Source organism: Apium graveolens, chromosome 2 (assembly GCF_009905375.1).
Source record: "Apium graveolens cultivar Ventura chromosome 2, ASM990537v1, whole genome shotgun sequence".
Classification (NCBI taxonomy): domain Eukaryota; kingdom Viridiplantae; phylum Streptophyta; class Magnoliopsida; order Apiales; family Apiaceae; genus Apium; species Apium graveolens.
Window position 1 is genome coordinate 108,621,506 of NC_133648.1, and position 72,089 is coordinate 108,693,594.

At 35.6% G+C, this 72,089-nt stretch overlaps 2 protein-coding genes across 2 annotated transcripts; both read right to left on the minus strand.

Moving 5' to 3' along the window:
- Nucleotides 1-5,429: 5,429 nt before the first annotated feature.
- On the minus strand, nt 5,430-8,141 carry LOC141692101 (uncharacterized). The gene is made up of 3 exons (XM_074496841.1): nt 7,473-8,141; nt 7,266-7,394; nt 5,430-5,618 (listed from the first exon to the last, which is right to left on the minus strand). Exons 1-3 carry the CDS (start codon nt 8,139-8,141, stop codon nt 5,430-5,432), a joined length of 987 nt encoding a protein of 328 aa, XP_074352942.1.
- A 107-nt stretch (nt 8,142-8,248) lies between these two features.
- Nucleotides 8,249-49,550, minus strand: LOC141692109 (uncharacterized). Its single transcript, XM_074496847.1, has 15 exons — nt 49,547-49,550; nt 14,009-14,098; nt 13,668-13,820; nt 12,847-12,867; nt 12,600-12,734; nt 12,481-12,510; nt 12,325-12,387; nt 12,179-12,232; nt 11,539-11,783; nt 10,763-11,054; nt 10,499-10,601; nt 10,197-10,236; nt 9,264-9,945; nt 8,748-8,874; nt 8,249-8,663 (listed from the first exon to the last, which is right to left on the minus strand). Exons 1-15 carry the CDS (start codon nt 49,548-49,550, stop codon nt 8,249-8,251), a joined length of 2,454 nt encoding a protein of 817 aa, XP_074352948.1.
- Nucleotides 49,551-72,089: the final 22,539 nt, after the last annotated feature.

Here is a 72,089-nt window from a genome sequence, read left to right on the forward strand (position 1 = left end):
ACCCCAATTTTTGGAGATTTTTGAAACCCGGATGAATAGTAACTTTTGCTGACAATGCTTATTAAAAAAATTATCAGACCACGATATATAGGAGTACTGTTATGGAAATTCTAAGATCGTATTAGTATTCCATAAAGAAAATAAGTGTATGTAAAAGCTGTCGGATTTTGAAAATGAGCACTTTTATTTTTCCCCGAGATTTCCACCAGACATTAAGGGATTTAAGGAATTAATATTAAGATGAAGGATTTTAAATTCAAGGATTATAAAGGAGAATTAATTTAGGTATTAAAAATACCAAGAAGATTTTATCAATAAAACCATTAAGGTATTTAACCAAACGATCAACGAGATTGAGTGATAAGCGGACAAAGAAATGAATAACGACTCTTGTAAATACCTTTGCAAGTGGCAAGGCAAGTGGATGGTTGATCAAACAAGAAACCAACTGATAGTTAGGAAGGAATGGCTAGTTAATTATATAGTTAACTAGGGATGATCTCATCTCACCACAAATCACCAACACATGGCAAATTGTCAGATCATCTTCCACTAACTCCTTTGTTTATTATTAACCTAGCAAAATATCAAGACAACCCATCATTATCCACCACATTATTCCACCAACACAAGAAAGCAAAAGCATTTCCTCCCCCATTTCCATTGCTCTCGGCCAAAACAGAACCAGCACACTAAAACTGTTGTATCTCCTTCATTTCTCACTCAAATATTGTGTTCTATAGCTCATTGGAAAGGTATTGAGATGGCCTACAACTCTTGTTCACAAGTCTCATCCAAATAATCATGGTAAGACCCTCATTTTTACAGTTCTTTAAATCGGACTTTTAGAAACTTCAAAGCCTAACTTTGTGTTCTTGATTTCTTTGGAAAGATCAAGCTTGTAGGAGGCTCCCTAAGGCTTCCTAGCAACTTAACACCTCTCAAGGAAGGTATAAACTTCAAACCCTAGCCTTTACTTTATTTGTTAGTAAGTTTAATGGTTGGTTTTGTGAAATGAGAAGCATGGATTGTGATTATTAGTAGTTTGGTTTGATTTGGAAGTGTTTTGATAATTGAAGCTTGATTATAGTTCATAGTTCTTGATTGTGGTTGTTTGAGTTGAAAACCTTGGAGATTATGGACTGATGTGGTATGTTTTTGGTGAAGTTTTGTTGTATTGATGGTTATGAGTTGGTTGGTGGTTAATTGGAGTAATTTAAACATTGGTAATCGCGTAATCATAGCCGTCGTAATGTTCGATTTACTTTAGACTGCTTTTGTTCATAACATTTGGACCCGAGAACTCTCTGCTAGATTATGACCATTGCCATGTTTAGATAGTTCATGTTACGAGCTTCGTTTTGATATATAGTTCGTTTGATTCCGATGTACGGTTTAGGAGAAACGACCGTTTTAAGTAACGGCGTTTCGCGAACGAAACTTTTCCCCTCGCCTTAGTTTGAAACATAGGTTAAAGACCTAAAAGGGTTAATTAGTATATGAAACAGTTATGGTAAGAGTGTTAGGCAGTTGGTAAGACACTCGCGAAGGAATCGCCTTAAAACTTGTAATGGTTAAATTATAAAATATGGTGGAGCCGAGGGTACTCGAGTGACTTAAGAGAATCAGTAAGCCCAAAGCGAGCGTTAGAGTCTAAGGTAGTTAGAGTATAGATTTACAAGTGACTTTGGTTTAATTCCAACTTACTTGGTATTTATAGGTTACCAGACTCGTCCCGAGCCTTTTATCACCCCCAGTCGCTCAGGCAAGTTTTCTACCCGTTATACTGTTGTTGTGATGTATATATGTATATGCATTATCTTGTGATAGATGCATGTTGGTTAATTAGCAAATTTTGCGATATATTGAAGCATGCTGATATGGTATATATATACATGCCTGTTTCGTATTCTTGTCATATATATTTGTTGGTTCAGTTGATAATACCTATGCTAGAGAATAGCGGTAATTTGCATATACCCTTAGTATAGGCACCCAAAGGTGAAAACATTTTCTAAAACCGGGAGTCGAGGATCCCGAGTAGATTATATATATATATATTTATATATATATATGGTTATAGTTTTCAAAACTATTAATCGAATAAGGTTTATTCGATAACTTTATTTTATTAATGAATATTATCTTGAATATTCATTCGAGGACTTATGACTCCTTTATATTATTTATTGAATATTACTTGGATATTCATTTGAGGATCTATGACTCCTTTATTTTATTTAATGAATATTATTTATAATATTCATTCGAGGTATTATGACTCAGCTTATTATTATTTAATGAATATTATTTCGAATATTCATTCGAGGGCTTATGACTCAGCTTATTTATTTATTGAATATTATTTCGAATATTCATTCGAGGGCTTATGACTCAGCTTATTTTATTTATTGAATATTATTTGAATATTCATTTGAGGATCTATGACTCCGATTATTTGCTGAGATATATTCTTTATTTTATTAAAGAATAAGGTGTCGATAATCAAACTCACTTTTGATTATTCAAATAAAGATAGTACTTTCGTATAGGTATATTTTTGGATATTTAATATTCATTTCAAGTATAAGTTTCAAAACTTCTACTTCAATTATTTTTATAAAGATTATTCTTTATGGAAATATTATTTAAATAATAATATTCAGATATTTTCTAATATATTAGGACTGATTTATTTTGTTAAATCAGCATCACTCCAAACATTCTTAAAAATATTTTGCGAGTCTTCAAAATGATTTTTAAAAGTTAGAGCGGATCCCAAAACTCATATTTATATTTAATATCCTCCTTTCGAAGGGGATTTAAATACTCGCTCAAAACCTGAGGGATCCAGCTCTGTGGTGTGTTTTATATTCGCAACAAGGTTGCTGTTTTGTTAAATGAATCGATTACTTACCCAACACTCGGGAAGTAAAATTCTTGGAACAAGTTAATCCATTAACAGGCATTGCCTGGGAAATATCAGTGAGTTCTCCTTTCCAACTAGATACGACTTCTTGGTGGAGCCGTATCAACAAGTTTCTACCTGGGGAAAGGGGGAACGAGCTTTACGTTTCAGAGTCATGGATTTCATCTGAACTAGGAGTGGCGTAAGTGGTCGAGTGGCGCCGGCCCAGCCTTATTATATTGGCCCAAATGGCCTGGAAGTTCCGCTAAGGCGGTCCATTCCTTAGGAGTTCAGTGTTCGGTTGACAAGTAAATCCGACAGGTTCTCCTCTACATGTAGAAAATGGTGGGGTTGCACTACTACGACTGATCATCGTAAGTGGTCTTCCTGGCGCGGCAAACTCCCGTAATGAGTTCATCATCCAATTGGATATTTCTGCAACACTACCCAGAGCACTTCGATAGAAAGGCTACGGTTGGGCGATTGTTGAGTGTTGGCAGGGTCAAGTTTTCAAAAAGATGTTTGCATCAAATGAAGTATCTCGTAACTTCATTTTATTTTGATGATATTTTAAAGATTTAATCTATTCAAATATGGTCTTGTAGTCTCATCTACGTGATAAACTTTTGAAACTAATTATAACTTGAACGGTGGTAGTTCAAGTAGTATTTGGAAAAGATATAAGTATATTGGAGTATCTTGTAACTTCATCTTTTAAACTTATATCTAGTAAATGATTATCTTATGCATGACAAAGATTTTCAGAAAAACGTTGAGACAAGGTTAGATATATGAGATCACCTTGCAACGATATTTTTATACAGTTATACACTGGAACTCTGTGTATATTATGCATGGAAGAGGACTTCCAAGATTTTGAAAAGTATATATGTATATATACTGAATATTTTGCGACTTCATCGTATTAAGATATCAAACTTGGTTCATTTCTTTTGACCAAGACTTTCATGAGTACTATGAGAAGGCTCATATATTGTAAATTATTATACATATTATTTTGGTGGGCTTGCTGCTCACCCTTGCTTTCTTCTTTCATCACACAACATCAGATAGACAAGATGAACAGGACCAAGCTCCCAATTCACGAGCGGATAGGAAACGTTCTGCAGCTTCCTATAGGCATTGAAGTCGCTGTAGCTAAGGTGGGAACTACCAATAGACTAGGCTTCAACTTTTGATGTACCAGATTTATGTATACTTATGAATTGTAATAATGGCAAAGAAAATGTAAATTTATTCAGAAAACCTTTTAAGGTGTATTGGCAGATAATTGTGGAATAAAATGACTTGTGATTATTTTTTGGATGTTCATCTCTACGACTATAACGTGTGGTGTGTGTGTTTATTGTGGGGTCACAGTACAAAGTAGTTGATTAATTATTAAGATTGGGTGTTATTAAGGGAAATGGAACTCGTGACAACCCGGATCCCCGACCCCGGATTTGGGGGTGTTACATATATTATGCTAATTTACAAGTTGGGAGAGATTGTTAGATATATTTGTGATGTCATGTCTAATAATGATTTGTGTTTAGTTTTTCAGATCTTGACTAACAGGACAAATCAGGACCTAACTGGATATCAGTACTTATACTGAAGTCAGAACTTAAGATATCAGAACTTACGTTATCAAAACTTAAGTTATCAGAAGATATTCATCAGAAGATAATATCAGGACTTAAGAAGACTTTCAGATAAGGAAGGCGGTTGATTGAAGAGAAAGAAGATCAAGACTAAAACAAGAAGAGATATGCATGGAGAAGAATTCGATGAAGAATAGAAGACTTGGAGGAAAAGATAACTAATTGATATATTTTAGGATACAGAATTATATTCGATATCAATTAGAGATTATCTTGTAACTGTGTGGTATATAAATACAGACATAGGGTTTACACTATAAGTGTTATCATTATCGAGAATATTATTCATTGTAACCCTAGCAGCTCATAGTGATATTGTTCATCACTGAGAGAGAACAGTTCCATTACAATATTGTTTTATTAATAAGATTATTCTTTGTTACATACTTGTGTTCTTAATTCGATTTGATTGTATTATACACTGTATTCAACCCCCTTCTACAGTGTGTGTGACCTAACATAACCCATATACCCTGTAAGACAGTAAAGAAGGGGACTAATTGACACACAAAAAAATGAAAGGCACTAAGATAATATTCATATAAACCCAAGTACCAATTAATGGGATAATAAATCATAGCGTCATCAGGGTGATTTGTTTTTAAGATGTTGAATACCTCAACACTCTATATATTTGAAAAATAGTATAATCAAACAGCTGGAAATTTACAGCGTAATCCATTCAAGAAGAAAACTCTGCTTCTACATTATTATTCAAGCCCCAAAAGGGTCATTTGCTTTTAACATAACCAATGCAGGTGCTCAAACCAGTAAAAATTTGGGTTATTCTTTATTTTTTACTTGAGAAATATATACAGTATTTAACACACCTGTGATCCAAAAAGGTAAGAAAGCCTTCACTCTAAATTCTTTTTTAATTTAATGAATCCAATAACATTTAACCCATCTAATTCAACTACATCAGCTCTATGGCATGCATATGGGGCAAACTGAAAGAGCCTTACTTTGGAAACTGTTGCACCTAAATCCGATGAGTATACCAGTTCTTTCAATAGTAAATCCAGAAGCGTCCTCATGAAACCACTCTGCAAAATGTGAAGATCACGTCAAATATAATTAAAGAACACAATCATAATTATGTTTAGGTAACCAGCATGGAAAATGAGTAGCTGGTTACCAGATCGAGGTATATTATTATTTATTTTTTTCTTACCAACTTACTCCCCAAGAATTAGATACCTCTTTCCGGATGTCTACCACTTCTTTCAGCTTCTGAGCACTCAAAAAGCAGATTTACGGTGGTGTTTGGTCCACATCATAATAAAAAAAGTTGGTTGATTATTTTGAATTATATAGCACTTTATCAGGACCATACAATTCTGCAAAAACTTTCACATGATTCTCAGAAAGATGCATAATATAATAAAAAGAGCAATTCAATTCCGTGCCCCAATGTCCCGAACTGCCATTACATTTCTCCGAGTCTAAGAACATAATCCTTTCATACACATTCTAGCATATGAAATGCAAACAAAAACTTAGAATGGACAAAAAAATAATCTGCTTTTATTTAATCCCATTTGTTACTTGTAAACTTACTTCTCTTAGGCTGGACTCCTGGTATAAACTTGAGAGAAGTGTTATCCTGATATGCTAATAAACAGAAAATCCAGAAGCGACCTCATGAAACCACTCTGCAGAATGTGAAGATCACATAAAATATATATTAAAGAACAATGATAACTATGTTAAGGTAATTAACATAGCAAATGAGTAACTGGTAACCAGATCGCGGTATTTTAACATTTATTTTTTGCTTACCAACTTTCTCTCCAAGAATTAAATAGCTTTTACAAGAAGTCTACCACTTTTTTTAGCTTCTGAGCTCTCAAAAAATAGATGCACAGTGGCGTTTAGTCAACATCATAATAAAGAAGCTGTTTGGTTAATCTGAACATACCGACTTCTTTATACCAAAACACAGCTCATTAAAAGGCACTGGGCACTTAATAAACTTAAAATGCAGTTTGAGTAAAAATATTCACATCAACAAAGTTGAAATAATGATCCAATCAAGTCCTAACCAGTCTGTTAAAAATGCAACTACAAAGAAGTTTTTATATACATGATTACTCAACTATATAAGCCCTAATCAACCTGTTAAATAATGTTGCTTTGATATATACAATTATATAGCACCATATCAGGAACATGAAATTCCGCAAAAATTTTCATATGATTCTCATAAAGATGCACAATATAATAAAAACATCAACTCAACTTTGTGCCCCAAAGTCCCAAACTGATATTACAGTTCTCCGAGTCTAAGAACATAATCCTTCTATACACATTCTAGCCTACAAAAAGCATACAAAAACTTAGAATGGATAAATAAATAATCAGCTTTTCTTTAATCACATTTGTTACTTAACTTTTAAAATCTAACAATAACTTAAATATGATATGACTATTTTTGAATAATATGGGCTGAGTTTGAATTATACAGTAATAAGGTCATAATTCATAGGCATAATAACTTAAATATATTGATGATTTTAAATAATATTATAATAAACTTGATTTTTCCATTAATATAATATAGAAGCAGATTTGCACTAAAAATCACACTAATGACTTCTCAGGAAAGAACACACATGAAGACCATACTTTAAGTTTCAATCTCAATATGATTAATACTACATGTTGTTCGTGTGTGGCAAATTGTAGAAAACCTCTTCAAAGACAACGTTAGCAGTGACATTAGTTGAACCTCCAACATCACTATCAATCATAATATGCAATCCAGAAGGCGATGTCACTCTGGAAACCGCAACATAGAGCCGACCATGGGTGAATACGGACTACAGAAGATACAAACCAACTTTATTCAATGACTGACCTTGACTTTTATTTATGGTCATTGCCAAACATAGCTGTACCGAGAACTGAACTCTTTTGAATTCAAAAGGCCACTTAGTGTCGGTTGGTTCCATTTCAATCCGCGGAATGATGTGAGTAGTGCCAACCTGAGAGCCGGTTAAAATGTTACATACTATACTATTTGGTAAACATTTCTTTACAATCATTCTAGTTTCATTACAAAGACCCATAAGCTGATTGAGATTCCTCATAAGCATTATCACACAGCCTTTCTTAATCTTCAAATCATGTCTTGGGAGACACGATATATTGATGGAATTCAGATATTCAACAGGAAATACAGATACAAAGTCATTATCATGGCCATCGTTGTCACTCAAAGAATCGTGACTATAGTACGTGTACGTCGTACCTGGAATGAGATCAAGTATGTAAGAGTTTATGTCATTAACGATGGCATTCGTTGGAGTGAGAATAGATCTTTCCCTCAAATATTCAGGATTTTTTAGGTTCTGAACAATATCCGGATAAATGATGTCAACAACATCCTTTATTGGCTTTTGTACTGATCTAATTAAAAAGCTCTCTGGTATGATGACATCCAGATCAGTAATTGTATCATCCTGTTGTATATTGGGTAAAGTACCATTTCCCACACTGAGAACCCACTTGCTAAAATCTGCAATATCTTTATTTTCTAAATCTGTTTTACCAGATGTGAGGCGCATGTTTTTTTCAAGTAAAAAACATGGCAATGATCCCAAAGCTTTGAACTATTCAATGAAGCACTAACAACTTGGGCTCTGCTAGCCTTAGGAATTACTAGAAGAATTTGTTAGAAATCTTCATCGAACACAATAGTGATGCCACCAAAAGGAATTCCTGCTCTAGACGGATCAACAGAAGACATGATATCTCTTAGACTGCGATCAACACTTTCAAATGAATGACGATGTTGCATTGGAGCTTCATCCCATATGATTAAGCTTGTCTGCTTCATTAGTTCTCCGAGTTCTGAACCATGTTTGATACCAGCCACTGAATGTTGATCGAGCTTCAAAGGTATGTGGAATCTTGATTGAGCCGTCCTTTCTCCAGGAAGCAATGTAGCTGCAATCCCAGAAGACGCTACAGGCAGAACAATCTTACCAACACTATGTAGTTTACAGCATAAAGTATTCCACAAAAATGTTTTACCACAGCCTCCGGAGCCATATACAAAAAAGATTCCACCTTTTTTATTATCGACACTGTCAAGAACAGAGTTGTATACATGAAGCTGCTCTTTGTTAAGATTTTTGTGCAAATTATCATGTTGTTCATGCATCTATAACCTGTCATAATCATGTTTCTCAGTAATAAGCTTGTTTTCTACAATATGCAAAAAACTATCATCAGGAAAAGGCAGAGTGTTGAAGTCTCTTAAGCGTTTTCCAACATCGTTAAATAGCTTCTTTATCTCTGCAAAAAAAATTATTGCAATATTCATACTATCGGGATTTATAAAGTTAACCACTATTTCATATTTGTTTGTAACATACCACTTGTTTTAGGGTACATCAACATAAATAATAAAATCATACTTTGACGTGAAAAAATGTTACATATGTGTACCAAATATAGTTGGTTATAAAGGAAAGATTGCAGTAATAATATATAATTAATTATAACAAATATTGAAATTATATTTAAAACTATCACTAATTAAATATTTTTCCGAACAACATGAATTCTAATGAATTCATTAATGCAGATGTGTAGAAAATCACCAATATTATGAACTTAGAGTAACTAACCAGCTAATGTGATGTTCTTAATATCAGCTTCAGCTAGTTAAAGGTTGGTATTACCGGTTTTGGGACGCCTGTAGTATAAAACATCTTCTGACATGAAATTCCAATGTTGTTCCCATAATTTAACAGGATCAGCCACTTGATTATTAGATAATATAAAAACAAACAATTGTCTAAGTTGATGTGGCATAGCATGAACAACATTTTCAAACATGGTAACATGCCATTGTCTATCATCCTTTAGAAGATCGAGAGCATCACAAGCCTCTTTAAAAGTAGAATAAATATATCCATTTACAGTTCTTAAATCTTTGTATGAAGTGGCACCTCTGTTATGCATAAGTATCATCCTCAGGAAAAATGTTTCTCCAGAAGATGCATGAACATCAGTTAAGCGACCAAAAACAATACCACGCTCACGAATCTTCCATCTATTTTGGTCCGCTTTCCATGTGAAAGGCTGAGGAAATTGATGATATGTGTATTGTCTTGCCTCTGAAAATGTTTTATTTGCTTCAAACCATCCTTCAAGCTTTGTATATCTTCTTTTAGCCTTATCAACAACATCTTTGAGATTGTCATTTTGCTTAAATGACACGTTCTTCTCCCCTTCCAAGTGCACTGGTAAACATTCAACAGTCGGATAACGATGATGAATGTCAAAACCTAAAAGACGCCAAGAAGCTTCCGAAGCACATATATAATGACCATCCAGGAAATGCTTAATCTCATCAATAACCTTAGGTTTGGAAGTTGAAGAACTGGCCTACTAACTTGTTGTTTTTTCCTCAATATCATGGTAGCTGTGTCATGACCTTTTAAACAGTATTTAAACAAATACTTTAAAGATCTAGAACTGTTACAAACCTCCAGATTCATATGATATTGAAAGCGGATTAATAAGTCCTTGTTGTAAGGTACAACATACTGGTTATCTAGTTGAACTCCTTTCTTGACAACACATCAATTTGTTCTCCATCTACGGTATACCGGAAAGCCACAATCATCAAAATAAGTGTTTCCATTATACCTGTATGAGATTAATATGCAAAGAAAAAAAATAAAATCAGGTATAAATCCATTAGCCATGTGCATATTAATCTCATAGTTTATAAAATATAAGAAAGCAATAAAATATTACTTTTTTGGAAAGTGACGTCCACATTTTCCTTTTACCATACAGGGCGAGTACGTGAAGTCTTTTCCACATGGACCATGAATCATATGCTTTTGAACCACATGATAACCAATGGGATCATTTTTCTGGTCTGGGATCTCAGCATGATATTAACTTATCAATATCCTCAATATTCTTCGGCCTATCCCTAGGATTCAACCATATCAACATGTGGCAATGAGGAAGTCCACGTTTCTGAAATTCAATTACATGCATGACTATAAAGAAAAAAATTATCAATATCAATATTAGTACAGAGAAATAATAGTTATATGATGTGTTGAATATTAAAAAACACCAAGTGAATAAGGATACTAAACTAAATAAACACTGTTATATTGTAAATTGATCAAGAATATCTTTCCTCCTATGCATTTACCAAAATAATTTTTATTCTTAATTAGATCCAACAATTGGTCAAGCTTAAGCTTGAAAACTCTTGCTATGACATCAGGTTTGTCTGCAACATCTACTCCAGGAAAATATTCCATCATTCGCTTAATCTCAGGCCATTGTGTGTTGTAAGTCATTGTGAAAAATAAAGATGGATGTCCAATGGTCCGACATATAGCCAGTGAATCTTTAAAATATTGATTCATATACCTCTGAGATCCAATATGTGTTGCCGGAAGAATGACATTCTTTCCTTTGTTGCCAGTATTTGTATCACCCTTCATGACAGAGTCACAAATAGACTTATAAAGATCAGAACGAATGATATTCTGATGAGCTCTAATCTAGTCCAATCTATATTGCTCAACTGCAGCAAAAGTATCTACAACAAATTGTTGCCATAATCGACCACCAAGATGAAGAGTCATGTCTGATTAACATAAATATACCAATTAGATGGTATATGTACAGGGCGTTAAAATATTTAAAAAAATAGTTAGTATATGAGAGGTTTACCTTCATCTGGCCGTACCATCAACTTATAAGCCTAAAATTCCCTCATTGTAACAGTAGTTTTGTGCAATACTTCATCAGGATGTTGGTCCAAATTTATCAGTATTGCTGCTTTATGATTCTTGTTATGCAAGGGGATATTAAGGCAGAAACCATCATCACCATATGGGAACAACAAAGGATACTGAAGCCGCATATAGTGCTTACATGTCTCAAAGACTCTTTTTAAATATTTTTCCTTTACACTACTATGTCTCGGAATGAGCATGTATCATCACTATCACCAACCACCAAAGCAGCAACCTTATTAGATGGTCCAACCTGATTAGGTCTCCCGGAAGATGATTTGGATGATACCAATAATAAACTGAACTCATCAGTTTCGGGGAGGTTCAAACGATCGCGTGCATAGTCAAATCCTTCAGCAAGTTTATTATTTTCATCCAACATTTTAAGCAGGCCTTCCACAATTTCTGGATCAAGAACATCAGAGCCTGGAACAACATTAAAGCGATTCTGGATTTAATTATCAGTGTCGTAGACATATAGCTGACTAAACTTTGGTGTCTCGCCATCCTTAGGTTTGAGACTTCCAATTAAATGGTAGTTTTGACCGTTTAGCTTAAAACAGTAGGGCCCCCTCCATTGTTGATTTTACGATCTATTCTGCCTCCTATAGAGGTGAACTGGAAGATGGAATTATGCGTCCTTATGTGCAGTCTAAAGTGATTGGTTCTCGGTCCTCCAGAAAGCAACGACGCAAGAAAGGAAGGAGGTTTTCTTTCTGGGGGGATCTTGACTTGTCCATCCTTACAACATAAAGAAAAAGTTGGAGTGTTGTTCTTGGATGATTTATTGTTCCTTTCCTCATTCCATATTATTGCTTTACATTTCTCACATTTCTTCGATGGTGGACCAAGATCCATGTAGTCGTTCCACAAATCTGTTGAATATAATGTAAAAATGACTTTGTCATCCATAGTATGTAAACATAATTTAAAAAGCGAGACAAATTATTATTAGGAGTTTTTAGACCTTTTAATTCTTCTTGACAATCAGTCTCATCATCCGATAGATATTCACCTCGATGAACGTGTACTAAAAAAATTGGAAATATGATATTAGTGATTTTCAGAAAGTAATAATATTAAAAAGAATAGTTTGACTATTTTAATAAATTATACTTCTTACATTGGGCATCGATATTGTCATCATCATCATCTGCAAAGAAATTAAAAATCACTAATAATCCCCAGCATCACAGGCCTAATACTTCTGGAAAAAGTAAATATGTATATCAAGAAAATTACCAGATACAAACTGCTCATATCCTGGCATATGTTCTATGCGTGTTTCATCTTCATCATTAAATGCATCTAACAAATTTTTACCACCTGACGTGGAAGCTTTTTCAGAAGTACTAAATCCATGTGTATTTCCTTCATCTGTTAATATAATAAAATTGGTTTCCAAATGGTTAAATTAGTATTAGTTCTTAAAGAAAAGTCTGAATAGGTGTTTAACTGAATTTTATATTAATAAGTATGTAGACATTACCTGTTACCAATGGAAACCAATCTGAAAAAATAAATATATCATGAAACGGTGAAACCCATTTGCATTTAGTGAGATTGTTACAAAAATATTTGTTAAAACCTAAGTTATAATCATTACCTGGTAGCTTCACGCCAATTTGCTCTGGCTCAGGAATAGTAAATTGAATAGTTCTTCATTGTTTATTCCTTTCAACACTGACAACACTTTCCAATATTCGAGGATCAATGAGAGTCGTATTACTATCATACTTAGGTATTGATCGTGGACATCTATCTACGTAAAATAGAAAATGAACATCAACCGATAATTATAGATATTGTGTTATTAACTTTAGATTAGTTTAGTAGGCTGCAAAGTTGGTAAGATGCTTTGGTGGTGAGTTTTTGCGAACAGATGCGCAGCTAGGTCTAGGAACCGGTATAGGTGTTCACAAAACTGCAGATTATTTTTGTGAAATAAACATGCCCCATTTTTTATTAATTAAAGAGTAGGATTAGGATATCAAAAAACTTAGAGTTTGATTTGAGGCAAAAAAAATTGGGAAATTTTTTTAAAAAAGAAACATGATATGATGATGTATGATGAAATTATAATTTTACTTTAGCTGTAGTTTTCAACGTCCTAAAAGATAATTCACTAAATATTTAGCTCGCAACCATAGCAAGTGCACAGAGAGCCCTAACCAAGACCTTTAGATACAACATGGATATCTGGTAGTGTGAAAGACACTTTTTTCTATAGTTTCCAGCCCGAAGGTGATATTATAAAGCATGACATGATTCCACTGCGTGTCTAAAAAGATTTAATGATGTCAACTATACCTCGGGTGAAATTATGAAAATGAGACTGTTGTACTCCACCACTGGTATTTACACGTGGTGTTATCTTCGATACAGGCAACTCAAAGTTTTTACGTTTCTTCTCTAACGTTGTCTTAGTCTGTAAACTGCGAGAAATTTGACGTTGGGGTGCAGCTGCATATAGATAATGCATATGTGATAAAAGGATATCTAATACAAAAAATGTGATTGTCTATTAAAGTATGCAGCTGAAGGTTGTTGTAGTTGCGTAGTTCCAGATGTTTGAGATAAATCAAGACTTTTAATATAATGCGGTGTAGGAGTGGTTGGAGTATTATGCTCAATGGAACTATGTGTAAAACCTGGTACAAAATCGAGCGAGTCTACTCTGTGAAGTATCCGCTGAGATGGAGTAATATTAGGCCCATAAAGTTGAGCTAGTTCAGTAATTCCTGTGTAAAAAAGCATAAAATAGCATTAAGAACAACACAATTGGTATTTTTTATTTTTTGGGGCATAAGATATGAAATTAGAAACCTGATGGTCTATGTATTGGTGTTGATCCAAATTGATTGGATAAGTCTACACTGTGAAGTCTCCTGTAATAACCCACATTTTTGGAATTTTTTTAAAACCCTTATGAATAGTGATTTTGCTGATTATGCTGAATAAGAAAACTTTTCATAAAACACTATGTAGGGGTTCTTCTATTGTTATTCTGAGATCTTATTAGTACTTTATATGGGATATAAGTGTATGTAAAGATCGTCAGAATCCAAATTCGAACACTATGATTTTTCCCGAAAATCCACCAGATACCGAAAGAATTAAGTATAAGGGAACAGGATAAAAAGGATTTAAATTCAATAATTATAAGAGATGATCATAAAAGGAATATAATATATTGATAAAGGTTTAGGGGAACCCAAGTAATAAGATCTCGGGTATGATCCCTCAAACGATAAACGAAAACGAAAGTTAAGCGAACCGCATAACAGATCAGCGGTCATTAGCCAAGTAATTAGGAGTTAATCAAAGGGTTGGTGGAGAGTGATGTCATCTCACCAACAAGAGGAAGACAAGTGTTAAATAGATGACACAACCATGGTGACATAAGCATGACAAGTGAAATTGTTTTGTTGGATGATTCTTGGCCAAGCAAAAATTACCATGGTAAAAACCAAAAAGTAGCCAATCCATAAAGAAAATAAACCAACTAATTCATTTCACAAAATAGCAAATAAACTTCTTGTTCAAGAACATGAAGTTCTCGGCTTCTTCTTGAAAGCAAAAGAAGAAAAGATCAAGTCCAAGCTCCACTCCATAATAAATTCAAAGGTAATTATGCAAGTTTCCTTGTGATTAGATAAGCATATCCTAGGAGTTTAAGCTTCTAATTCTTTGTAAATCTCTTCCAATAAATCAAAGAAGAAGATGGTGAATAGTAACCTTCAAGAAATAACTTTAGTTTTCTTGATTTTTATGAAAGTTCAAGGTAGCTTAAGCATAGATCAAGGCTTCCATGGGCATTCCAAGGATCTTTCATTGATTAAAAGCTTCAAGAAAGGTATAACTCTAAATTATCTTAGCATTAAGTTGTTTGGTATAAATGATTATGATGATGGAATGATAGATTAAGTGTAGTAGTTGTTTTGTCATGTTGAGATCTTAGTTGTTAAGTGTTTTTGTTGATTTTGGGAGTTAAGAGTAGCACTAGTTGTTCTTGATGATTCATGGTATGATTTGGGCTTGGTTTAAATGGTTTAAAGTGGTTGATGAGTGATATTGTCATATGGTTGTATTGGGATTGATTGGTGATGGTTTGGTGTTGAATTGGTTTGGTAAATTTTCGGAAATCGCGTAAACATAGCCGTCGTAATGCCCGATTTACCTTAGACCGTTTTTTTTCTTAACATCAGGACCCGAGAACCCACTTTTAGGTTTTGACTACTGCCATTATTAGATAGTTCATGTTACGAGCTTCGTTTTGATATGTGGTTCGTTTGAATCCGATGTACGGTTTAGGAGAAACGACTGTTTTAAGTAACGGCGTTTCGCGACCGAACCATTACCCTCGCCTTACTTTGAAACCTTGGTTAAGGACTTTAAATGATTAATTGGGGTATGAAACAATTATGTTAAGTGGATTAGGCAGTTGTTAAGGTACTCACGAAAGAATCGCTTTAAAATTCTTAATGGTTAATTTATTAAAAATGGTGGAGCCGAGGGTACTCGAGCGACGTAAGTGAATCGTTAAGCGCAAAAGCAAACGTTAGGGTTCAATTTGTTAAAGTCTAGTTTCTTAAGCGACCGGGGTTTAATTCCGACTTATGTTGTCGTTCATAGGTTATCGGACCCACTCTAAGCTTAAGTCTATCCGGGAGCGCTCAGGCAAGTTTTCTACCCGTTATACTGTTGTTGTGATGTATACATATGTATATGCATTATCTTGTGATAGATGCATGGTGGTTAATTAGCAAATCTTGCGATATATTGGAGCATGTGATATGGTATATATGCATGTCTGTTTCGTAATCTTGATATATATTGTTGATTCAATTGCTTATAAGTTGCATAATACCTATGCTAGAGATAAGCAGTAGTTGTGTATACCCTTAGTATAGGGGACCCAAAGGTGAACATTTTCTAAAACCAGGAGTCGATGTTCCCGAGTATAATATATATATATATTGATATAGTTTTCAAAACTATTAATCGAATAAGGTTTATTCGATAACTTTATTTTATTAATGAATATTATTCTGAATATTCATTCGAGGACTTATGACTCCGCTTACTTTATTTAATGAATATTATTTTGAATATTCATTCGAGGACTTACGACTCCGTTTATTTTATTTAATGAATATTATTTTGAATATTAATTTGAGGATTTATGACTTCGCTTATTTATTAAATAATATTCTTTATTTTATTAAAGAATAATGTTTCGATAATCAAACTTATTTTCGATTATTCAAATAAAGATCGTACTTTCGTATAAGTATATCTTTGGTTATTTATTATTCATTTCAAGTATAAGTTTTAAAACTTTTACTTCAATTGTTTTTATAAGGATTATCCTTATGGGAATATTATTTAAATAATAATATTCAGATATTTTCTAATATATCGGGACTGATTTATTTCATTAAATCAGCTTTACTCCAAACATTCTTAAAAATGTTTTCGAGTCTTCAAAATGATTTTAAAAGTTAGAGCGGATCCCAAAACTCGTTTTCAGATTTAAGATCTTCCTCTCGAAGGAGACTTGAATATTCACTCAAAAATCTTGGGGATCCGGCTCTGTGGTGTATTTTATATTCGCAACGAGGTTGTTTTTTTGAGAAAACAATTTGATTACTTGCCCAACGTTCGGGAAGTAAGTCCATCTAATTGAGTCGGCATAAGCGACAGGCCGGGGTACGGTCTATGAAGGTGTAAGAGGCTGGATGACAGTCCATCCACGCGTGAGTGGCCGGGTAACGGTCTAGTACGAGGTCCTAATGCGGCCAGGGTGATGACCGACGAGGAATTCATCCATCTACAGTAGAAAATGTTACTTATTGGTATCTTTGCCTGATCAGCAAGATATCGGGTTTATGCCACAATTCTTTTCCTTTCCAAAAATTCATTGGATGTTACAAACTCTGTTCATACTTTACATGACAGAGGTTTTCAGGAAATGTATGAGAGATATATATATATGGATATATATATATCAGGACTTAATGAAGTATCTCGTAACTTCATTATTTATAATGATATTCAAAGATTGAATCTATTCAAATCTTGTCTTGTAGTCTCATCTATGTGATGAACTTTTGAAACTAATTATAACTTGAACGGTGGTAGTTCAAGTAGTATTCGGAAAAGATATAAGTATATTGGAGTATCTTGTAACTTCATCTTTTCAACTTATATCTGGTTAATGATTATCTTGCATGACAAAGATTTTCACAAAAACGTTGAGACAAGGTTAGATATATGAGATCACCTTGCAACGATATTTTTATACAGTTATAAACTGGAACTCTGTGTATATTATACATGTCAGAGGATTTCAAAGATTTGAGAAGTATATATGTATATATATACTGAATATTTTATGACTTCATCGCTTTAAGATATCAAACTTGGTTCATTTCTTTTGACCAAGACTTTCATGAGTACTATGAGAATGCTCATATATTGTTAATTATTATACATATCATTTCGGTGGGCTTGTTGCTCACCCTTGCTTTCTTCTTTCATCACACAACAACAGATAGACAAGATGAACAGGATCAAGCTCCCAATTCGCGAGCAGATAGGAAACGTTCCGCAGTTTCCTGTAGGCGTTGATGCCGTTGTAGCTGAGGTAGGGTCTACCAATAGGCTAGGCTTTCAACTTTTGATGTACCAGACTTATGTATATTTATGAATTGTAATAATGGCAAAGAATATGTAAATTTATTCAGAAACCCTTTTGAGGTGTAATGACTTATAATTATGGAATAAAATGACTTGTGTTATTGTTTGGTATTCATCTCTGAGACTATAACTTGTGGTGTGTGTGTATCTTGTGGGGTCACAGTACGCAGTAGTTGGTTGATTATTAAGATTAAGTATCATTAAGGGAAATGGAACTCGTGACAACCCGGATCCCCGACCCCGAATTTGGGGGTGTTACAGAAATGGTATCAGAGCTAAGCGTTATAAACCTCAGAGATGATATGGCGTTAAAATAATAAGTTCACTAAGATAATAAGAACTCTTTCCAAGTTCATAGTCGGACTACCTAACGTAGTACTAACAGTTAAAACCCTTATGGGAACCCTTATAAATATCGTGATAGAAGCGTGGTTCGTTATCGTATATGGTAGCGGGACTCCGAACCCTGAGGATGAAGAGCGACAACGCGATGATGTTGTATTACTTATTGGAGATCAGATTATGATCTGATAGAGCGTCCTAACGCGGGACCGGATGATGTTCATATTGAGGATGTTGTCCTAGAAGGGATTGTTGCTGAGAAGAATTCCGTGGAGGATCCTGACAAGAATGAATAAAGGACCAATGAGGAATTGATGACTATGGTTAGGGCGACTACCAGAGGTAGGATTGGCCGGTTACTACCGGAGGTTCGTTCAAGTTCGTAAAGATAGTAGCCCCTTTAACGCGGTTACTCGTAAGACTGAGAAGTTCGAATGGACAGAGAAATACGAGAATAACTTTCAAGAACTGAAGCAAAGATTGGTGACGACCCTTATGATGGCATTGCCGGATGGAAAAGGAGATTTTGTGATGTGTAGTGACGCTTCGCATAAGGAATTAGGGTGCTTCTTATACAGCACAACAAGGTACTCGCGTACGCGTCAAGAAAATTAAGGTAATATAAAATTCGATATCCCCACCCATGAGCTTTGGCTCGTGGCAATAGTTTTGCCCTAAAGATTGGAGGCACTACTTGTATGGAGAGAAGTGCGAGATTTACCTAAGCCATAAGTGCTCTAGTACATTTTCCCGTAGAAAGAGCTCAACATACGCTAGAGGAGGCGGTTAGAGCTAATCAAGAATTATGATTGGGAGATTCTTTATAATTCGGGGAAAGCCAATGTGGTGGCTGATGCCCTTAGTAAAAAGGAGAGACTCAAGATGATAATGTCTTTGGCAGAGTTTATAAGAGATTTTGAGAAAATGGAAATCGAAGTGAAAGTAACCGGAGCCGGTACCGAAAAGCTGTTTGAGATTGCAATACAGTCTGAATTATCGGAAAAGAACATATTGTGCCAGAAAAAGTGATGAATGAAGGCAGAAAGCCAACAATTAGATAAAAGATTAATACCGAGAAAGATGATAAGGGAATAATGAGGTATTCCTACAGAATTTGGGTTCCAAATGTTCAAGTGCTTAAAGATGAGATCTTAGATGAAAGCTAGTTTGAGGAATAAGATTTAGAGCAAATCTTGAACGTGATAGTCAGGGAGGTCACCATCAAGATAGAAGGAACCCATAACATAATGAAGTGGAAAATGAGGATTTAAAACATGTAGGATGACCCCGATTATGGGGAGGAGGAGGGAACGTTCAGACTAAGGAAACAGAAGTCGAGTAAGGAAAGGAGACCCGAGACGGTACTCCTATACGACAATTTATGGACCTTTCTAGACAGAACTTAGACTATTATCCCCAACCACCACCCTGAGGAAATAATGCGGTGAGAAATTTTTTCAGGACCTTTAAGTCGCTAAGCTCTCAGAGTTCCAAGGAACAAGATGACCCAGTCGAGGCAAGAGTCTGACTAAAGGAAATATAGGAATCATTTGAGATTCTAAATGATTGACGAATCACAAAAGACTATTTTTGTCACTTACCCTCCTAAGAGAGAGGCCACCCGCTGGTGAAAGGCCAAGGAAGGCACGAAGCAAGAGATTATAATAAACTGATTTAAGTTCAGTCAATGGTTTTCAGGAAAGTACTTCCCAAGGTTATGAAGATAGTGTAAAAGCTTTAGAGCCAGCACAAAGGCAGAAGAGTATGATGAATTATGAATCTAAGTTGTAAAAGTTGTCAAGATTCGTTCTGAGGACACGAATCCAGAATGACGGGATGTTTGAAATTAATACTTATGTTGTGTTGGTTCATGAAATAATGATAAGAGAAAGGAAAATAAAAAGAAACTGAAGTGGAAAGGAATATAAAGGCAATAGAGTTTGAGGAATGATAAGGGCGTTGGGTATGAGGAAACCCTAAAGACTCGTAGCAATAGAAATAGAAAACTATGTAATCGTCAGGATGAGGGTGATTCACCATGAGTTAAAGTTGATGATTGAAGGAATAAGAGATACATATATTTTATCCCCTGTAAGTTGGGAGGATTCCAGGAAACCTTGAGATAGTTCGAAGGATAAATAATGAGACAATGACAACTGTGAGAGTTGTATTGTAGTGAATGTTGAGATTGAGTACCACTAATCGGGTCGTGGTGATGTATAAGTTATCATTGAATAGACTAATTAAGTAGACTATTTACCTATTGAATATTTATTCCTCCTTATCAATAGAGGGTCGTATGACTATACGAGGAAGGTTGTGATGCAAGCATAGAATTCTAGTAACGTTGATGTCTAGAATGAGATCCCAGATTCGATTTTTGATATCGAGGGAGTTTCAAAGGTGATTGTGTATAAACTTGAGGAAGAGCATGGGTCCATAGAATGATGGACGGAATAGCAAAAATATTTAGGCATGTGAAATATGATGCTATAATACTTGATGTTGATATAAATATGTATATGTTTTGTTCTCCTATGACAAACCTCTATAGTTAAGAGGTAGATTCCAAGCCAGATATTTTATGGCAATAATTTTTTTTTACGTATATACAATTCTCTTCAGTTCGTTCTTTTCTCTTCTTTCCATTTCATGTAAGCTGAGAAGAACAACCCTTCCAGAAGGGGAGGTATTGCCGAATGACTATCTATCTGTGTGATAGAAGCCTAGTAGGATACACATGTTGTTTAATTGCTTGTCAAGTACTAAAGGCTGGCCACCTTCTGTACTAACTATGCAATAGAACAAGTGTTCATGATCATAGTGATCTCTCAACAAATTCCTTTGCTTTTGTATGATTGATCAAATTTTGAAAAATAGAAACAGCTGAAAAAGGAGTAGTAAAGTTATGGTGGTATTCGGAATGGAAACAAATTCATGGTACTAAGGTTGACGTGGTTATTAAAAGGTTATAGAACGCTAACAAGCAAAAGTATAACCAATATAATATTAGGAACGGAAGGTAGTAGCGATTACGAACTGGAAAAGAATGGGTATTGAGAAGCAAAAACTCTAATGCTAAAAGCTATAATGAGAGTCTATGCAATAGACTTGAAAGAATTTGGAATGATCACTTAACGCGGATTGAGTTTTCTCACGACAATAGATCATATGTCATTATCGAGATGTCGCCGTATGAGATCCTTGAGGGAAGACAATGTCGATCTCCCTTATGTTAGGATGAAGTTGTAGAGCGCAAGATGCTCGGACCCGCAGTAGTCCAAAGGACCAGGGATATAATAGATCTAATCAGAGGACGACTGGTAGTAACCCAAGATGGACATAAGAGGTATGATGATTTGACTCGAAAGGACAAAGAGTATGAAATAGGGGACCTAGTAATGTTATAGGTACCCCTTGGAAAGGATTGATGAGGTTCGGAAAGAAAGGAAAGCTAAGTCCACAAATTGTTGGACCCTTGGATATATTAAGACATTTTGGGAAGTTAGCATATGAGCTAGCCCTACCCCCGAATATGTAGCAAGTCATAACGTGTTTCACGTATCAATGTTAAGGAAGTGTAATTCGGATGCCAGATAAGTAGGGGCATATGAGCGCCTAGACATGTAACCAAACGTAACTTATATGGAGCAACCAGGAAGGGTTATGGATTGAAAAGGAACAAGTGCTTAAGAGAAGGGTTATCAAACTAGTCAGAGTTGGTGGTAGAACCACAATGTGGGAAAATTTACTCGAGAGTTAGAAAGTGCAATGCTAAGAGAGTATCCCTATTCATTTTCTATCTGATTCCGGGACGGAATCCTTTTAAGGAGGGGAGACTATAATAACCCCAATTTTTGGAATTTTTTTGAAACCCTTATGAATAGTGATTTTGCTGATTATGCTGAATAAGAAAACTTTTCATGCCACACTATGTAGGGGTTCTTCTATTGTTATTCTGAGATCTTATTAGTACTTTATATGGGATATAAATGTATGTAAAGATCGTCAAAATCCAAATTCGAACACTTTGATTTTTCCCAAAAATCCACCAGATACCGAAATAATTAAGTATAAGGGAACAGGATAAAAAGGATTTAAATTCAAGAATTATAAGAGAGGATCATAAAAGGAATATAATATATTGAGAAAGTGTAAGGCATATGTCATAGCCTATTTGTATATTCGAGGATTTAACTCAACTCAAATAAGAATGTAATAAGTAAATAGTGGATCTACCGTCAAAGAGATCTCGCAAAGTAACATCTGTCAAAGGATTCAGAAACAAGGTTCATCTACAGACTTGAAGAATTAATTCACTGGAAGAAGTTCAAGAAATTGATCAAGCCTCAGTGATATAAATCAAGGTTGTGGATTTAATCAAGTGACAGAGATCTCGTCAGGGTATCAGATAATTACAAGGATTTAATCTGAAGAAAATCAAGTATCAAAGTCAAGACATGAAGAAATGTCACGGAAGTTAGTCACTCATGAACCAGACAGTACATCGAGTGTCAACATTGAAGTGGTGGAATTGATTCATAATTGACTGTGATTATCAGAAGATTTTCAGAAGAATGGTTGCTGCTCAAGATTAGAATTAATTCTCTATTAATTAATTAAGTCATATAATTTAATTAAGAAAATAAATTATATCTGCAAAGATTAATTTATTGATTAATTAAATTAATTGATTAATTAATTCTGAATTAATATTAAGGATTTTCAGAAGTTTAATTGGATTAAAAACAGTCTTAAATCAGCAAGACAGTTGAAAATGAACTAGCATGACAATCTGGATTGTCATGCCAAGTCATTTCAATAGTCATACCGAAAGTTCTACTGGGAAGGAGATTGTCTTGCTAGTTCAACTGATTGTCATACCGAAAGTCATTGTAGTTCAATCAGATTGTCTTGCTAGTACAATCAATAGTCCTACCGATTGTCTTGCTGAGCTCAGGATTGTCTTTCCAGTTCAATGAGAGTCTGTTGATTGATTTAAAAAGAACAGGAGCAGCATACATTCATTTATCATCCAACATACAGAAATATACAAGAACAAAAACAGAGCAGCCGCAGAAGAAATATTTTATCCTTCATCTGCAAACTTCAAGATCATAATTTCTAGTTTGTAAAGTTAAATCCAAACCACTAGAAATCTTTATCTTGTTCTTGTATAACTATCTAGCGGATCAAAATCCCTAGAACTTAATCTCAAATTGCGTTTAGCATTTGAATCTTTTTATTACCTAAATAGAAAAAGTTCATGTCGAATTTATTCTAGATTTATGATAATTAATTTGAGATTAATTCCTTGCAATCGATACAGTTGTTGTAACACCTTTCAAGTTTAATAATATTCTTATTTAACTTGAATTTTGTTTCATATTTTTATTCCGCATTTAATTCGATTATTCGGTACTGTTTGTATTCAACCCCCCTTTCTACAAACACATGGGGACCTAACAGAAAGGTTTAGGGGAACCAAAGTAATAAGATCCCGGGTATGATCCCTCAAACGATAAATGAAAACGGAGGTTAAGCGAACCGCATAACAAATCAGCTATCATTAGCCAAGTAATTAGGAGTTAATCAAAGGGTTAGTGGAGAGTGATGTCATCTCACCAACAAGAGGAAGACAAGTGTTAAATAGATGACACAACCATGGTGACATAAGCATGACAAGTGAAATTATTTTGTTGGATAATTCTTGGCCAAGCAAAAATTACCATGGTAAAAACCAAAAAGTAGCCAAGCCATAAAGAAAATAAACCAACTAATTCATTTCACAAAATAGCAAATAAACTTCTTGTTCAAGAACATGAAGCTCTCGGCTTCTTCTTGAAAGCAAAAGAAGAAAAGATCAAGTCCAAGCTCCACTCCATAATAAATTCAAAGGTAATTATGCAAGCTTCCTTGTGATTAGATAAGCATATCCTAGAAGTTTAAGCTTCTAATTCTTTGTAAATCTCTTCCAATAAATCAAGGAAGAAGATGGTGAATAGTAACCTTCAAGAAATAACTTTAGTTTTCTTGATTTTTATGAAAGTTCAAGGTAGCTTAAGCATAGATCAAGGCTTCCATGGGCATTCCAAGGATCTTTCATTGATTAAAAGCTTCAAGGAAGGTATAACTCTAAATTATCTTAGAATTAAGTTGTTTGGTATAAATGATTATGATGATGGAATGATATATTAAGTGTAGTAGTTGTTTTGTCATGTTGAGATCTTAGTTGTTAAGTGTTTTTGTTGATTTTGGGAGTTAAGAGTAGCACTAGTTGTTCTTGATGATTCATGGTATGATTTGGGCTTGGTTTAAATGGTTTAAAGTGGTTGATGAGTGATATTGTCATATTGTTGTATTGTGATTGATTGGTGATGGTTTGGTGTTGAATTGGTTTGGTAAAAGTTTTGGAAAATCGCGTAAACATAGCCGTCGTAATGCCCGATTTACCTTAGACTTTTTTTTTCTTAACATCAGGACCCGAGAACCCACTTTTAGGTTTTGACCACTGCCATGATTAGATAGTTCATGTTACGAGCTTCGTTTTGATATGTGGTTCGTTTGAATCCGATGTACGGTTTAGGAGAAACGACTGTTTTAAGTAACGGCGTTTCGCGACCGAACCATTACCCTCGCCTTACTTTGAAACCTTGGTTAAGGACTTTAAATGACTAATTGGGGTATGAAACAATTATGTTAAGTGGATTAGGGAGTTGGTAAGGAACTCACGAAAGAATCGCTTTAAAATTCTTAATGGTTAATTTATTAAAAATGGTGGAGCCGAGGGTACTCGAGCGACGTAAGTGAATCGTTTAGCGCAAAAGCAAACGTTAGGGTTCAATTGGTTAAAGTCTAGTTTCTTAAGCGACCGGGGTTTAATTCTGACTTATGTTGTCGTTCATAGGTTATTGGATCCACTCTAAGCTTAAGTCTATCCGGGAGCGCTCAGGCAAGTTTTCTACCCGTTATACTGTTGTTGTGATATATACATATGTATATGCATTATCTTGTGATAGATGCATGGTGGTTAATTAGCAAATCTTGCGATATATTGGAGCATGTGATATGGTATATATGCATGTCTGTTTCGTAATCTTGATATATATTGTTGATTCAATTGCTTATAAGTTGCATAATACCTATGCTAGAGATAAGCAGTAGTTGTGTATACCCTTAGTATAGGGGACCCAAAGGTGAACATTTTCTAAAACCGGGAGTCGATGTTCCCGAGTATAATATATATATATATATATATATATACTTATTATGCTTAGAATTCGATTATAGGTTCTTAGTGATAAAGACATGAAAAAGAAAAATTTTGGAGAAAAAAATATGGAAGTTGTTGCTAGTTGTGGCTAGGCGTCAAATGGCTAGTAGCCGGCTCGCGTATGTTGCGAGTAGTCTAGGGTTGAGCAAGATGGAGCGAAATGCACTTGCTCAGAAATTAAAAAAAAAAAAAAATTGGCATAATTGATCAAGAGTGGGCTCTTTGGTATTCGAGTTATTAAGTTCTTAGGGGACTTTGTGCCTAGCGACCTAAGGCTTTTAGAGTCTGGGATCCGCTAACCTAACGCTCGTTACATGGATATCATTGTATAAGTCTTTTGTGGACCTCACTCATTGCACGGTCAAATAAGCATTTGAGTTGTAAATAAAAAGCACGATTCCGTAGTAAGCTCCAGAGTTCTTGTAGTGTTGTATATCACTTTGTGCCTGGAATTTTTATTCTTTGTATAATCGTAGGATTGCCTTGAGGATAGTCTAGTCATAGTAATTGGTCTAGTTCCGAAGCATATCTGTTAAGCATTTGCACACACCACGTTTCTGGCTGTATGTCCGTTTGCATGAGTGTATTGATCTTTAGTTGTCTAACTGCATTCGTTGAGATGTGGCAATTTGGTTGATTAATTGTAGTAAGGGGGATCGCTGCATTTTCATATAGATTATATTCATGCATATTTTTATTTGTTTTTGAGTCTGTGACGCTTGAGGGCAAGCATCGATTTAAGTTTGGGGGTGTGATAAGTGACATTTTATACCACTTAGAACGTCTTAAAATGGCTTAAATTGGTGTCTTGAAATCAAGTATTTTGTGTATTTGATGCGTTTTTCTAGTGTTTATGCATTTCAGGGTATTAGTTGCATTTCGGGGGAGGAATCATCAAGAATAAGCCTTGGCATGTGTTCACCGTTCCGAGAGGAAAGGAACGGGCAGATTACGGCGAAGAAACGGAGCAAACTTGGATTTTTTCCAGTGGAGGCCTGCGCGCCCGCGCAGCTATGCTGAGCGGCCGCGCAGCAACCTGCGCACCCGCGCAGCTATACTGAGCGGCCGCGCAGGGTCGGGAATTTTGCTGAATTATTTTAGACTTCTACTTCTATTTGGCTTCCAACTTCTATGTAATCTGAGTTTTATGGGACTATTATATAAGTAGATTTGAGACGTTTTCACAGAGAGGATTAAAAAGAAGAAGATTGTGTTTTACGCAATAAGCGAAGGAGATAAGGAAGAAGACCGATTTAGCATACCGCAACGAAGAGGAAGCATATTTTCTTGTGATTTTTGTTTCGTTGTAACGTTGGATGCTAGTTTTCTTGCTTTGACTTATTTACTCTTGTGACGTACTCTGTTTTAATATAATTAGTTTAGTTATTATTTTCTTGTGTTTGTTTATCATGATTTCATATGAACCCATGATGGCGATAAGTTCTATTATGGGCTAATCGTGATCATGGGGTTGCAACGGATTTATTATGGAATTCTTTAGTTAATTGTTTAATACTTTAGTGTGTGATGATTGCTTGATATCTAGTATTGGTTGTGCGTATTCGTCTTATGTGTGTCATGAACATATAAGATAGGGTGTTAATCTCTTGTGAAGCGACGGTGGATCTTGAGATTTAGAACTTGCCATGCTAGCATAGGTTCATGTACGTTGTGCATGATTAGTGGGTAACTCTAACAGTTTTATTTGCCCTATGTAATAAAAAAGGAATAACTTGTGCTTAAATCGTTGTGTTGTCAATTTCTGTAGACATATAGGAACTCAACATAATTGATGACTATTCGACTTCTATCTTAATTGTGGATGCTTGGTAGAATGGTATTAGTACCATGAAAGTTGGCTTTTATCAGTTTCGTGTTATTCGATTAATATCATCACTGTCACATGCTAAAGGTAATAACAATGGCTATAGAAGGAAGTAATAATGAAGTTGTGATCTCATGAGTGTTTTATTATTGATAAATTGAAGTGTTAGTTAAGTGGTTAATTAAGTAGTTAATTATAGTTAATATTTAATCAACAATTTTAAGTGTTATTATCTTAACATTGAGAAGTAATCATACATTGGTGAGTGAGTTTAATTAGACAATAATTTAGTCTGAGTCTCTGAGGGAACGAACTAGAAAATATTCTATATTACTTGCGAACGCGTATACTTGCGTGAATATTAGCGCGTGTTTCCGCCCTAACACCCACATCTTAAGGAAGTTTAAGATGGCCACCATCAAAGCGTATGATGGTATTGGCGACCCAACTAACCATGTCAGGAAATTCTCTAAAACCTTGTTGCTACAGCCCGTGAATGATGTTATCAAGTGTCAGACCTTTCCTCAAACCTTGTCGGGTATGGCTCAAGGATGGTACAGCCGTCTAGCCCCAAACTTGATTGGATCTTTCAAGGATTTGAGCCAAGCTTTCATCAAGCAATTTATTAGTGGTAGAGTGCATGAGAAAAGTTCAGCATCCCTCATGGGCATTGTGCAAGGATTGATGTTAAGTGGCATTTATGTCCACTTAAAACGCTTTGTAAAGGCTTGAATTGGTATTTTGTACTCAAGTTATTTGTGTTTTTTATGTGTTTTCGTAGTGTTTTGCATTTCAGGGCATAATCGGAAGCAGGAATGGTTTTATATTGTTTTTATGCTAGGAGAGTGTTTGGATGGAGCCTCGGTCGAATTGCACAAGAAACCAGTAAGAGAAGTTTAGAGAAACAAAAAAAATTAGCTTTTTCCAGAAGGCCAGGGCGGCCGCACTACACTTGGGAGTAGTCGCGCCAGACTCAGAGCGGCCGCGCTGTATTTGGGGGTGGTCGCGCTAGGTCATTTTCCAGAATCCTGATTCTTCTCTGATTTTGAGATTTTGAAGCCCAACTCGATTATGAAGCCTATATAACTCCTAAATAAGATGTTTTTCATAACGGAGAGCAAGGAGATAACAGCAAGAAGACCTAATAGCACAAATTCTATAAAGGAGAAGAAGAGCTTGTTTTTACTTGTGATTCTTTACTTAAGTTGTAATCTTGAATGCTTGTTTTCTTTATTGTTTGAACCAAATACTCTTGTTAACGTACTTTGTTATTATTTCTTCAGTTATTTTGAGCCTAGTTTATCTTAGTTTATTTACCATGCTTTCATTGGAACACATGGTGATGATGAGTTTGGTTATGAACTAATCATTGTCGTGGGGTTCTAACGGATTTACTTATGGATTTCTATAGTTAATTTGTTCAATATCTTGGTGTGTGGTGATTGATTGATATCCCAGTATTGGTTGAGCTTATTCATCTTATATACGTCGTGAATATATAAGATAGCGTGTTAATCTCTGTTGAAGCAACAGTGAATATAAAGATTTAGAACTTGTCATGCTAGCATAGGTTCATGTATTTGATATGCATAATTTGTTGGTAATTTTAACCATCTTACCTGCCCTATGTAATCACGATAGATAAATTGCATATTAAACCTTTATGTTGTCAAATTCTATAGACATATAGGGTCTCAACATAATTGTTGTCTATTCAGCTTCTATCTCTTTTGTGGATGTCTGGTAGTAGGGTATTCGTACAACGAAAGTTGGCGTACCAATTTTGTGTTATCTGATTAGTTGTCATCACAATTGCATGTTAAGCTTAAGAACAATGACTTTGAATGAAGTATTTAATGAAGTTAGAATCCCATGTTTGTCTCATATATTACTTACGAACGCGTATACTTACGTATAATTTTAGCACGTGTTTTCGTCCTAACATGTTTTTGGCGCCGCTACCGGGGACTCGGTGTTAATTTTTAGTTTATGTAATTGACATAATTGGTCGTGAAAGTTCATTGACTCGGATATTTTACTTACTTATTTGTTTGGTTGTGCTTCAGGTACTCTAGAGAGCGTTTATGCTAACGCGTTCTCGATCTCGCAAGAGAACACTGGATAAAGCGGAGGAAGAAGTTGAAGTAGAGAAGTTTTTGAAGAAGTTGAGAAAGTTGAAAAAAAAGTTTTTATTACAATGGGAGAACCAGCAGTGAATCTGAAGGCTTTGATGGATTACTCTCAATCGAAGATTAATGACATATAATTTAACATTATCAGATCAGCCATCATGGCTAATACTTTTAAAATCAAATTTAGCACGATTCAGATGGTGCAGAACTCAGTCTAGTTTGGGGGTTCTCCAACGGAAGATCCCAACATGCACATCAGAGATTTCATCGAGATCTGTGACACGTTCAAATTCAATAATGTTTCTGAAGATGCTATAAAGCTGAGGTTTTTCCCATTCTCTCTGAGGGATAAAGCTAAGTGTTGGTTACATTCTCTACCCTCAGGCTCTATTACTACTTGGGAAGATCTTACTCAAAAGTTTCTTACTAAATTCTTCCTTATGGTAAAGACAGCTGCAATCAGGAATGCCCTTACTCAATTTGCGCAGCAATCAAGAGAATCTTTGTGTGAAGCTTGGGAGCACTATCAATTGGATGCCTCATCATGGGATGCCTGACTGGATGATTATCACTAATTTTATAATAGTTTGGGAGCAGAGTCTAGACATATGCTTGATGCAACATTAGGTGGAGCCTTATGGGCTAAAAGCTATGATGAAGCTTATGATTTGATTGAACTGATGGCTGCTAATGAATACCAGTTCCCAACTCAGAGACTACCTCAAGGCAAGGTAGCGGGAGTTCTGGAGGTGGATACAGCTACTGCTATAGCTGCTCAACTTAAGGCTTTGACGATGAAGGTGGATTCATTGGCTAATTATGGAGTTAATCAGATCACAGGTGTCTCTGAGCTTTGTGCTGGTGCGCATGAGACGGAGCAGTGTGCTATATCTAGTGAATCAGCTCAGTTTGTGAGCAATTTTCAGAGGCCGCGGTAATCAGTTCCAGCCACTTATCATCCCAACAACCGCAATCATCCTAACTTCAGTTGGAGCAACAATCAGAATGCGATGCAACAACCCTATCAACAGTATGCAACAAAGCAATATAACCCTCCTGGTTTTCAATAACTACAATATGCACCAAGACAACAACTCCAACTTTAGCAACTTCCACATGGAAATACAAGTTAATCTAATAAAAAATCTGAATTGGAAGAGTTGAGGCTCATGTGCAAGAGCCAAGCGATTTCCATCAAAACTTTGGAGAATCAAATTGGGCAGATTGCTAATGCCTTGCTGAATCGACAACCTGGTACACTCTCTAGTGACACAGAAGTTCCAGGAAAGAAGGAAGCTAAGGAGCAGGTTAAGGCAATTACATTGAGGTCTGGGAAGGTTGCAAGCCTTGAAAAATCTCAAGTTTCAGAAGATGAAGTTGTGGCTGAAGAAGATGTGCAGAAGGAAGCAGAAGTGGAACCAAGAACGAAAACTGTGGAACACACTCCTCCTGAGGGTAATACAGGGGAGAAACAAGTCTATCCTCCACCTTCTTTTCCTAAGAGGTTGCAGAAGCAAAAGTTGAATAAGCAATTTGCTAAGTTTTTGGAAGTATTCAAGAAACTTCATATCAACATACCTTTCGCTGAAGCTCTTGAACAGATGCCTAGCTATGCGAAGTTTATAAAAGGTATTCTCTCTATGAAAGTAAAACTTGATGACTTAGAGACCGTCGCTCTTACGGAGGAATACAGTGTTGTGCTGTAACAGAAGTTGCCTCTGAAGCTTAAAGATCCTGGAAGCTTCACTATTCCTTGTACTATGGGAAACTTGTCGTTCGACAAGTATTTATATGATTTGGGAGCTAGCATCAATCTGATGCCTTTGTCTATCTTCAAGAAGTTGGATTTACCTTATCCAAAGCCTACATATATGTCCTTGCAGTTGGTCGATCGTTCTATCACATATCCACGAGGCAGTGTGGAGGATTTCTTGATCAAGGTGAACAAAATCATCTTTCCTGCTAACTTTGTAATTCTTAATTTCGAGGAGGATAAAAAGATTCCCATAATCTTAGGAAGACCATTCTTGGATACTGGTTGAACCTTGATTGATGTGCAGAAGGTTGAGCTCACTATGCGAGTATTGGATCAGGATGTGACCTTTAATGTTTTCAATGACATAAAATTCCCTACTGATAAAGAGGAGTGCTTAAAAGTGGAATTGGCCGATTCGGTGGTTACTTCAGAACTTGATCAAATGCTAAGGTCTGATGCCCTAGAGAAAGCCTTGATGGGGAATTCAGATAGTAAAGATGATGAAGGTGATGAGCAGTTGTAGTATTTGAATGCTTCTCCTTGGAAGCGAAGGATGGATATGCCTTTTGAATCTCTTGTATTGGAAGAGATGAAAAATTCTCCAAAGCGTCTCAAGCCATCTATTGAGGAAGCTCCTACACTCGAGCTTAAACTTTTGCCTGAACACTTGAGGTATGCGTTTTTAGGTGATGCATCTACTTTGCCTGTTATTATTGCATCCGATCTTTCAGGTAGTGATGAGGAAAAGCTCTTGAGAATTCTGAGAGTGTTCAAGTTGGCAATTGGATGGAATATAGCAAATATTAAGGGAATCAGTCCTTCTTATTCCATGTATAAAATTCTGCTATAGGAAGGAAGGAAGCCGACTGTTGAGCAATAGAGAAGGCTAAATCCGATCATGAAGGAGGTTGTGAAGAAAGAAATTCTTACGTGGCTAGACGCAGGCATCATTTATCCTATTTCTGACAATTCATGGGTGAGCCCAGTTCGGTGTGTGCCGAAGAAAGGAGGCATCACCGTGGTTGCTAATGAAAAGAATGAGCTCATTCCTACTCGAACAGTCACATGGTGGAGAATTCGCATGGATTACAGGAAACTGAACAAGGCCACGAGGAAAGATCACTTCCATCTTCCTTTTATTGATCAGATGCTTGACAAGTTGGTTTGGCATGAATACTACTGTCTTCTAGATGGCTATTCGGGCTATAATCAGATTTGTATCGCTCCAGGAGATCAAGAAAAGACTACCTTCACTTGTCCATTTGGTACTTTTGCTTTCAAAAGAGTTTCTTTTGGGTTATGTGGTGCACCTGCCACATTTCAGAGATGCATGATGGTCATCTTCTCGGACATGATTGGTCAGAATGTGGAAGTGTTCATGGATAATTTTTCTGTGTTTGGGGATTCTTTCGACGAGGGCTTGCAAAATCTTGGCACAGTTCTTGAAAGGTGTGTTGAGACCAATTTAGTTCTCAATTGGGAGAAATGTCATTTTATGGTACAACAGGGCATTATTCTTGGGCACAAGGTATCTAGTAAAGGTCTTGAGGTGGAAAAAGCCAAGGTGGGGGTCATTGAAAACCTTCCTACACCAATTTCTGTTAAAGGAATCCGCAGTTTTCTTGGTCATGCGGGTTTCTATCGACGGTTCATCAAGGATTTCGCTAAAATTTCTAAATCATTGTGCAATCAATTTGAGAAAGATGTCCCTTTCAAGTTTGATGATGAGTGTATAGCTGCTTTCGAGAGCTTAAAGAAGAGCTTGATTACGACACCTGTCATAACTGAACCTGATTGGAATGAGCCTTTTGAAATAATGTGCAATGCAAGTGACTATGCAGTTGGAGCGGTTCTTGGGCAAAGGAAGAACAATATATTTCATGTGGTCTATTATGCTAGTAAAACCCTAAATGGTGTTCAACTGAACTACACCACAACTGAGAAGGAGCTATTGGCCATTCTCTACGGTTTTGAGAAGTTTCGATCTTATTTGTTTGGGACGAAGGTGGCAGTTTTCACTGATCACGCTGCGATTTGCTATCTCGTCTCGAACAAGGACTCGAATCCTAGATTGATTCGATGGGTTCTTTTACTTCAGGAGTTTGAGTTGGAGATCAAGGACATGAAAGGTTCCGAGAATGAAGTTGCTAATCATCTCTCTCATTTAGAAGATCCAAGTACAACTTCACATGACAAGACATTGATAAACGTGTCTTTTCCCGATGAGCAGTTTGTGATGCCCTCAATCTTGGGGTTAGGAAATGAGGACCCACACACCATTAAACTAACAATAAATCATCATAAACCCCGATTAACTAATAACATGATCAAACAGGATTAAGTTTGAGACAAGATTACAACTACCAACCATATAATATATATTACAACCCAAAATGAAACCAAATTTACATAATCAATTCCAACTTGGAACCGATAGATAACCCAGTATATCTTTAAAAACTTTCTGACTAAGCGTTTGCTCACACATAACCTATACTACCTGCTCTATCATCTGGAAGCCTATAATACGGTAGGGGCCACAAGGTATGCTCTTACGAGCAGTGCGCCTAAGTCTGGCCATCCTCTTGCTTAACTACCATGGTTAGAACAAAGCATAATATATGAGTATAAAACTCTGTAAGTAACTAAATGATAATTCTAAGATGCAATAAACAATATCTTTTCACAATTACTTTTAAGGCATTCTCTTTTAAAACTCTAGGTGGCAGATTTCTATCATTGGGCTAGGGAAGGTTTATGAAGGGATAGTTGGGCTTTCAAGAATCAAGGTTCAAGATAAGGCGAAACCCGACATTCATCATAAATTATCAACAAGATCTCAAGGATATTTTAAATGGAAATCGAGAATCTATTCAACTTTGGGAATCAATTATATGATTGATAGCATTATCAGGATATGAATCAGGGTTCACAAGCTGTACGCTAAACAATATCACAATCAACTCATTTCGAATCATTATAAACCATTTCATTTCAAAGAATCAAATTGTTAAAGCAATGTATTTAATATCTTTTATCAAATGACAAGGAACCCTTGATTGGACTACTTTAACTTTCAATTAATAATAATACGGGTGATCAGCCTGTACCGACACCCATCTGGTCGTTAAGGTACTTATGGCATAATTTTCAGCCTTAAATTGGACTAGCCCCGCTACTCTCTTATATGACTGGACTAGTTCCACTAGTCTCTTACGTCTCAATCTAATCTATCAGGTATTCATTTGGAAAACCTTGTGTTGGAAAATAAAGGTTTTACTAAATTCATTTTCATCTTTACCAAGAATATGAAATCATTCGGGCTCTTTCAAGTCAAAAATCATTCTTAAGATCAATTTCAGGGAATCAAAGAAATCAACAAAATCAAGACAATCATATACCAATGTTATGGTCAAGATCAAATGCCAATAAGGATCATAAGTTAAGGAATCAAATCAATCTTAGAAATCATTACGGAACAAGTTATACAAAGGAAAGATATAGGTTGTTCAAAATAATACGCAAGGGTGTTCACAAAGGTTCTTACATGGTTATCAAGAATTCGAAGTAACCAAGGAATCAATAGGCAATACGGGTAACAGGTTTACAGTAAGGGTTTAGACAATAATCAGATCAAGTCGTTTACAAGAACACTATCAGGGTATTTCAAGGTATCAATAACAGGTATGGTGCAAGAATCAATCACAGGTTATCACATGATTATAAAAGATTAATACTCTATCATGGCATCATCAATATCCTTTCAATACAAACATATACAAGTAGGCAGAGTTACTTGCCTGAATTCGCTTTCTTGTTTTACAAGGGTTGAACTACTGCCACCTAGTAGACCTTTCCCTTTCCTAGCCTGAATGCCCTCACGCTCCGAATCTACAATCCAAAAATCAAAAACCTATTTAGATTCTCATTCGACGTTCCCGAAACGCTTAACAATTTCCCTTTATCGTAATACCCTAAGAGTACATATACTCAATTATAAACACAAAGGACGTTTATACCATATACTCGTATACTTTAACCAAATAGTCATTGCATCACATATTGCGACGCTATTACAACACATAGCATATAATCTTTATATCCAAATTCTGTTATAATAAAAATTCTACAGTCTTATATCAAGATGACCCAATCCTTCCTTTTATATCATTTAATTCGAACTAAAACAAACACATAAATCACATAATTTTTAGAAATCTCACATGCATTCACTTGGTAAGATATTGGAATCAAATCAATTACTTTTATACCTATAAACCATTCGGCTATAACACAAACACGAACGAGAAATCCAACGATTCTTTTAAATCCCAATCTTGCTAAATACACCACCATTACTTAATCATGCAACCACTATTTATCCAAATTTAACCTCAATTCATCATTATAACACATGGGAGCACATAATCAACACCTTGATCACATAATTCATCTTAATTTTTCTATAAATTCGATTTATACCATTCGAATTTCCCAAGAAACATCACATGCAACACCAAAAATTTACATGCAAGTATAGGGATCATTTATAATCTTTAGTTCAAGCCAAAATTTATCCTTTAAAACCTTTTTCAAAGAAAACCGAAGCAAGTTTAAATCCTCAAACCAAAATCCTTTGTAAACTTGAATTAACCCCCCCCCCCTTTTTAAATAGTGAAAATTCGAACTAAAAACCATTTAATCATGACAAAAAGATTCTTTGATACTTAAATCTCAATTACCTTAAGCAAACAACTACTCCTCTCCTTTATATTTACAAAAATTCGAACCCAACACTAACACAAAATCAACCAAATCACTTGCAACCATTTTAATGTTACCATTCATACTTCCACACATAAAAATCATTTTTCACACACAATTTTTTTAAAGAAAAATTTGAACCTATCAAGTGTTCAAAACCAAAAGAGACTTAAAATATTAACATGCAATGACTTTTAGTGACATGCATATAGATTTCTATGACATGCATCCCATTTTATTCAACTAAAAACAAAATCACCTAGTAATAAACCTTATATCCCATCTCCTAAGCACAAAACTTCATTTACTATCAAAACTCAAGAATTCATCAAATATCAAACATGCAATTTATATCTTAACTGAAGGTTTTATAGCACATAAACGCAATGAAAAATGTAAATTTAAATCTTAAAAATCGAAACCCTCCGCAGGATCCATGCAAAAAATAATATTTAATTCGTAGTTCAGTATGTTTATCTTAAGAAGTTTTACGTTCATGGAAAGATGGAGATCTTGAATGATCACCACGTAGCCCGTCGCTGGAACGATCTACGCCTTGAAGGTATCTACACGAATGATCGACCAGAGGATGGGTGTGTACTAGCACGTTCTTGAGGCCGCCTTCTTGCTCTCTCTATCTCTCTTCAAGCTGCTAGGGTTTATGTTTTTATCAAATAAAACGTGTAACCCTAATTCTATTAGAAAGAGATATTATATAGGCAAGAGCTAATGGGCCTCCAACCCTAAACTGAATTTTAGAGTTATTATTATTATTAAATTCGAAATTCTAATTATTGTATTATTAAGTCTCACTTAATCATCCAATAACTTAATTTCGGATTTAATATTAAATTCGAATTTCCTATTTATTTAATTAATTAAGTCACACTTAATTAATAACAAATAATTCGAATTACTTACATTTAATTTAAATCCGAATTTAAATTAAATAATTCTCCAATCATTCTTTGTGCGACCCTTTAGGTTATTATTACGTTGGCAACAATTTTAAATCTAATTTAAAATCATAAACAATAAGCGACATCTAGTAATACATCATTGTTACCCAAGTAATAATAATTAAATCTGTGATCAATTAAACCTTTCGTAAGTGTGTACAATATAATATAATCCCTTTAGCCTTATATTATATATCAAACTCGAGGCATGCTTTGTGTCATCCTCTATTAACGTTCAATCCTTCTTTTCTTGATCAATGAGTAAACTATTAAACAAATCAGTATTTGATCACGACCATGCATTTTATAGTCTTACTCAATCAAGAGGCCAATAATATCACTACTTTAATAAAGGAGGGCTAAATCCAATCTAGATCATTCATATTTCTCATATGATTCATAATGTACCCAATGTCTACTTTTATTATTACCCGGTCAAGGATAACTTTTAATAGTATCAAAGTATATTAATTCTCGTATAGAAATATAATGATTTCAGGTCAAAGGACCAATACATCATTATCACTGTGAGATTAACTTATGACACTATAAACATGTAGTATCTCACAACGGGTCAATCCAGCACCATGTATTTAATACATGTGCCTGTATTTTGACTTTAATATCACCATACCTATGATCAATGAGATGTGATCATCAGCCAACAAACACACTAGTCTCAATATATTTATTATCATCCCTTAACAATAATACTTGACTAGGAACCTTTAGGAATATCAATACTATTCTCATAATCTCATTTCTAAGTCACATACTTAGAGATATAGATTTACATATCATATTACAAGGACATTTATTAATCTAACATCTTATCGCAGAAAATAAAGATATAATAAATTACTAAAGAATAATCCATATAATCATAATTAATAATCCAAATGTTTCATAATATAAACATAATAGTGTTATCTCTAGGACACAAACACTAACAATCTCCCACTTACACTAGAGCCAATCACCCATGTATCCAATACCCATGTAACTAGTATGACCTTCGTGCTTTTACTGTGACAAAGCCTTAGTCAGTGGATCTGCAACATTATCATCAGTATGCACTTTACATTTATGTATATCTCCTCTTTCATTAATCTCTCAAAGGAGGTGATATCTCCTAAGTATATGATTTGCCCGGGAATGGGACCTTGGTTCTTTATTATGCGCGATGGCTCCATTATTATCACAGTAAAGATCAACTGGATCTGTGATCGATGGAATCACACCAAGTCCTGTTATGAATTTCCGTATCCAAACAGCCTCTTTGGCTGCTTCACTTGCATCAATATACTCAGCTTCCATTATAGAATCAGCTACTGTCTCTTACTTTGAACTCTTCCAGCTTACAGCACCTCCATTAACGCAAAACACAAAACCTGACTGAGATACTGAATCGTCTCTGTCTGTCTGAAAACTGGAATCAGTGTTACCCTTTACAACCAGCTTCTCATCTCCTCCATACACCAAGAATGAATCTTTAGTCCTTTTCAAGTACTTAAGAATATTCTTGACAGCTGTCCAGTGACCCTCACCAGGATTAGACTGGTATCTTCTCGTCATGCTCAAGGCATAAGAAACATCAGGATGAGTACATATCATCGAATACATTATAGATCCAATTGCCGAAGCATATGGAACTTTGCTCATACGACCCTTATCATCTAATGATTTAGGGCAGTTGACTTTTGAGATCAATATCCCATGAGACATTGGGACATATCCTCTTTTTGCCTCTTGCATCCCGAAACGATGCAATACTTTGTCAAGGTATGTACTCTAACTTAGGCCGATTAATATCCTTGATCTATCTCTATAGATCTTGATCCCTAAAATAGGTAGCATCACCTAAGTCCTTCATCGAGAAACTATTTCCCAACCAAGTCTTAACAGCCTATAGAAAAGGTATGTCATTCCCTATTAATAATATGTCATCTACATATAGTACTAGGAATGCCACATGGCTCCCACTAACCTTCTTGAAAACACATGGCTCATATTCATTTTGAATAAAGCCAAATTCTTTGACTGTTTCATCAAAACAACGATTCCATCTCCTTGAGGCTTGCTTCAATCTATAAATAGATTGAAGCAACTCACAGACCATCTTAGCAAACTTTGAATCGACAAAACCCTCAGGTTGTATCATGTATACATCCTCTTCAAGGCTCCCATTTAAGAAAGCGGTTTCCAAATCTCATAGTCGTAGTAAGCAGTTATTGCTAGCAAAATCCTGATGGACTTGACCATAGAAACTGGTGAAAAGGTCTCATCATAGTCTATACCATGAACTTGTTTGAAACCTTTTGCCACCAGTCGCGCTTTATAGGTCTGTACTTTACCATCCCTGTCAGTTTTCTTCTTGAAAACCCACTTGCATCCTATAGGTTTTACCCCTTCAGGTGGATCAACTAAAGTCCATACTTTATTTTGATACATGGATTCCATTTCGGATTTCATGGCCTCTAGCCATCTCTCGGAGTCTGGACTGTTCACTGCATCTTGGTAGGTAAGAGGCTCATCATTATCTATGAGCATTACATCATCATCTTGAGTCAAGAGAAATCCATAATATCTCTCTGGATCATGACGAGCCCTACTAGATCTGTGAACAACCGTATTTCCGGAGCAGGAACATCTTGATGTACTTCCTGCCCATTTTCCAACTCTGGTTCAATATTATTTTGTACAACTCGATCTTTATCGAGATCTATAGTCCTCCCACTAATTTTCTTTGAAAGTAACTCTCTTTCAAGAAATACAGCGGTTCGAGCAACAAACACTTTGTTCTCGGTAGGATTATAGAAACTATACCCTTTAGTTTCTTCAGGATATCCCACAAAATAACATTTTTCCGATTTTGGTCCCAGCTTGTCAGACACCAAGGGTTGCACAAACGCTTCGCATCCCCATACTTTCATAAAAGACATGTTATGACATTTCTCAGTCCACATCTCATATGGAGTCTTTTGAACCGATTTAGTTGGAACTCGGTTTAGTGTATATGCAGCCGTTTCTAGAGCATAACCCCAGAAACTTATTGGAAGATCTGCTAGACTCATCATCGATCGCACCATGTCCAACAAGGTACGATTTCTCCTCTCAGAAACTCCATTCCATTGAGGCATTCCAGGAGGAGTAAGTTGTGATACGATACCACACTCCTTCAAGAAACCTTAAAATTCGAGGCTTAAGTATTCTCCTCCATGATCTGATCGTAGAATTTTTATACTTTCCCCTGTTTGCTTTTCCACTTCAGCCTTGTATTCTTTGAACTTTTCAAAAGAATCGGATTTGTTCTTCAAAAGATACACATATCCATATCTACTGAAATCATCAGTAAAAGTAATGAAGTAGTAAAAGCCATCTCTTGCCATCGTATGCATTGGACCGCATACATCACTATGTATAAGTCCTAATCGTTCAGCCCTTTCACCTTGTGCGGTAAAAGGAGCTTTAGCCATTTTTCCAATGAGACAAGATTTGCATTCTTCGTATAATTCAAAATCAAACTTATCCAAGTAACCGTCTTTATATAATTTGGAAATGCGTTTCTCATTTATGTGACCTAAACGACAATGCCAAAGGTATGTTTAATTTGAGTCTTTCATCTTAATACGTTTATTATCATTATTTATGTTATAGACAGGAGTATCCAGATCAAGAACATATAAACCATTAAACAAACGTGCAACCCCGTAGGTAACATTATTGAATGAAAAGGAACAACTATTATTCTGAATCAAAAATGAAAAACCTTTCTTGTCCAAACAAGAAACCGAAATAATATTTCTGCAAATCACAGACACATAAAAACAGTTATCTAGTTCTAAAACAAGCCTAGTGGGCAATGATAAACGATAAGTCTCTACGGCTAAAGCAGCATCCTTTGCTCCATTTCTAACTCGTAGTTCGACTTCTCCCTTCACCAATGTCCTACTTCCCTGCATTTCCTGCACATTTATACAAATGTGAGAACCACATCCAGTATCTAATACCCAAGATGTAGAAGTAGACAAATTGAATTCTATAACATAAATACCTGAATCAGAAGCAGTAACAACAACCTTCTTCTTCTTCAGATCCTCCAAATAAGCATGACAGTTCCTCTTTCAATAACCTGGTTTCTTGCAATAGTGACAATCACCAACCTTTGGAACACCACCTTTAGGCTTCAAAGCCTTGGTCGGATCAGGTTTCGGATTGGCATTCAATTTAGATCCCATTTTCCTCTTGCCTTTCCATTTACCCTTTCTTTTGGCCTTCCCCTTATTCATCATCAACATGGGAGTAGGGGATGCCTTCTGAACGTTGGTCTCAGCAGTTTTCAACATAGCCAATAGTTCGGTAGGGTTCTTATCTATCTCATTCATATTGTAACTCATCACAAATTGAGAATAGATGATGTTTAAAGATTGCAAAATTAGGTCAATCTGGTGCTCCACAGCAATCGGGGCACCCAACTTGGCAAGGTACTCAATATACCCAATCATTCTTAGAACATGTGGCCCAACCGGATCACGTTCTCCCTGCTTACATGCATGCAATGATTTGAAAGTATCAAACCTCTCCTGACGAGCTTGTCCTTCAAACATATGTTTAAGGTGCTCAATCATATCATAAGAATCCATATTCTCATGTTGTTTCTGAAGTTCAGCACTCATGATCGCTAACATGAGACATTGAACATCCGTGTCATCATCGATATGTTTCTGATAAACATTATGTTGAGCACGGGATGCTCCTTCAGGGAGAGGTGCAGGGCGAGGGATATCTATGACATAGAGCTTGCGCTCTTGTTTGAGGACAATCCTCAAGTTCCTCTTCCAGTCAAGGAAGTTTGTTTCTGTCAGCTTGTCCTTCTCAAGGACTGATCGCACAGAGAAGTTGTTTGAATTGATTGCCATTTGATATCTACAATGTTTAAAATGCATAAGATAAATTAGTTTACAGATGATTATTAAATTATGTTCAAGTGATTATTCATATATATTCAAAATATATATCTCCCACTATTTTATCAAATTAATAGCCCTAACTATTAATTCGGAAAGAGTATCTTCTATATACTTTCTAGTGAGCCAAGATCCAAATTTTTACAACGTTTTAGTTCAGCTTTGGATTTACTCCTAAAACATTATTCAATAAGGTAGACAACATTTGTCAATTATATCAACTATATAACTCTTGGATAGTTTAGTGGAACAATATTTATTCTTAGTTATCCAATAAATCTCACCAAACTCTATGCCTCTAAGTTCACAATCCTATTGTGGTAACTTAGTTAAGTTAAAACCTAAAGGTCTAAAAAGTTTCATATACTTCAACACGCCATCCCACGATAGATGGGAGTACTTCGCTCTGGAGAACCCACTCCTTATCGATCTAAGGGTTAATGCGTTGGACATATTGGAAGGTATCTAAATAACTTAATATAAACATTAGGGTTTTGTTAGTATTATAACGATCATGATCCCATCATAAAGAGATTCCCAATTTTTCCTTTAATAAAATACTTCAAATCAATACTCGTCAATGGTTTGATTTCCAGGTAGTGGAGGAGTCACATCGGTCTCTCTTAAAACCCACAGCCTTACAAGTTCTATGAACCCGTTGTTGACAAAATCGCCCCATGTCGGAAATAAAGAAGTTTTGTATTTCATTCCATGTTTCATAAATACGAGAATCTCATAATCGTTTGTAAATTTTAAAATCTTGAGTCGTTACAGATTTTATCTTGTTTAGGCATGGCATGAGTGTAACAGCCCACACTTCCGGACCATTAATTCTAAACCAAAACTAAAATAAAATACAATTTACTAATACGAAAATCTATTACAAAGGTCACTATTACAAACGCGCAGCTAAAAGCGGAGTCCAAAAGTCAATCTACTCCAATTCTAAGGTCCTCGAACTCCAATACTAACCAACTCGAGTCTTTTAGACGAAACCTGGAATATTAAAAGAATGAGCGGCGAAGCCCAGCAAGCAACTATCGATCCAACTAGTAGGTCAAGTAACATGAACACATATAACAAAATACGATAATATATACGATACGATATGCGAAATAAACACTTTCGGTACATATTTTTATTCTTATTTGATACACACAATACACATACCACATAAATAGCAATAATTCAAAAACCACAATTTATGCCACGACCACTACAACCCGGTGATAACGGTCCTAAATTTTCTGAAAACTGTCACTACAATCCGGTGACTACGGTCCTAAGTTCTTATTCGATATTTTCACAAACCATGGCACAAATTAGAGATCCAAAATTATCGTTGAGACAATACACATATAGATCGATACATATTCTATAACACATAATGCTTTCAAATATACCATCACTTAGCCCATGTTTTGATAATCAGATATACACGTATAACACAATTTTGAAAACACTAGCAAGATCGATCGAAAACTTACCTCAAATACTGGTCAGATCTGAAATTAGCTTTTTTGACCCTCTAAATGATGTTATCTTGAAAAACACGAAATAGTCTAGTTGTAGAAAACGAAAAGAGCTTTCCAAAAAGTCCAAGATCACTGAATTCTGACTTACGATGAATTTTATACGGATTTTACAAGACTGCTGATTTTTGTGAATAAAGCCCTACGAATTTTATGAATAAAAACGAGAAAGACGAATATGATGTATTTATAACGATACAAAACCTTATTTCTTAACCTACAAGTTATCCATATTAGAATCTGATCCAAATTTTAAGCCCATTACTCTAATTCAATTTTAAATCCTAATCTTTATCTAATTTAAATCCTTTTTTTCTATTATTATATTATTAATCGAATTCTAAAAATTACGGGATATTACAATGGGTGACGTATCTAATACATACATTCATGAATGATTAATCTAATTAAAGCATGCATCATTAACTATTTTATACATACATTCATACATCAATATGTAAAGTACAATAAAGTAAATGTGTTTGGTTATGACCCCATCCTATGTGATCTTTATCAAGCTCATGATAAAGATCAAGGTCAATCTAATGTGGTGATGGAAACAAATACAACTACTTATTATATAAGTCTTCTTCTTTGTTTATACTTCTTGTATGCCTCGTATTCTTCTTTGAATCACCTTCATTGGATAGCCTTCTTGAGTCTTCAATTACATTAAATGATTGAAAATAAAACTAATGTAATGAACTTACAAGAATAACTTGAGTTACATTCGAGATTTATGATTACAAAGATTGACGACATGCAAGTCGTATATAAAACCAAAACCAAAACCATTACACTAGGGTCGAAAGGCTATAACCATCCACCATGCTCATACAACACATTAAAGCATGATAAATCACATAATATGATCTTAACATATCATATTAACCATGATCTAATCATAAAAGAAATATGACAAAAATCAGAAAAATCAGAATCAAATCAAAAAAAATAAGAATCACTGTTTAGACGCTCGTTTACCTATCGATTAGGGTATCCGTTTGCGTAAATCGGACACCAGACCCAGATTTCAGCAAATCTGCAGCAGGCAATTCAGAATCCGTATCTAATACGATTCTCAAAATTAGAACAAACATAAATCATGTATATATCTGTATATATACAGACTACATAATCATCTTATGATTATACAACTCACATGAATACAATATATTCAAAACCATATATATAAGCATATTATATAAACATCAAATCATGGCGAATCACGTACATGCTCATATATCGAAAACGGTTAAACACATAAACGAAATTAAATTTTTTTCGCAAGTAGCTCTGATGCCATTGAAGGGTTTTTAGCACATAAACGTAAGAAAAAATGTAAATTTAAATCTTAAAAATCGAAACCCTCCGCAGGATCCATGCGAAAAATAATATTTAATTCGTAGTTCAGTATGTTTACCTTAAGAAGTTTTACGTTAATGGAAAGATGGAGGTCTTAAATGATCACCACGTAGCCCGTCGCTGGAACGATCTACCCCTTGAAGGTATCCACACGAATGATCGCCCGGAGGATGGGTGTGTACTAGCACATTCTTGAGACCGCCTTCTTGCTCTCTCTATCTCTCTTCAAGCTGCTAGGGTTTATGTTTTATCAAATAAAACGTGTAACCTTAATTCTATTAGAAAGAGATATTATATAGGCAAGAGCTAATGGGCCTCCAACCCTAAACTGAATTTTAGAGTTATTATTATTATTATTAAATTCGAAATTCTAATTATTGTATTATTAAGTCTCACTTAATCATCCAATAACTTAATTTTGGATTTAATATTAAATTCGAATTTCCTATTTATTTAATTAATTAAGTCACACTTAATTAATAACGAATAATTCGAATTACTTACATTTAATTTAAATCCAAATTTAAATTAAATAATCCTCCAATCATTCTTTGTGCGACCCTTTAGGTTATTATTACGTTGGCAACAATTTATTCTACTTTAAAATCATAAACAATGAGCGGCATCTAGTAATACATCATTGTTACCCAAATAATAATAATTAAATCGGTGATCAATTAAACCTTTCATGAATAATGTACAATATAATATAATCCTTTTAGCCTTATATTATAGATCAAACTCGAGGCATGCATTGTGTCATCCTCTGTTAACGTTCAATACTTCTTTTCTTGATCAATGAGTAAACTATTAAACAAATCAGTATTTGAGCACGACCATGCATTTTATAGTCTTACTCAATCAAGAGGCCAATAATATCACTTCTTTAATAAAGGAGGTCTAAATCCCATCTAGATCATTCATATTTCTTATACGATTTATAATGTACCCAATGTCTACTTTTATTATTACCCGGTCAAGGATAACTTTTAATAGTATCAAAGTATATTAATTCTCGTATAGAAATAAAATGATTTCATGTCAAAGGACCAATACATCATTATCACTGTGAGATTAACTTATGACACTATAAACATGTAGTATCTCACAACGGGCAAATCCAACACCATGTATTTAATACATGTGCCTGTGTTTTGACTTTAGTATCACCATACCTATGATCAATGAGATGTGATCATCAGCCAACAAACACACTAGTCTCAATGTATTTATTATTGTCCCTTAACAATAATACTTGACTAGGGACCTTTAGGAATATCAATACTATTCTCATAATCTCATTTCTAAGTCACGTACTTAGAGATATAGATTTACATATCATATTCCAAGGACATTTATGAATCTAACATCATATCACAGAAAATAAAGATATAATAAATTACTAAAGAATAATCCATATAATCATAATTAATAATCCAAAATTTTCATAATATAAACATAATAGTGTTGTCTCTAGGGTACAAACACTACCATTAACAAGATTACATTATAGCACTAGGAAAATCACACTTCTAAAATTCCACCGGCTCTCCTTTGATCACGGTCGGTGGTGGTCGAACTCGAGAGTGCCCAAATACGGGTCTCCTCTTTGAGTTTTGGACCTTAGAATTACACAACACTCTTGTTTATATTCCCTCATGATCACATACCAAGAAATTGCACTTTCTTGAATATCACCAAAGAGATGAAGCTACGAAAAGTTGCTTAGAAACTTACATACAAAGTGTAAATGAATAGAGGGTTGAAAATGATGATTATTTGTAGGTAGATCTTTGAATTTGAGCTAGGTTTTGAGGTTGCATGTAAGAGAGAGAAGAAGAGAGATGGAGAGAACCGAGAGAGAGAGAGGGTTCGGGAGTGAGGGAGGAAAAGAGAGATAGAGAAGAGAAGTGAGGGAATAAGAGAAGAGAAAGAGAAGGGAGGGTGGTTTATATATTGGTGTGGCAAGGGTAGTATGGTAATTATACCATAATTTGATTTTTCACTTCTCATTTCTTTTATTCCTAATCCCAAAAATGAATTTGAATATTATAAAGCTCTCTCGGAAATATGGAAATCGAAGTAATATCAATTTTAAAATATAGGGTTCGAAATTAGCTTTCCAACCATATTTTTTAAAATAATTTTTGAGCGTACAGTTTATTTTCTATGGATTTTATAATATTGCGCTCAAAATAGAAATAGAACTCACTTAAATCATTTTAAAATACACCGATCATGAAATAAATACATCTATCATTTTTGTAAAATCTTTAGGATTATTCTAAAGAGAACACAACAAATCTCACGCCAAGAACATACTCGGATAATTTTATAAAAATGTTTAAAGGTTCAATAAATCTTATTTTAAATCAAATAAACCCCTTTAAATCCTTAAAAAATCAACAGAGCACATAATCAAGCATATTTTCAAGAGATAGCACGTATTCACATTTCATGACTCATACTTGATCACAAAATTTCCCTTTTTATTATTATTCCCCTTTTCACGTAACGGGTCACGTTCTGCTTGACGGCCCGACGTTGAGCGTCTCAATTATGCTTCACAATAAATCCTTTATTCCAACTGACACGTCACTGAAATATAATACTTACTTAAATATTTTCATTCACATATCAACACATAATTCACATTTAAATATTTTTAATCTCTTTTAAGACGGGTCCCGTTCTTCCTGATGGTCCGACAACACAGCTTATCCCCTAAGCTGACTCATCAAACTGGAACGCGTCATTTCACGTTCCCAGATACTAATATACAATAAGGACAATTAACCAACAAAATCATTTAACTCTTTATTTAATCACACAATTTATAATTACACCACAGAATTATACATTATTCACTTAATCACGTCACGAAATTCCCAGTCGCTACACAGTTGTTTGGGGTGCAAGAATAAGAACCGGACATTGTGAACTATCTTGTGAGCAACATTATGCCCCCGGACTTATCTTCTGCTCAAAGGAAGAAGTTTCTTCATGAAATGAAGTGGTACATATGGGATGAATCATTTTTGTTTCGGCAAGGAGCTGACCAAATCATCAAGATATGTATTTCCTACAGCGAGACGGAGGGTATCTTGCGAGACCACCATTCAACTATTAATGGAGGACACTATGGTGGAGAAAAGACAACAGCTCGCATCCTTCAAGCAGGATTCTCCTGGCCTATATTGTTTAAGGATGCCCATCAGTTTGTTTTGAAGAGTGATCGCTGCCATCGTGTTTGTAATATGTCCAAGAGGGATGCCTCTTAATGTGCTTCTCAAGGTTGAGGTCTTTGATGTTTGGGGAATTGACTTCATGGGTCCATTTATCTTAACTTGCAATAATCAGTATATCTTGTTGGCGGTCGATTATCTGTCAAAATAGGTCGAAGTCAAGGTTTTTTCGATGAATGATGCGAAGGTAGTTCTTAATTTTCTTCACAAATAGATATTCACAAGATTTGGGACTCCAAGAGTCATAATCAATGACGAGGGATCGAATTTCCGCAATCACAAGTTCACCGCTATGATGCAGAGATATAATGTAAATTATCGCATTGCTACAGCCTACCATCCTCAGACTAATGGTCAAGCTGAGGTATCTAATAGAGAGATCAAATGAATTCTGGAGAAAGTTGTATGTCCATCGAGAAAGGATTGGTCTTTGAAGCTAGATGAAGCTGTTTGGGCTTATCAAAAAGCATTTAAGACTCCACTAGGAATGTCACTGTTTCAATTGGGTTATGGTAAAGGATGTCATTTTCCTGTGGAGCTAGAGCACAAGGCATATTGGGCTTTGAAAAAATTGAACCTTGATATGGATGCAGCTGGGAAGAAAAGGATGCTTCAATTGAATGAACTCGATGAGTTCCGACTTCAAGCGTATGAGAACAATAAAATGTATAAGGAGAAAGTCAAGAGGTGGCACGATAGGGGTCTAGTGCTCAAATCATTTGTGCCGGGGCAACAAGTTCTTTTGTTCAACTCTTGTCTCCGTCTTTTTCCTGGAAAATTGAAGTCAAGGTGGTCAGGGCCATTTGTTGTCAAAACTATGTTTCCACATGAAGCGGTGGAGATTTTTGAGAATGATCCAGGCCAGGCATTCAAGGTAAATGGACAGCGTCTGAAGCATTACTATGGAGATACGAAAAACCGTGAGGTGATTAGTGTCGTTTTATTATTAATTTGATCTCGGAATTCTATGTCAAGCTAGCGATGTAAAGCAAGCGCTTCTTGGGAGGCAACCCAAGCTTATGTATATTAGTAGAATATCAAAGGAAGAAAAGTAGAAGAAAAGACAAAAAACAAAAAAAAAGAAAAAAATAGGGAGCACGGCGCGTCGCGTCCGCGCTGGGAAGCGGGGTGGCCGCGTTGAAAGAACAGAAACACGGTGCGCCCGCGCTCCCAGGCGGGGTGGTCGCGCTGATTCCCTGGAGAAAAAAAAGATGAGAAAATCCAAAAATTACAAACAATTACAATACCCCAACCGAATTTCCCTACTTCCACTACCCTAATTCCTTATCCTAATCAATTCTAAACACTACCCATTATCCCCACTAACCCATAATCTTATACCACTTCTATTCTAAACCTAATTCTAATTCTTTATATATACATACACCTCCATAAAATCATCTCCATCACTTTATATATTCTCAAAACCTAAATCTCTCTACACACCTCTCTTTTCTCAATTATCAAATCCAATGGCACCAAAGAGAGCACGTACTCAAGTTAGCAGCATCACTAACCCCGCCACTACCGATTCTCCGAGTATTAGGGGTACGAGGCCACGATTTGTTACTCCGGAGGCTGAACCAGAGTACATAAGGATATTATCGAAGATGATAGTGAAAGAGAGGGGTTTTCTACCTTCGGGTAAGGATGGTAAGCTTCTCGAGATGATTTTGGAGATGGGTTGGGTGTCATTTTGTGTGGAACCCGCGGCTGTGCCTATGAGTGTTGTTCGCGAGTTTTATGCGAACGCAAAAGATGAAAAGAATGGGTATTCGGTGGTGCGTGGGTTGACTGTGGACTACACTCCTGAGGCTATTCGCAGGGTGATCAACCAGCCAGAGAGACAACCTACTCAGGAGGAGTGGGTTAATAAGATTGGGGAGGACTTTGATTTGGATTTGATTGTGGCTACGCTGTGTGTCCTGGATACACGTTGGAGGTTCAAGAGGGGATCGAATGAGTATCTCAATTTCCCCACTTCATACATGAACAGGTTTTCTCGTGCGTGGAATGCTTGTATTTGTGTGAATATCATGCCTTCTTCTCATGTGCATGATGTGACTGTGGATCGTTGTGACGCCCTATCTCGGGGTTAGGAAATGAGGACCCACACACCATTAATCTATGAATTAAATAAGCATAAACCCCGATTAGCTACTAACAGGATCAAACAGGATAAAGTGTGAGACAAGATTACAACTACCAACCATAGAATATAATTTACAACCCAAAATGAAACCAAATGTACATAGTCGATCCCGGCTTGGAACCGACAGATAACCCATTGTATCTTAACAACTCTTCGGCTAAGCGCTTGCTCGCTCAAAACCTGTACTACCTGCTCTGGCAACTGGAAGCCCTCAACACGATAGGGACCACCAGGTAAGCTCTTACGAGCAGTGCGCCTAAGCCTGGCCATCTTCTTGCTTAACTGCCATGGTTAGATTAAAACAAAACATATGAGTATAAAACTCAGCAAGTAACTAAAAAGCAGTTCTGCGATATAAAATCCACAAGATACTTTACTGATCTCAGGGCATTCTACTTTATCAATTCTAGGTGGCAGATTTATATCTTTTAGGCTATGAAAGGGGGTTATGAAGAAAATTTTGGGCTTTTAAGGAACAAGGCTCAAGATAGGGTGAAAGCCGACATTCATCACAAATCATTAAAGGATCACAACTGATCTTTCAAATGGAAAGCGACAATGTTTTCATTATAGGGAATCAATTATATGATCAACAGAATCAAAATCAGGGTTCACAAACTGTAAGCTTCACAATATCAAAATTAACTCTTTTTCAAAGCAATATAAACCTTTTTTCATTTTTAAAGAATCAATTATTGAGTAGGAAATTTCAATTCCTTTTTAAATAATTATGGAACCCTTGATTGGACTACTTTATCTCTCATTTCATAATAATAATACGGGTGATCAGCCCATACCGACCTCCATCCGGTCTTTAAGGTACCAATGGCATAATTTTAGCCTTAAACTGGACTAGCCCCGCTAGCCTCTTACTATGACTGGAATCCAATCCATCAGGAATTCGTTTGGAAAACCTTGAGTTGGAAAAAGATAGGTTTACTAAATTCATTTTATCATTACCAAGAATATGAAATCATTCAGACTCTTTCAAGTCGAAACTCATTCTTAAGTTCAATTTCAAGAACTCAAAGTTAAGGAAATGAAACAAGGATAAGCAAAGTTCAATTCTAGGGATCTTGATCAATGGTAACAAGGTACTCAAGTTAGGGAAATCAAAATCGTTTAAAGGACCAATAGAGTATAAGGTAAACAAGGAATGAAGCATCACTACAAGGGGTTCGTAAAGGTACTTATAGGGTTTATAGCATTTCATGGTATAACAAGTAAATAGGAAAAAGGAGTTACCAAGGGTTGGATCAATAAGCTTATCAATAACAAGTTCACAAGATCAATGACAGGGTATCTCAAGAATCGATAACAGGGGTACATTACTTTAACAGTTCAATACTCTACATGGCATGAAGAATAACTTCTTTTTAACCATTTACACAAGTAAGTAGAGTTACTTGCCCGAATTCGCTTTCCTGAAGGTTGAACTACTGCCACCTAGTATACCTTTCCCTTTCCTACCCTGAATGCCCTCACGCTCTGAATATACAATCCAAAACCAAACCTTAATTAGTTTCTCAACTCACGTTCCTGGAACGTTCACTTGATATGATAACTCGATTATACTCTTGACTCGAACTATACGAGTAAAGCTTATACACACATGCACATAGCACATAACACATTCTTTACTCATAGCCTTTATATCTTTATATACTCAATAATCAACTTATATTCGCTTTTATCTCGACTAATCCGCAAATCAAACTATTATAACTCATACGAGTACACGATTCATTCACAACTAAATATTTACGACCACGACTATCACTTATAGTTCTTTAAAATCAAACAACTTAATTCCCCTTTTCTTTTATCCCCTAATTCGAACCACATGTCGCAATCAAACAAACAAATCCATAGATATTCACATATACACACCCAATCATTCTTTCGATTATCAAAAACCAAGTTTTGACTCTTTATTCCTATGGCCTATTCGACCTTATTGTACTTACTAAGCACAAAATCAATCAAATACTCACTTTAGCTCACATAAACACATAGCTCAATCAAAACCTTCAAAAGAATCATTTTCTTTTAACATCAAAATTCGAACCACAATCCTATTTATACAATCGAATTTCTCAAAAATTACACCATGCAACTTTAGTTTTTAGCATGCAAAGATCTTGTTAAGAATTATACTAAATCTTCTCAATCATTTCTAGCATAACCAACTTTTAAACTAACACCCTTTTCTTTACCAACAAAATTCGAACCAAATCATACATATATACTTACATGCAATTCAAATTCATTCCCTAATCGAATTTTCCAATTAAACATACATGCATTCACTTAGCATTAAACCAATCCCTTTTATACCCATTCTTCATTCAGTACCCAATCAACCACACAAGTCCAAATACTTTTAAAACAATCATCGAAACCCTTTATATCAACCAATACACTTAAATTTTTGAAAGAAATACAAAACCCTTTTAAACTTTTCAAGAAACCAAGACATGCAAAGGCTACATATAAGTTTTAAAGTGCATAGAGCTCAAAAACCACATTATTTCAACTAAGTACATCATATTCCTAAAATCCCACTGGCTCTCATTGGATCACGGCAAATGGTGGTCGAACTTAAGAGTGCCCATAACGGGTCTCCTCTTGAGTTTTAAACCACAAAAATTCACTTTAGACTCTCTTATGATCATATATCAAGAAATCACATTTTCTTGAACACAACCATGGAGATGGAACTATGAAACTTACATAAACACTTACATGCAAGTGGTGTTTGAGTAGAATATCGGAAATGATGGTTATGGAGGATAAAATCTTTGAGTTTGGATTAGTTTTTGTTGTTGCATGTAAGAGAGAGAAGAGAGATTGGGAGAGAACCGAGAGAGAGATGAGAGTGATCGAAAGAGAGAGGGAGAGAGAGAGAGAGAGAGAGAGAGAGAGAGAGAGAGAGAGAGAGAGAGAGAAGAGTGTCACGGGAAAGAAAAGAAAGAAAGGGAGGAAAAGAAAATGAGCTAGTATATATAATAGAGGGCAGGGGTAGTTTAGTAAATTACTAATCCTCTTTTTAGTTTGATTCCCTTTCTCTTTTTACTCCAATAAAATCGATTGTAAATATTAAATATATCTCTCTCAAAAAGTTGAAAAATATTGTGATTGACAATTTAAAGACGTAGATCTCGAAATTAGCTTTCCAACCATTACTCATAAAAAACTTTTGAGCGTACGGTTGATTTTATACAAACAAGCAAGCACATATATTCACACATCACAACTCATGTCTGATCATAAATGTAATATCCCGAATTTTAGAATTAGATTAATAATAGAATAATAGAATTAAAAGAGTATTAAAATTAGAAAAGGACTAGGATTTAAAATTTAATTAGACTAATGGACCTAAAATTTGGATCATATTCTAATATGGATAACTTGTAGGTTAAGACATAGGGTTTTGTATCGTTATAAATACACCCCTTTCGTTTTCCTCGTTTTTAATATCAAAATTCGTAGGGGCTTTTCTTCATAAATCAGCAGTCTTGTAAAATTCGTAGTAAATTTATCGTGAATCAGAATTCAGTGATTCTGGACTTTTCGGAAAGATCTTTTCGTTCTCTACAACTTCCGTCCTTTGTGTTTTCCAAGAAAATGTCGTTTACAGGGTCAAAAAGGCTCAATAAGGATCTGATCATAATTGAAGTCATGGAGAAGATCGAGATTTTAGATGTTTCATTTTTTATGGATTGCTAAGGATTGATTGTGTATTCTAATGTGAATTATCTGTTTGCGTGATTGAGACAAGTAACTTTCGTTGCTCTGTATTATTTGTTGCTTACGTGTTCTGTAAGTGATTATTCGTTGTTCCGTATATTTTGAAACTTGAATTATCTGTTTAATTACGCAAGTGAATCTTTATTGCTCCGTATTATTGTGTAATGTATCTTATATTGTTTGATTCATGTGCTCAAATATTTGTTTTGACTGTCGTATGTATGAAATTAATATGTGATTGATAAGAAACGAATTCAAATAAATTCCCAATCTTAATCACGTATAAGAATTAGAATCCGATCACTGGACATTGTGATACTTAGAACTTAGAACTAGTTTGCGCACGTTCCGGAACACATCGATACCTTGTCAAACTTTGGTTGCACTTGACGAGGGATGTGAACTAGCCCCCCATCGAATAAGAATTAAAACCCGTTCACTTGGGAAGTGTGGCATAAAGTATAAGATGCCGGTCACTGGCAAAGTGTGGCATAAGGTGTGATTTAGGACTGTGGGACTAAAGATAAGAATTCGTTAATTGTATTTTATTTTAGTTTTGGTTTAGAATTAATGGTCCGGAAGTGCGGGTTATAGAATGTGTTTGATTATGATTATTGATTATATCGTTTGCATCTTTGTTCACCTTATTATCGAATATATGTGTGATTTTATGTGATCTGTGTTATGTGTCAAGCATGTTTAAATTCTATTTTTGAAAAAGATTTAAAATATTATTTTGAGCCGTCAAACGGTAGTTGCTTGCTGGGCTTCGCCGCTCATTCTTTTAATATTTCAGGTTTCGTCTAAAAGACTCGAGTTGGTTAGTATTGGAGTTCGAGGACCTTAGAATTGGAGTAGATTGAATTTTGGACTCCGCTTTTAGCTGCGCGTTTGTAATAGTGACCTTTGTAATAGATTTTCGTATTAGTAAATTGTATTTTATTTTAGTTTTGGTTTAGAATTAATGGTCCGGAAGTGCGGGATGTTACAATAAAATTTCCCCTTTTATAATTATTCCTCTTTACGCGTACCGGGTCACGTTCTGCCTGACGGCCCGACGCTCAGCGTTTCAATTACGCTTCTCAATTACCTTTACCAACCGACACGTCATTAGAACACAGTACTTACTTAAACATTTCATTTCACATATTAACACATATTCCACATTTTAAACACTTTAATCCCTTTTTAGGACGGATTCCGTTTTACCTGACGGCCCGACAACACAGCTTAACTCCTAAGCTGATTCTTTAAATTGGAATGCATCTATATATGCTCCCAGATACTAATATACAATAAAGACAATTAATCATCATTTAATCACATAATTTATAATTACATCACAGAAATCATATTTTATTCACTTAATTACGTCGCGAATTTCCCAGTCGTTACAATCGTGCAAAGTTGTTATGAGGGATTTTACAAGGAGATTATGTGGATCTCGGTTTCATTATTCATCAGGGTATTTTGAGGTTTTTGTGTGGGAGCACTACGGGGTCTATCCCTTATGTCTCGATTGTGACCAAGCTTTGTGTTGCGGTGGGAGTTCATTGGCCCGCACACGAGCAACTTCAGTTATCGAGGGCCCCCATTGACAGTTCTATGATCGCAGTGATGCAGGAGTGGTTTGGTGGGAAGGCTGACGAAAAGGACTTGGGTACACCTATAATCATTTTCCAGAGGGCCAGCCAGCTGATCAGGCATATGCTAGTGGTTCAACTCAGGCACGTAGAACAGCGTGGAGACATCAGATGGGTGAGGCCGATTCTTCGCAGCAGCAGCATCAGGAGGCAGAGGATAGTGCTGGTTTAGGCTCGGTGCGGTATAGGCATTTGACGAGGCGGATGGATGCGATGTATGACATCCATAGCAGGTTTGCACTGGATCTTACGCAGGCATTGGGTACAGCTTTTAGAGCCACGGGGGTTGACATACAGTGGTCATATTTTAGAGAGAATTCTGTGTACCTGCCTCCTGACACTCCACCCGCAGAGGGTGATGATCATTCTGATTCCGAGTAGGTATGTCTCGATTTCTTACTATTACCTTCACTGAGGACAGTGAAATTTTAAAGTTTGGGGGTGATAGTTAAGGAATATTTGTGTGTGAGTCCATTTAGATGCATATTCATGATAGTTTAGTTCATATAGTTTGCATATTTATCATGTAGCTATTTATTTTGTTTATTTGTTGTCATGTTAGTATGTTGTATATAGTTGCATTGGCATTTTATCATGATCCCTTAGGTGGCTTTTCCAATTGATTTGTGATGTTGATTTGAGTGTAGTGATGTCGTATAGAGGAATGTTAAGTCTTAACGAATTGACTTACATGCTGGAAACAGGAAAATTTTCACTAAGTCTTATAGGTTGCTTGAGTGCTCGATCATGATCATAGCTTGTTTGTTTGTCAAGGTTTAATCAATTGTTTGTGTCTAGAATTTTTGTTATTCTCTTAGTGACGAAATAACATGGATTTTTAAAATTGGAGAAAAACTTGGATTTCAATGCTAGTTAAGGCTAGGTGTCAAATGGCTAGTAGCCGACTCATATTTATATGAGTAGTCTAGGGTTGAGCGAGATAGAGCGAAACGCACTCGTTCAAAAATTGTTGAAAAAAATAGAAAAAAAAAGAAAAAAACATATGTTATGCATAATTGATCACGAGTGGGCTCTTTAATACTCGATTTATTAAGTTCTAGGGGACATTGTGCCTAGTGACCCAAGGCTTTTATAGTCTGGGATCCGCTAACCTAACGCTCGCTACATGGGTATTATTGCACGATCGAATAAGCATGTTAGTGTTTGTTATGTGTTATCAATAAAAGCATGAATCATTGTATAACTTCGATAAAATTGAAGTGTTGTCAGTCATTTTGAGTTTATCATTTATTATGTTTATAACCTTGTGATTGCCTTGATGAGTGGTGAGTTATGATTATTGATCTAGTTTCAAGAGTATATCTGTTAAGCAAATGCACACACACACGTTTCTGGTTTGTGAGTTGATTTGTGGGATTTGATTGAACTTTATGCGAATAATTGCATTCATTGAGATGTTGCTCATTGGTTGGTTTAGTTAATTTGAGGGGATCGTTGCATTCATGTTAGTTGCATTCATGCATTTTTATTTCTTATTTTTGAGTGTATTATGCTTGAGGACAAGCATCGATTCAAGTTTGGGGTGTGTTAAGTGGCATTTATGTCCACTTAAATGCTTTGTAAAGGCTCGAATTGGTGTTTTGTACTCAAGTTGTTTGTGTTTTTAATGTGTTTTCGTAGTGTTTGGCATTTCAGGGCATAATCGGAAGCAGGAATGGGTTTACATTATTTTTATGCTGGGATAGTGTTAGGATGGAGCCTCGGTCGAGTTGCACAAGAAACTAGTAAGAGAAGTTCAGACAAACAAAAAAAATTAGCTTTTTTTCAGAAGGCTAGGGCGGCCGCGCTACACTTGGGAGCGGCTGCGCCACACTCAGAGCGGCCGCGCTGTATTTGGGGGCGGCCGCGCTAGGTCATTTTCCAGAATCCTGATTCTTCTCTGATTTTGAGATTTTGAAGCCTAGCTTGATTCTGAAGCCAATATAACTCCTAAATTAGACGTTTTTCATAACAGAGAGCAATGAGATAACAGCAAGAAGACCTAATAGCACAAATTATACGAAGGAGAAGAAGAGCTTGTTTGTACTTGTGATTCTTTGCTTAAGTTGTAATCTTGGATGCTTGTTTTCTTTATTGTTTGAACCTAATACTCTTGTTAACGTACTTTTTTATTATTTATTCAGTTATTTCAGACCTAGTTTATATTAGTTTATTTACCATGCTTTTATTGGAACCCATGGTGACGATGAGTTCGGTTAAGAACTAATCGTTGTCGTGGGGTTCTAACGGATTTACTTATGGATTTATATAGTTAATTTCTTCAATATCTTGGTGTATGGTGATTGATTGATATCCTAGTATTGGTTGTGCTTATTCATTTTATGTGTGTCGCGAACATATAAGATAGCGTGTTAATCTCTGTTGAAGCGACATTGAATACAAAGATTTAGAACTTACCATGCTAGCATAGGTTCATGTATTTGATATGCATGATTTGTAGGTAATTTTAACCATCTTACTTGCCCTATGTAATCACGATAGATAACTTGCACATTAAACCTTTATGTTGTCAAATTCTATAGACATATAGGGTCTCAACATAATTGGTGTCTATTCAGCTTTTATCTCATTTGTGGATGTCTAGTAGTAGGGTATTCATACAACGAAAGTTGGCATTTACTAGTTTCGTGTTATCTGATTAGTTGTCATCACCACTGCATGTTAAAGTTAAGAACAATGACTTTGAATGAAGTATTTAATGAAGTTAGAATCCTATGTTTGTCTCATATAAGTAATAAAAACCTCAATTCTTTTAGTTAATGTTATTTAGTATAATCTCTTAATTAATCAAAACCAAATTGTTATTTTCTTAGCATTGAGCGATAGCCATATTATTATTGCATATGTGCATAATCTTAAGTTAACCAAAAAGAGTCAATGTGGGAATGAACTAGAAAGAATTCTATATTACTTGCGAACGCGTATACTTGCGTGTAATTTTGTCCTAATAAGTGTAGGAGTCCCTAAGAGACTACCTAAATTGTTTCACAAAGGAAGCATTGAAGGTCCCAGGATCTTGACGAAAGGTTAGCTATGATAGCACTGCAGCAAGGGACTAATGATGAGTTCTTCAAGATATCCCTAGATAAGCGCCCCCTGAAAGCATGTTACAGCTCCAGGATAGGGCCAGGAAATATATTAAGATAAAAGAAAGTATGAAGAAGATGATAGTGAACAATGAGCCCACTGGTGGCAAGAAGCGAAAGACTAATCAAGAATACAGTGCCAATTACAAGTATCCCAGGGTTAACAAAGAAGCTGAATCATTGCCCAAAAAAGGGGGACCTGGACGGAAGTTCACTGAGTATGCTAGACTTAATACTCCTAGAAGTCAGATTTTGATGAAAATCGAGAGAGACAGAGATGTTGATTGGACAAAGCCTCTAAAGGTAGATCCTGCCAAGTTGGATAAAAGTAAGTATTGTTGATTTCATAAGGATTGTGGCCATGATACCGGCGAGTGTCGATAATTGAAAGATGAAATTGAGTTCCTTATTTGAAAAGGGAAGTTGAGTAAGTATACCAGAGATGGAGAAAGAAACAATAATGGGAGAAGGAGCGGTAAGGAATATATTATAGGCTTGATGATAAGTTCACCAAAATACCTTAGTAGATTTAATTTAGTGTTTTTGTAGCTCTCAACAGATGAATTACTTAAACATCCATTGAGAGAGTAGCTTTTGACTTAATAAGTTTTGTAACACATTCCTGCATACTACAATACCTTAGAGATCTAGAAGTTGTAGGATATTCAAAGTCATGTTGACTACTAAATTGATATGCAAAATAGGTTGGGCAATTGTATACATTAGATGCCTTATAATTTTGCATAAGTGAAATAGATTTAACTGCATGAAGGTACTCTCAACGGATGTTCCACAAGGTTTCAACGGATGATCAACTAGAGTCTCAACAGATGATCAACCAGACACTCAACGGATGATCCAACACAGCCTCAATGGATGATCCAACAGAGTTTCAACGGATGATTAAATTCAAAAAGCAGTTGATAGTGACTTGACAGTCACATGGGTTGATTGTATGCAATGGAATGTGGCAGTCTATTAACAGGTTTTAGAGAACAAAGAAGCATTTCCATTTCCATGCTTACTCGAAGAAAATCAAAGATACTGAATGGAGAAATGAAGAAGCATATGATCAGATAAAGACACATTTTGTTTTATTAGTTTGTCTTATTCACTTGTATCTTAGTAATATATAAACCAAGAGTATCTAGTAGTAAATTAAGTACTTGAATTATAGAAATAGAAAAAGCTGTACTTGTGAAGAATTTCTCTGTTCTTGTAATTCTACTTGTAAGCAGCTGTGTGCAAACCTTGCATCACAAAGTTCTCGATCTTATATATATCTCTGGTGGAAAAGTTCAATCCACCAGAAAGTTTTTAAATACTTGTGTTTAATTACTTTGTGTTTGATTACCTCAATAATTTTATTCCGCATTTTTGCTTAATTAAACACTGTTATATATTTGAGATAGAATATTTCTTGAAATCGAAAAAGAACCAGAATTACATTCAACCCCCTTCTGTAATTCATTGTTAGATTTTTTGGGAATAACAATTAGTATCAGAGCAAGCTCTTGAAGTACAAAGAGTTTAAAGATCACAACAACTAACAAGATGAGCAAAAAAGATGTTGGAGTAAAAATTCTGTTAGGTCACACACACTGTAGAGGGGGTGAATACAGTGTAAAATACAATCAAATTGAACTTTAATATATTAAGTAACAGAAAACAAACTTTATTGAAACAATAAACTCTGTTACAGTATGGAACTGTTACCTCTCAGTGATGAACAAATATCACGAGAGCTGCTAGGGTTACAATAAATAATCTTCTCGAATATGATAACACTTATAGTATAAACCCTATGTCTGTGTTTATATACTACACAGTTACAAGATAATCGCTAATTGATATGGAATATAATTCTGCTTCCTAAAATATATCAATCAGATATCTTTTCTTCCAAGTATTCCATTCTTCACGGAACTCCTTCTTCATGCATATCTCTTCTTATGTTTATCTCGATCTTCTTTCCTTCAATCAGCTACTTTCCTTATCTGATCGTCCTTCAGCACTTAAGTTCTGATATCTAACTTCTGATGATTATCTCCTGATAATATAAGTACTGACATCCTTAAGTCCTGACTTCCAGTATAAGTACTGATCAACAGTTAAGTACTAATTTATCCTGTTAAGTAAGAACTGAAATCTAAACATAAATTATATTAGCCATGACATTATCAAATATATCTAACAATCTCCCCCAACTTGTAAATTAGCATAATATACAAGTTTAACAGATATTTGATGATGTCAAAAACATTAAGTACAAATGCATGAGAATTAGACTAGATTACTACAACTTACAGTCCTTAAAACTTTACCAATATTCAACTTCTGATAAAAACTTCAGTCTGTACAAATATCAGAATTTAAGCAGTTGTAGATCTTCAACTTGGCTTCATCATCTGATCTCTCTGATGTCAGGAGTTGTTCTGAGATAGTTCTTCAACAAACATTTCTCAGCATATCTGAGTTCATCAATCATTCTCCTTTTGGCATCTTTAAGCTCTGCAGTATCTTCACCAGTTTGAAAGATTGCAGCTCTGAGATCATTGATCTTTTCTTTTCTCAACTCCTGATCTAGTCTTATGACATAGACTTTGTCAGACTCCAGATTGAATTCAAGTCCCTTAATACTAATATATGTTCTGATCTGTGCAGTATTAGGCTTCATATCAACAATATCACCATTGTGATCTCTGTACTTTGGAACATATGTGCTGTCAGACTTAACAGAATAAAGTCTTTTCTGTCTCTGAATCTGTTCTTTTAAGTAGTTTGCAGCAGTTCCTGTTATTCTGTCATCCACTTGAAGTAAGAAAAGTACATGCTCCAATTCTTCAAAATACTTCAACGGAATGGCATTTTGTCTTATATGATAAACCCTACCATCTGTCATGAAATACAACATGATGTATTCTTTCAAGTAGGTATGATAAACCATCTGTACAGATTCCAGTTGATTCAATCTCTCAGGAGTTGCTCCAATACCTGGTTCACTCAAGGAAGTTGGATCATTGGTAGTGTTATGTATTCTTCTTTCATCAGCACTTCCCAATCCAGTTTTATCTCTTGCTTCCTTTCCAGTAACTACTCTAGCTTCAAAACCACTTGCAGTAGTCTTCAAAGGTTGAGTCTGTTTTGCTTTAGTGAATCCTGGTAGGAGTGTGTTTGGTCTATCTTCTGATATCAAGTTAACTTGAGCTATGTCAGAGGTTACTTGCTTCTTCTGAATATCAGAACTTACAATTTCTTGACTCTGAACAACTTGAGCCATGTCAGAGGTTGTTTTAAGAACTTTTCTTGAAGTCAGAGCAAGATCATCCTTTTCATCAGTAATTTCTTCATCCTCGGGAGGCACATAAACCTTGATAGGTTCACCAACTTTTTCTTTACCCTTGGATCTTGGATCTATCTGCGGTTGTGATCTAGCCAATGTTGCTTCAGTAAGTGTCCTTTCTTTGATCACAATGCCTTTGAGTTTTGGAAGTGGCTTTTTACCAGAAGCTTCAGATTTAGATGTAACTTTCTCTGATTTAAGCCTGGCTTCTTCTTTCATTAAACTCTCCAAGTCCATTCCTGGATTTTCCTGAAGAAATAACTGTCTTGATATTTCCTCATCAAGATCTAAAAGTTCATCAGAACTTATCCTTTTACCAGTAGCAGAACTTATTCTCTTCCAGTATCAGAACTTGTCATATGACTAGCTTATCTTGATGTGAATCCTCTACCCATTCCAGAGAATCTGTTCTTTTAAGTAGTTTGTAGTAGTTCCTGTTATTTCCTCATCAAGATCTAAAAGTTCATCAGAACTTATCCTTTTACCAGTAGTAGAACTTATTCTCTTCCCAGTATCAGAACTTGTCCTGTGACTAGCTTGTCTTGATGTGAATCCTCTACCCATTCCAGAGTTTCCTTGATCATCTTTTTCATTATCCTTTCCTGTCAGTGTCTTGTTAGTCTTGCATTTGGACTTAATTACTTTCTCCCCCTTTTTGGCATCAGCAGGTAGTAGAAGAGAGATAAGCAATTCCACTGAGGATTGGATGTCAGTTAGTTGTGATTGCTGAGAAGCTTGATTTTTCAGAATTTCATCAATCTGAGTTTGTTGATGATCTTAAGTCTTCTCAATATAAGCAATCCTGTCAATGGTAGGTTGAAAGAACTTTTTCTTATCAATTTTCCAAACTTGTTCCTGTTTGATAAAGTTCTCCTGAATCTTGTGTAGCTCTGCATGAGTAGTTGAATGAAGACCTTGTAGATGTTTAGTACTCAATGCAGTGACTCTAAGCTGGGTTTTGAAATTATCAGAATTTAACATTTCATCAGCTTTAGTCAAGTGCTCAGCAAGATGTTTTTCAGTTGGAACACATGAAACTGAGTTCCATTCCTTAGTCCACTCCTGACCTGCAGGAGTTTTACTCCAAGGTACTGGTGCTTCTCCGGTAATAAACTTCTTAACCAGTTCAGACTTTAGAATAGTCTGTTGAGGAGCATGTCCTGAAGGACCTGCTGTATCAGCATCTGCAGTTGGAGCAGCATCACCAGTATCTCCAGCATTTGCAGCATCAGAACTTAAAGAATCAGTATCTTCTGATAAGACAACAGTGTGAGTAGCAATAGAGGCTTCAGTATCCTCTAATTGCTGATCTTGTGCTAAGTTCTGATCAACAGCCATATTCTGATGCTCACCTAAATTCTGATCATCAGCATCTTGATGTAGAGAAGGTGTTGTTGATAACTCTGGAGTTTGAACAGCATCAGTAACAGGTGTTGTGGAAGGATTATTTGTTGTTGGAGCTTCTAAGAGAATTACTTCAGGCACAACCAAGTTTTGAACATCAATATCAGCACTTGTGCCTGGATCAATAAGAGACACAGAAGGTGTGTTAGCCTTTTCAGAAACAGCTTCCTGAGATGGAGTTGATGGAGAAGAAGTGACTGGAGCAAATTCCTTGGCTTGTGAGATCAGAGATTCCTGATCCCCTTCCTTAGCTGCTTCCTCTTCATCATCTGAAACTGGCCTTTTTACCCTCTGTTTCTTGTAACTCTTTGTGGATTTGGATTCCTTGGGAATTTCAGGAACTGTCATTCTTCTAAGCCTTTTGAGAAGCCTAGATCCCCCAATTCCAGAATCCTTCTGAGAAGTCTCTTTCTCAGCTTCACCTACAACAGGTTCTGAAGAAGGAACCTGTTCCTCAGTATCAGATTCATCTCTCAGTACAGTCCTCCTTCTCTTTTTAGGTGTTTGAGGAACAGTCTTTGTCCTCTTTGGCTTGGAGGATGAGGATTAAACAGTCTGTGAAGTGGAGAGATAGGATTTGAGATATGTCCAGAGGGTAGGTTGAGTAGTATGAGTGGTAGGTGTTGAGGATGATGGTTTTTGGGTGTTTGTGGTTGGTTGAACATCAGAGTAAACAGATCTATAAGTATGAGGATCAGCATTTACTAAGATCTGTTTTACAGACTGAGGAATCTGTAATGGTCTAACCACTGATTTCTTAGTGTCAGCATTTACCAGATCATTAAAGTATCGTTTTGCAACTCTAAAAGGTGGGGTTGAGGAACTGACTAATTGAGGTTCATCAGTACAAAAAGTATATATAAGTTGACAAAATCTAGCAAAATAGACAACATTCTTATCCTCTGTCATCCTATCCCCAATAAAACCAATTATACCAGTTGCAAAATCAAAATGAGTTTGATGGATAATAGCATACCCTGTGTGTTGACTCAGAATTGGGATAGCATCAAAATTCGAACATTTGTTCCCAAAAGCTTTGGTGATGCAGTCGAAGAAGAAACTCCATTCTCTTCTGATATTAGCCCTTTTTAACTGCCCAAGCTTTGCCAAACTCTTTTCATATCCCAAATCAGCCATTAACTCCTGAAGTGCTGATTCCTCTGGAGTTGAAAAAGTACACTCTTCTGGGAGATGTAGAGCCTTGCGTATTGTACCAGGAGTGACTGCATAAGATGAATCACCCACTTCGAAAACAATACTGGGAGTGCCATGTTTACCACCATCATCAAAGTGCCCAGTCCGCCAAAACGTCAGAACTTGTTGGCTCGAAAAGACTGAAGGCTGGGTCAGTGCATACCCAATCTCACTGTGTTCAAGAAGATCTTGCACAAAATGCAATTCATATGGAACTTCAGCATGATCAAGAATTGCAGCATAGTTGTTTGGAACAAACTTAGCTCCATCAATGATTAAATCCTTAGGTGCCATGTGAAAAATTGAGATTTAAAAGTGCCTGTTAGGTGTTTGATAAAATGTCTGTATGAAAAACCAACGTGAGAGAAAGAGAGAGTAAAAGCAAGTAGAGAGAAAAAGTATGAAGGAAATAAAAGATTAAAGAAATCCTTTCTCTGTCGTACTTATACTCTAAAAAAAATGTTACCGTTGGACACCTGTTAGACATGCAGTAATAACGGATAGTTACTGGGCGCGAGAAAACAGTAATCATTACTTGCCCACTTGCCTGTTTTCAAGGAAAAAAAACCGTTCCATTTACCCAGATATTCCATTAATCAAGGTGAAACCGTTTTAATTCAAAATTGAAACCGTTCCCACTGATTTAATTTTTTTTCACTGCATCATTAATATTCTGAAAAGAAATCAAGTGAAAATGACCAAGATAAATCATGTAAGTACTGATAAAGGAAAGTCAGAACTTAAAATAAAACAGAATTTATATGGTCATCAGAATATAATTTCTTAACTCGAAAAAGGAATGCTTATCTAAGTAAATCCTCATACAAGTGCTGAGTTATACTCTTCAGAACTTAATCGTCAGAATATGCAACCAGAACTTGGCCTCAGAGTTAGTGCAAAATGACACAATGACTGTTTATCTAAAACAACATAGACCACCACAGTAATTTTCATCATTCAGATGGAGTGATTAGTGCGTGCATTAAGCTAAATAGCAGACAAAGAGTAAAGTCTGATTCACTTCAGTATATCTTAGAAATAAGGCATAACTAAAATTTTGCTAAAGAGCTGTCATTATCCTGAAACCTACTGATGAATGAGTTCATGCTTGAGTCCACATCAACTGTTTTGTGCTAATTTTATGCATCTTTTTAAATTCTATTTTACAGTGGCTCCTCAGTGTAAGTGAGTCACGACTGCTTATCAGAATTTATGCTATTATCAGAGTATTTCTCCAGTAATCATAGAGTGTGAAAAGTCACCAAGAAAATATTTTGCTTTTCTAATGCATATTTACTTAATACCAGCAATGCACTTGGGTCTTCCCTTCCATATTTTTACTCTAGATCTCAAAGGAGTACCTGATTTTATTCTTTGAACCTTTTGATTTTTCTTTTTATGAGTGAGGTTATCAGCACTTAGTACATTCAGCAGTTTTACTAGTATCAGGACTTAACAGATGAGTAGCATTATTCTAATTTGTGACTTAGTAATAAGATAAACAAAGTAAACTCAACTAAGCTCAATTATCAGAATTTGCTAGTGTCATAAGATTTCCACTGAAATAATTACTTCTTACATGGGATCATTTATTTATTGAAGACTAGTAAGTCAGTATCTAGCACAATTATCCTCATAGGATTGAATGGTTACTTAGACAGACATATCACTTATCAGAGTTTAGAAACATATATCAGACAGCAGTCAGTACTTAAAAACATTTGTCAAATAATCACAGAATACACAAAGAGATAGAATTCTGTAAATACTGATCATAAAGTCTGATAATACAGAACAAGACTAAGCAGATTTAGAGAAAGAACCTGAAATCATTCCAAGTTCATTTACCAATCTTGTAAAAGTGGCTTCACACAGTGGTTTTGTGAAAATATCTGCTAGTTGTTGATCTGTTGGAACAAAGTGCAATTCCACTGTACCTTCATCCACATGTTCCCTTATGAAGTGGTACCTGATGCTGATGTGCTTTGTCATAGAGTGTTGAACTGGATTACCTGTCATAACAATAGCACTTTGATTATCACAGTAAATAGGGATTTTAAAATATGTTAACCCATAATCCAGTAACTGGTACTTCATCCAAAGAATCTGTGCATAACAGCTTCCTGCAGCAATATACTCTGCTTCAGCAGTTGATGTGGAAATTGACTTTTGTTTCTTGCTGAACCAAGAAACCAATCTGCCTCCAAGGAATTGGCAGCTTCCACTTGTGCTTTTCCTGTCAATTTTGCAACCTGCAAAATCTGCATCTGAGTAACCTATTAGTTTAAAATCTGATTCTCTAGGATACCACAATCCCAGATCAGCTGTTCCTTTAAGATACTTAAAGATTCTTTTCACAGCTGTTAAGTGAGGTTCTCTTGGATCTGCTTGAAATCTTGTACAAAGACATGTAGCATACATGATATCAGGCCTACTAGCAGTTAGATAGAGTAGAGAGCCAATCATACCTCTGTAGTCAGTAATATCTACTGATTTACCAGTATCCTTATCCAGTTTTGTTACAGTGGCCATGGGAGTGGATGCACTTGAACAATCTTGCATTCCAAATTTCTTCGGCAAGTTTCTGGTGTACTTGGTTTGACAAATAAAAGTGCCTTCTTCATTCTGCTTGACTTGAAGGCCCAGAAAATAGCTAAGTTCCCCCATCATACTCATCTGATATTTTGACTGCATTAGCGTGGCAAACTTCTTGCAAAGTTTATCATTTGTAGACCCAAAAATGATATCATCAACATAAATCTGGACCAGAAGTAAGTCATTTCCATGGTTGAGGTAGAACAGTGTTTTGTCTATTGTTCCTCTGTTGAATCCACTTTCCAGAAGAAACTGAGCTAAAGTCCCATACCATGCTCTAGGAGCTTGCTTAAGTCCATAAAGTGCTTTATCAAGCCTGTAAACATAATATGGATGTTTGGAATCTACAAAGCCTGGAGGTTGTTCAACATATACCTCCTCCTCCAATTCTCCATTGAGAAAAGCACTTTTCACATCCATTTGAAAGACAGTAAACTTTTTGTGAGCAGCATAAGCCAAAAATGTCCTTATGGCTTCTAACCTAGCAACTGGTGCAAATGTTTCATCATAATCAATTCCCTCCTGTTGAGAATATCCTTTTGCAACCAGCCTTGCCTTATTCCTTGTAATTATGCCATCACTGTCAGTTTTGTTTCTGAATACCCACTTTGTACCAACAACAGATCTATTCTTTGGTCTTGGCACTAGGGTCCAGACTTTGTTTCTTTCAAATTCATTTAACTCTTCCTGCATTGCTTGCACCCAATCAGCATCTTGAAGAGCTTCTTCCACTTTCTTTGGCTCAGTCTGAGAGAGAAAAGAATTGTAGAGACATTCATTTGAAGTACCTGTTCTAGTTCTGACACCTGCATCAGGATTTCCAATTATCAAATCAGGTGTATGTGATTTTGTCCACTTCCTTGCAGATGGAAGGTTTTCTCTAGAACTGGATGCTCCCCCATGATCCATGATGTCTTCATTTTCATTTTCTGATGCTCCCCCTAAAACTATGCTCTCTGAGTTGGATTCTTCAGTATTTAGATTTTCAGCACTATCAGAACTTGGCTTATCAGAACTTGATGAATCAGAACTTGAAGAGCCAGATGTATGTTCTGATGTTTCTTGAGATGTGGTAGGATCTTGAATATGCTCCTCCTGCATAGGTGCATCTTCCTTTGACGTAGTCACCACAGTTTCAATAACATCAGAGTTTAATCCATCAGAATTTACAGTATCAGGACTTAGACTGTAAGGATTTTCAGTATCAGAATTTGAGTCTTCATTTTCAAATCTCAGCTGATCATGGTCAATGAAATCTTCAAGACCAGTAATCTTCTTGTCATCAAAAGAGACATTGATAGATTCCATGACCACTTTTGTTCTCAAATTATAGACTCTGAAGGCTTTTGTGGAAAGTGGATATCTAACAAAGATTCCTTCATCAGTTTTTAAATCAAACTTGGATAGATGTTCAGGATGAGTCTTGAGAACAAAACACTTGCATCCAAATATATGAAAGTATTTCAGATTTGGCTTCTTTTTCTTCACCATCTCATATGGTGTTTTTCCATGCTTGTTAATGAGTGTTGCATTTTGAGTAAAACAAGCAGTCTGCACAGCTTCAGCCCAGAAATAGGTTGGAAGCTTTGCTTCTTCAAGCATTGTACGTGCAGCTTCAATGAGAGTTCTATTCTTCCTTTCAACAACTCCATTTTGCTGTGGAGTTCCAGGAGCAGAAAATTCCTGCTTTATTCCATGGTTTTTGCAGAACTCTTCCATTATCAAATTCTTGAACTCAGTGCCATTATCACTCCTTAAAATTTTCACAGAATCTTTGACCATTTTATCCAAATGTTTGACATGATCAATCAAGATAGATGCAGTTTTACTTTTTGTGTGCAAGAAATACACCCATGTGTATCTGGTGAACTCATCCACTATGACCAACGCATACTTCTTCTTTGCAATAGACATGACATTTACTGGACCAAATAGATCAACATGTAGTAGATGATAAGGCTCAAGAATTGATGATTCAGTCTTGCTCTTAAATGAAGATTTTCTTTGTTTGGCCTTCTGACAGGAATCACAAAGGCCATCAGGAGCAAATACTGACTTTGGCAGTCCTCTCACAAGATTTTTCTTGACCAATTCATTTATATTATTGAAATTTAAATGAGAGAGTTTCTTGTGCCAATTCCAGCTTTCTTCAATTGATGCTCTACTCATCAGACAGATTGCAGAACCATCAGTACTTGTTGAAAGCTTAGCTTCATAAATGTTACCACGCCTGTATCCTTTCAGAACAACTTTGCCTTTAGATTTACTCACAATTTCACAGTGTTCTTCAAAGAAATCAACATGATAACCTCTGTCACAGATTTGACTTATACTCAGTAGATTGTGTTTAAGTCCTGAGACCAGAGCTACTTCTTTAATTATGACATTTCCAAGATTGATATTGCCATATCCCAATGTTTTTCCAATGTTGCCATCTCCATAAGAAACACTTGGGCCAGCTTTCTCCACAAAGTCTGATAGCAGGGCCTTATTTCCAGTCATATGTCCTGAACATTCACTGTCCAGAACTAGAATATTTTTCCTGTTGCCCTGCAATCACAAAGACCACTAATTATTAGTTTTAAGGACCCAGACTTGCTTGGATCCTTTGGCCTTATTAAGTTTGTTAACATTTGCAGCGGATTTAGCATCAGAGTTTATGTTAACATTTTTCTTATCAGAACTTATACATTCAGACTTTGAATCAGAATTTACACTAGAAGGAACAATGGAAACTTTTTTCAAAGAAGGTTTTATTTGATAATAATCATAGTACAAACTATGATATTCCTTACAAGTATAAATGGAATGCCATAAACTACCACAATGAAAACAAGGATTCTGTGGTTTGTATCTAACAGACTGACTCTTAACTCCTGATTTGGAAGGTAAGGAGTTAATATTTTTATTCTTCCTGCAAAAAGAAGCAAGATGGTTAGAACTTCCACAGTTATGACATATTTTCCTAGGAGCATCAGGAACAGGTTTATAATCATTGCTTTTATTCACACCTTCCTTTCCATTCCTATTTTTCCTAGGTGATTTTACCTTGTTTGCATTCTTAACATCTTTCAGCTTATACTTGAGCTGCTTCTTTGTCATTAAGCCTATGTTCACTTCAGCTGTCTTTTCCTGTTTTAGTTTGTCAGAAGTTAATTCCTCTTTAACTTCTGATTTCTCATTTTCAGACTTTACAATTACAAACTTAACAGGTTTTAACTTTGGCTTTTGCTTAACAACAGGCTTAATTTCTTCAGTTCCTTTATTATCTTCTCCATAACCTAAGCCCTCTTTCCAGTTTCCACTACTTAGCAAATTTTGAGTTGTTTTGCCAGAGTTAGTCCAAGTCCTGATAATCTCTCTTTCCTTTTCTAACTCAGTTTTTAGAGATTCATTCATTTTTAACACTTCATCCCTAACATAAAAAGCATCATCTTTATCCTTCTGAGTTTGATGGAACGTGACTAACTCTTTTTCTAAGAAATCATTTTTTTTCTTAAAAGCAAGAGTTTCAGAAGTTAATCTTTCACATGTTAAAGTTTGATCTCTATAACTAACAAACATGGTTTTAAGATATCTTCTCAACTCATTAATATCATCAGTATGAAAAGCATAAGTACTCTGAGGTACCTTTGTTTCAGCAGCTTCAGAACTGCTCTCAGCACTTTCTTTATCAGCATTTGCCATCAATGCATAGTTCTCCTCACTTTCAGAGTCTGAGGTGTCTGTCCAGCTTTTCTGCTTTGTGACAAGAGCCTTGCCTTTGTCACCCTTTGCCTTCTTGCAATCAGGAGATATGTGGCCTTTCTCACCACAGTTATAGCATTTAACATTGGTATAATCTCCTCTGTCAGACTTTCCTCCTCTGCCTTCAGATCTTCTGAAATTCTTCTTATCCGAACTTATGCCTTTCCTGGAAAACTTCTTTCCCTTCCTGAACTTCCTGTATGCAATCTTTGTGATTCCTTTCACCATAAGAGCACACAGCTTCATCATCTCCTCATCAGCATCAGTCTCAGGCAAGCTTTCAGAATCTGAGTCATCATTACTTTCAGAACTTGATGACTCAGTTTCAGACTTTATGAAAAGAGCTTTACCCTTGTCTTTCCTTGAGGAAGCTGCTTTGGGGGATTCTTCTTCAGCCTTAAGAGCAACTGTTAGGTCCCAATATGTTTGTAAAGGGGGGGTTGAATACAAACAGTACCGAATAATCGAATAAATGCGGAATAAAAAATGTGAAACAAAATTCAAGTTAAATAAAAATATTATTAAACTTGAAAGGTGTTACAACAACTGTATCGATTACAAGGAATTAATCTCAAATTAATTATCACAAATCTAGAATAAATTCGACATGAACTTTTTCTATTTTCGTAATAATTAGAATCAAATGCTAAACGCAATTTGAGATTAAGTTCTAGGGATTTTGATCCGCTAAATTGTTACACAAGAACAAGATAAAGATTTCTAGTTGATTGGATTTAACTTTACAATCTAGAAATTGATCTTGAAGTTTTGCAGAGAAGATGAAATATTGTTCTGCTTCTTTTTCTTTTGTTCTCGGGTTCTGTATTGTTGGATGATGAAGAATGAATGCTTCTTCTTCTTTTAATCAATTCAACTGAATGAAAATAGAGCTGGCATGACAATCCTTTGGCTCAGTAAGACAATCGGTAGGA

Coding starts and splice junctions, on each gene's coding strand:
- LOC141692109 (XM_074496847.1), bottom strand. Junction 12,388..12,480: donor TGACAATATCGATGCCCAAT/GTAAGAAGTATA, acceptor CAATTTTTTTAG/TACACGTTCATCGAGGTGAA. Junction 8,875..9,263: donor CTACAGGCGTCCCAAAACCG/GTAATACCAACC, acceptor TTTTTTTTGCAG/AGATAAAGAAGCTATTTAAC.
- LOC141692101 (XM_074496841.1), bottom strand. CDS start 8,141: ATGCGCCTCACATCTGGTAAAACAGATTTAGAAAATAAAGATATTGCA. Junction 7,395..7,472: donor TCAAAAGAGTTCAGTTCTCG/GTACAGCTATGT, acceptor TATCTTCTGTAG/TCCGTATTCACCCATGGTCG. Junction 5,619..7,265: donor CTAACGTTGTCTTTGAAGAG/GTTTTCTACAAT, acceptor CACATTTTGCAG/AGTGGTTTCATGAGGACGCT.